This window comes from Hemitrygon akajei, unplaced genomic scaffold (genome assembly GCF_048418815.1).
Source record: "Hemitrygon akajei unplaced genomic scaffold, sHemAka1.3 Scf000168, whole genome shotgun sequence".
In the NCBI taxonomy this organism is placed as follows: domain Eukaryota; kingdom Metazoa; phylum Chordata; class Chondrichthyes; order Myliobatiformes; family Dasyatidae; genus Hemitrygon; species Hemitrygon akajei.
The window spans coordinates 414,483-479,357 of NW_027332054.1; the positions used below are offsets into that span (position 1 = coordinate 414,483).

Consider the following 64,875-nt stretch of genomic DNA (forward strand, 5'->3'; position numbering starts at 1 on the left):
TCATTTACTGACTTGCAGATGAACGGACCTACGTGTCGAAAATAGACGGGACCCTCATTTAAATAAGCTGCCACTTTGTTAGAAGTTCGAAGTGTCTGCACTGATAGAGACTCGGACCTAGAAAAGCGGAGACCAGCATGACTTCAGAAAGCCGAGCGAGGTGAAATTATGAAACAGTGACGATATTGGCACCAACTTAATTGACAAAAGAAGAAAACACTGCGATCGAGATATGGAAAATGGAAATAAAACCATTAGATGCCTGAATCCTCCATTCCGGAAACACGTTTCAGCCGATGGTAGCATCTGTGCTCAGTAACAGTGCGGATACCGCAGCAGAGTAACGACGGCACCATACATAAAGTGACCAGCTCCGGCATCTTACCGGGGACACCAACCGCTACAAGTGTGGGATAGAAAATGCCCGCGATGTGGCAAATCGCCGCATATCCCATATTCCGTCAGAAGCAGCGTTCAGTTGTACGAAACGTTCCAGCTGCTCAGCTGGACTGGTGATCGGTTTAGCAGACTTTTATTGAGGAGAGAGCAATTCCACTGAGGCAATTAGCGTGGCGATCACGTCAGGGACATTAGTGACAACCAACTGCTCAAACACTTACGTTAAACTATTTTTACTCACTCTGTCCCCGTGGCATGAATTTGACTCATCAAGGGATTTTGCAATCTATTTACTTTAAAACAAAATATGATGTGCCTTATTCCATGTTATTTTCCATGATACCTGGCTTCAGCATATAAATAACATATTTTTATATTATTGTTGCTTTAAAACAGGCATTCATATTGAAGTCGATTTATTTTGTAATATTTGACCGTGCACATTACCTTCTGAAATTGAGGGAAGGAGTTTGTTCTGGCAGGTGAACTGGAGAACACTTCTTTATTAAAGGGGAACATTCGTTCATTCTTTTCTTTCGTTTGTTCCAGTCATTCCGGGTGGTGCGAGTGATGGAAATCACGATGACAGCAGACATGTGTTACAATAAAATACACTGCACTTATGTTCCTCCAAACACTGTAAAAGATCCACAGCGATATTCCAGAGACCCGTGATCAAAAAGTTAACGTGTCCTGGGAAATTAGCGAGGGCTGTGGACAGTTTGAAGAACAATGTTTTCCAGCGTACACATGGGCCGTTTGGCAGGAACCTGACCTCTTCCAGTGAATGACCTGACCAAATCATAGCCGTGACCTGCGATGCAGTCTATTTAACTTTAAAGATATTCTCAAACCAGCTACAATTCTGTTAGTATTTCGCCATGCTTTCTCTGTTTGAACAAAAGTAACAAGTAAAATCTGTGAACATTCCGCAGGTGCTCAGGCTATTATTTGCCACGAAATTGTCTGTTTTTCTCCAGATTTGCTTTCAGGTATATTGTCTTTCATACAAACATAGAAACATAGAAACGTACAGCACAATACAGGCTCTTCGGCCCACAAAGCTGTGCCGAACATGTCCCTACCTTAGAAATTTCTAGGATTACCCATAGCCCTCTACTTTTCTGAGCTCCATCTACGTATCCAAAAGTGTCTTAAAAGACCCTATCTTATCCGCCTCCACCATCGTTGCTAGCAGCCCATTCCATGCACTCACCACTCTTTGCGTAAAAAAAATTACACCTGGCATCTCATCTGTACCTAATCCCCACACCTTAATCCTGTGTCCTCCTGTGACAACCATTTCCGCCCTGGGAAAAAGCCTCTGCCTATCCACACGATCAATGCCTCTTATCATGTTATACACGTCTATCAGGTCACCTCTCATTCTCCGTCGTTCCAAGGAGAAAAGGCCGAGTTTACTCAACTGTTTTCATAAGACAATCGTCACCGTATGTATGTGCAGAACAGCGGAAGTGTTCAAGCTCACCTGTCAATCACACTTCCTTCTGCTCCTGCAGTGCAGCGCTCCGTGCCGATTGTGGTTCTCGTACCGATGAGCGGCCCTCGGCTTATTGGAGAATGTCTCATCACTCTGTTTCCATTGTGGAACTCGCACTAATGTGCGACCCTCGGTTGACTAAAGCAAGTAATACCCTTGCCTTCAAATGCATTCTCCCAAAGAGAATCACTTCGTACCTTTCGGGTTGAACTCCATCTGTGAATTCTCAGTGCTACTCTGCGTCCTGTCACTGTCCTGTTGTAATCTGCGACAACCTTCTATACTGTCCATAATTGCACGAACCTCCACATCACTGCAAATACAAAAATCCACCCTTCCACCTCCTCATCCAAATCATTCATAGAAACACATAAGCCGGGAGTCTCAAACTGATCACTGCAGGACCCCACTGGTCACCAACATCCAGGGAGAAAACGCTCCATCCACAACTACAGTCTGCCTTCTGTGGGCATCAGTCCTGAATCCACCAGCCAACTCTCCCTGCCGCTATGAACGGTCCTACCACGGTTAACCGTATCAAATGCCTTATTAAAATCTATTTATACCAGATCAACTTCTCTACCTTTACCAATGTGCTTTGTCACATCCTCACAGAACTGAACCGGGCACGTGAGGCATGACCTGCCTCTCCCAAAACCATTCTGACTCTCCCAAATCAGGGTCTCCCAAACCTCGGAAATTCGGTTTCTAAGAATGTTCTCCAATAATTTGCCCATCACTGAAGTAGAATTCACTGGGCTATAACTTACAAGGGTATCCTTACTCCCTTTCCTGAGCAAAGGGATAATATTTCCATCTCCAATCCCCTGATACTGCCTGTGCGGCAGTAATAACGCAAAGGTTATCGCCAAGGGCGCAGCAATCTCTTCCTCCGCTTTCCACCGTAACCTGGGGTTTCTCGCAACTTCACAAGAGGACTCATCTATACCAATGTTTTTCAATCGTTCCAGTACATCCTCTTTTCTAACCTCGTCCTGTTGTCGCACATAAGCCCGTTTGACGCTTCCTCACAAACGTCAGGATCTCTCACTGGTGAAAACTGAAGTGAAGTCCTCATTAAGGACCTGTCCCACCTCCACCGGCTCCAGCCGTGTGTTTCATCTCTATCCCTGACCGGTCCTACTCTCACTCTAGTCATCCTCTTCTTCACACACATCCAGAATGTCGCGGGGTTTTCATTAATCCCGCTGTAGGCCATCTGTGGAGGTTTCAAGTTCCCTAATTCCGTTCTTCAGTTCGTCCCTGGCTGCCTTGTAACTCTACAGCGTGTCCGATCCTAGCTTTCTAAACCTGCTCAGCTTCTTCCTTTCTCTTGACCTGATGATCCACATCTCTGTCAAACGTGGCTCCTTCATCTATCCAGAACCCTAAGCAAGTGCTGTCTAAAATAACATCTCATTTCCGTTGTGCATTTTCCAGGGTGCATCCGTTCCCAGTTTCAGCTCTGAGATTCCAGCCTAAAACATTATAATTCCATTTAGCCAATTCATTAATTTGGAAACTTCGGGGCTGTTGGGAGTGGGCAGTGTGGTTAGTTCGGGGACTGACATAGGTTCGTAGGGAGAGATCCCCGTGACGTGATTCGTTTGGTGACTGACACGCGGGTGTGAGGAGAGAGAAGGGCAGTGTGGTTACTTCGGGGACTGACATAGGATTGTGGGGAGAGATCGGGGTAACGGGATTCGTTTGGGAACTGACACGATGGTGTGGAGAGAGAGCAGGGCAGCGGGATTAGTTTAAGGACTGACACAGGGCTATGGGGAATAAGCTGGGAAAAACGGGGCAGTGGGGTTAGTTTGGGGTGACACGAGGCTGGGAGACATTGCGGGATGGTGGCATTACTTTGGTACAAGCACAGTCCTCTGGGATTAGTGTGTGTCCCCGTTTACAAAGGGTGGGTGCTAGTACAGAGTGAAGCACACTAAAATACGAATTTTACTGTATTTATCAGAAGTGTTAGGTTTTGTGTTATTCCATAAATAGCTAAAATGACAAATCGAGCTCCCCAGCCCCATCCCTCCATCCAGTAGCTCCCCCTAACGGCCCAGCACCGCATTCTCATGCTTTCACTCCAGCCTTCCTTTGACCTCCAGGCTACGGAATCCCCGAGCCCAGGGGCACCTCCAAACACATGAGTGCCCTGACTTCTGATCACCCACCTACCGGACAGGCTCTCCCCCGTGGATCACGGAGTGAGGTAAATCTCCAACCTTCCCTCATCTTTCTACAGTCTCTTCGGCCTCACGACCTATCGACCCGAAACACTTCGCAAGCGAGGACCCTCGGTATACACACTAGGGATGTTCCCGCGTCTTCAGCACCCTTACCGCCTGGGACAGGACTGCAGACTGGAAAGTGGGCTGTCTGTATCCCATCCGCGTCCAAACTCCCCCCCCCCCCCCCCCACCGGGGTACTCCACTTCTCGCCGGCCGGCAGGCACGGTCCCGATCGGGAAGGACAATGGGCGCCAAAGAGGGCAGGAATTCGATTTCAGTGGAATGTCGCCGAGGCCGTGAGGGTCAGGTCGGAGAAGGGGAGAGAGGGCGTCATGCAGAGGGTAGGCGGGAGAGGAAGGGAGGGTCGTCGCGAAGGCGGGTTAGAGAAGTAGATCGCGAGATGGGGTGGAGAGGGGGATCAATGTGACAGGGAGGGATGGAGTTGTGACTTACCCCGTAACAGGTTAAATAACCAGCAGAAATGGACACACCTGGAGTCTGAGCCTACCGTTATGAACTCTATTTTATCAGTAACTACGTGAATAACGTTATATAAAACAAGATAAGGTAAACAGGTTAGCTGAGTATATAGGTGAGTAAATAAGCTTCTCCAGCTCAGGTGATTGGGTGATACAGTCTTACGGTGGGATGGTAAGTAATCAGTTCAGTTCTGGAATTTGGTTTGAGTAGAGTTGGAGAGAGAGAAATAGTGTTGGTTTGTCTTCCAATGTCGATGCCGATCCTTCACGTCGTCCTCCTGTTCCCGAAACTTACTTAAAGTCACAAACTTGTGTCCACAGAAAGGGACCGTTTCCACGGTAACGCTATCAGCCCAGGCCAGGGTTAAACATACCGATAGCTCTCCGCCGGTCACTCCTTTGTCCACACTGTAAGCAAAAACCCCACCCTCGTCGTGGGCACACAAAACTCACCAGTGTCCTCGTTGCCTCTGGCGTATTGAGTATCCTGTATGTCTCGTGTGTGTGATTAAAAAGTCGACTGACCTTGCATATGTCTCCAAGTGCTGAACACGAGCTGTCCATCGTATAGCAACGCCTTTCAGTTTCCAGGACAACTCACAGACTTTCTCTCTATCTCTGCTGAATTAGCACTCAAACTGTTCGCTACCTCTCTTTCTTGTTAAAGGAACAGTCTACTTTAGAATAATCATTCAAATCTCGTCACACCTCTCTCCTTTTAGAAAACAAAATTGATGAAACAGCAAAATCTTTGTCTTAACTAACGATTATATAGCTCAAAGCAATACATGTGTAATTATCAGGTAACATAGCAAAGCATTACAAACTTAAACTTAACATCTAGACAAACAATCTGCTACAATATTGTCAGTACCTATCACATGTTCTATTTCCATATCATACTGTTACAAGATCAGACTCCAGTTAAGCAACCTTCTATTCTTATCATTCATTTTACCCAAAAACACTAACAGATTATGGTCCGTGTAAATCGCAAGTGGTTTCTGCGCAGGGCATATGTAGACATCGAAGTATTTCAATGATAGCAGCTTTTTTTCAACGGCGGCGTCATTCTTCTGATGCACATTAAATTTCTTTGAGAAATAAGCTACCGGATGTTCAATTTCATCATCATCCTTTTGCAACAATACCGCCCCAGCAGCTTCACCACGAGCGTCTACCGCGATTGAAAACGGTTTATTGAAATCAGGTGCTTTGAGCACAGGGTGATAACACAGAATGGTTTTCAGGCGGTCAAATGTCTCCTGGCAAAGGTCAGTCCACACAAACCTTTCACTCTTCCCTAAGAGTTTAGTTAGGGGGAGAGCGATGTCTGTGAAGTTCTTACAAAACTTACGTTAATACCCAACCATTCCCAACAACCTTCATAACACTTTCTTGCCCGTCGGAACGCGAACCTCAGCAATAGCCTGACCAGGTGCCAGTTGGCTCTGATCTACAACATAGCCAAGATACGTGACAGTGGCGTGACCAAATTCACTTTTAGCAAGTTTTACAGAGAGATTTGCCTTGGACAGCCTTTCAAACAGTTTCTCTACGGCTGGTATATACTCCTCCCCGGTGTTAATCCATGCAACCAAGTCATCAGTATAAGCCCCTGTATTCTCTAAACCCTGAATCACTGAATTCATCATCCTTTGGAACGTCCCTGGAGCATTTTTCATCCCAAAGGGTAAAACATTGTACTCATATAATCCAGATGTGGTCACAAATACAGATATTTCTTTAGCTCTTTCCGTTAAAGGAACACACCTGTAACCTTTCAACATGTCAAACTTTGTAAGGTATTTAGCTTTCCCCACTCTGTCAATACAGTCATCCACTCTTGGAATGGGATAAGCATCTGACTTAGTTACTGCATTATCTTTTCTGTAATCAGTACAGAATCTCATACTCCCATCCGACGTAGGGACAATCACGCACGGTGACGCCCGGTCTGAAGTGGAAGGCATAATTATGCCGGCTGTTAGCATGTATTCAATTTCTTGTTCAACCATTATATTTTTGTCTTGGTTCATTCTGTAAGGGTGCTGCTTAATGGGATCAATTTTATCTACAACTACGTCATGCACCGCAGCCGTACACGGCCTTGGAATGTCAGGGAATAAATCTTTATACTTGTTAATTAAACTCTTCGGTTGTTTTCGTTGCTTTGACTGCAAATGCTGAGTCTTTCCATCAAGTTTTTTCAAATTATCAGTTTCTGAGTCTTGTGGAAACTACATGGAACTCTAGTATCCCAATATCAGACACCACAATCTCCTCCATTGTCATAAAGGTACTCACCGGTGCAGGGTCGGGGTCATGATAATGTTTGATCATATTTACGTGGACGAGCTGGGTAGCCTTTCACCGCTCAGGAGTCCTAATAACATAATTTAAAGAATCAGTTTTCTTAATTATGTCATATGGTCCACTAAATCGCGCTGGAAGGGGGTTGGTAAGGATGGGGAACAGCATCAGGACCCTTTCTCCAGCACAATATCTCCGCTCCCTCGCTCTTCTGTCATACCCCTGTTTCATGTTTATCTGTGAGTGCTGCGAATTCTGCTTCACAAGGTCACCAGCCTTGTTACATCTGCCTCTGAATTCCGAAATATAACTAAGCATGCTCATACTCACATTCTGATCTGTCTATTGCTGTCTGAGTAGGGTCAAAGGTGACACAATGTGATTAGGTCTCAATTCTTTAACTATCCCCTGGAATGTTTTCGAAGAAAAGTTACTACACTGGTCAGATTGAATTTCTTTAGGCAGACCTACCAGTGTGAAAAATTCTATACGGTATTTTACCAAATAATACTGTTTACTGTCTTTCTCACTCCAAAGTGTCCACCTAAAGTCATACTATGAGTCATGTTTAAAATCTCAGCCATGTATACTTTTGGGACTACAGCTTGATGTTCAATGTTCCAATCGTCACTTGCAGGCACGGTAGGTGATCTCCACTTCCTCAGTAACACCCGATCCTAGTGACTCTCTCTGAACCTCCTTTTCTGTGAGAGCTATCTTCTTTAATGCAGCAATTTCAGACTTTGTTCCGCTATAAATTCATCCCTGGACAAGGACAAACCTTTCTCATCCTCCTTACTACCCAGATCCTGATGTGACATGGAAGCCAGAAAAGTCTATGACAAATTTTCATAAGTTAAACCCGTGTCTTTGCTATCTGCATTAGCTGCCTTTCTAGGCATGTTTCGGGTCATTGCGCATGTGCGGTTCACATCAGTATCTGTGTGTGGGTCGTCAGCCACAAGCTTGCCTGTTAGATGTACTGCTGAATAAACTTCACCCTGGATAGGTGCCAATCTATCACCCATGTTTACCAAACGCAGTACTATCTCTGAGCTTACCAAGACCATGTTTACAATATGAAAATTTCCAAACAATCCATCTATTCTGATCCTTCGACTTTTAGATCAACTCGTTTCCATAGTAACGCAGACAGGTGGCTTCTCAAAACCAAAACAATGGTTTAATTTTTTACGACCAGCAGATTAAGTACATTCTTCTCAGATCTATCAAAATTAAAATAAGACGTTATTAAAGTCCTGAACTAAAATATGAGTCTGAATATTGTTCAACGGGCAGTACTTTTTCTAAATTAGTTAATTTTCGAAAAGTCAATTATCAAAATATGCATCCTTTTATCTTACTAACATTTACAAGAGTGTGTGGAAAGAAAAAGAAACGAAATATTTTGTTTAGCGAAATACTACACATGAACAGGCAAACGCTGCCAAAAATACTTTGCAGAACAAGAAAACTCTGCAAACGGAAGTAATTCTGAGAAAATGCGTTACAGAGTTCGTGAATGCGAGTATGTCAACGGCAACGGACCGACATCAGATAAAATCTACCGACGGAGAATCGTGTGGACGGATCTGCACCGACTCTCAGCTGGTCATACTGAACACTACAGTGTTGCTTCTTCGATAGTGTCTCTCCGGACTGAAGAGGGTAGCTGTCGCCAACACAAACTGTTTGCAAAGCTGAAACGTGAGAGGCATCACAGGCCTATTACTTCGTTCCAAAACACACTTCATTTCAATAAGGGAACAGTCTGTGCTTCTACAAACACTTCAGAGATCACATTGTTGTAATCGGCAATAATGGGGAGAGAAGTTTTTACCTTCATCCGGCCACTCTCCTACTCAGCTGGCTTCAGCTGTCAGCTTTCAGGTAGTCTTCCTTCCCTTCATAATTGTCTTCTTCTAACAGCTTCCTACTTCCTTTCCGATCTTGATAAGATGATTATACACAGGAACAGCCTTAGTTCACTCTGGCCAATTTTGCTCTGGTATCTGCTGCCATCCCTGCTACTGCCCCATCCTAATCAACTATTCCCAAACCTCTCTGATGCTCCCCTGATTCCCTTTCTTTATCTGTAATACGAACACATCTAGTTTCAGTTTCGCCCTCTTCCACCGCAGAGTGAATTCCTTCACCGTAAGCTCCCCGATCAAATATGGTTCAGTACGCAACTCTCAATGCAGGATTGCTATTTCCCTCGTGAGGGCAACTAAATCAAAAGCTGTTCTGAAAAGGTATCTCCATTCTCGCATCTTCCGTCTGCCAATGGCATTCCATTTTTCCAGATTGCACAGACCGCTGCAATCTTTGACAGACTTCCAGGCTGCCCACCACACTTACAATCGTGCAGTCATCCGAAAATTTGCTGACCCAATTTTCTCCATTATCATCCAGATCATTTGTATTATTGATGAACACCAACGGACACGCTGCTGCCTTTCCTTCATCAATCTTCCTGAGAAGATTACTTTCTACTTTCTATTTTAAATTATTCCATTAAAAGTAATTTTAGAAAATTACTTTCTCAGAAGTCATCTTCTTAGAAAACTGCAGAAGGTTAGTAAGGCAAACACTATCACACGCACAAAGACCAAAAGCTGACCGGATCAGCTGTGCCTTTCCAACTACTTACAAATCCCTGCAGTGCACCATTTGTCAGATAAACCATTATTGGTTGCGAAATGGACCGTGAGAGTGACTAATGGCATTGAATACAGATAAGTGTATGTATTTAGCACTTTCGGAGGACAACCCGTGGTAGGATCTACACAGTGAAAGGCAGAGCACTGAGCTGTGCGGTCTAACAGAGGGAACTGGGAATGCCGTTCCTCAATTACATCAACGTGGCCTCACAGGTAGATGGCTTCGGAAGGAGAACATCGGCATTCAGACATCAAAGTGATGAGTACAGGAGTTGTGATGCTGTGTTGAAGTTGTACAAGACTTTGGTGATGACTAATATGGAGTATGACATGTGCTCTGGTCACAGCAGGAACGATATCAACGACTGTGAGGGAGTACAGAGAAAGTTTACAAGTTTGATGCCGGGACCTGAGGTCCGGAGTTAGAGGGAAAGATTGAGCAGCTTTGGAATAAGTTCGGATTCCCTCAAGCGTCGGAGTAAGAGGGCAATTCTCTCAGAAATGTACACATCTGTGAGAGGTATAGGTAGGAAAATACAAGCAGGCGTTTTCCACTGAGGTTTGATCAGAGTTGAACGAAGGCTGATGGGTTACGGGAGAAATATTTCAGGGCAATAAGCGGAGGAACAGCTTCACAGGGTGCTGACAGTTTGGAAGGAACTTCCAGCAGAAGTGATGGACTGATTTCAACATTGAAGAGGAAATCGGAACCGACACGAATGGGAGGGTTATGGACGGCATGGTCCAGGTGCAATGTCCACGGGACAAGGGAGAGGATCAGTTCCGCACTGGAGGATGAGCAGAGGAGCCCGTTTCAGTGCCGGACTGTTCTATCAATCTCTGCTCTGTGACTCTGTTACTGAATGCAACTGCGGGATGTTCTCCAGAGGGGTCAGCGTACATCCAATAGCTTGGGTGTCGGGTGGCATCAACACAGGTCCACTTACCATTTCTCCCATAGTCTATTCTCGGTTGAAATATATGCTGCATTTTGCGTGCAAATCATTCAGGGAGATCCGCCGGCAGCCAGTAGCACATTCCACTCACTTACCGCTCTCCGCGTAAAATAATTACCCCTAACATCTCCTCTGCACTATAAAAAACACCATAGCCATTTCAATTCTGGGGAAATGCCACTGACTATCCACTGATCAATACCTCTCATCATCTTATACACCTCTATCAGGTCACCTCTCACACTCCGTCGCTCCAAGGAGAAAAGGCCCAGTTCACTCAATCTATTCTCAAAAGGCATGCTCCCCAATACAGGCGACATCCTTATAGATCTCCTCTGCACCCTTCCCACATCGTTCCCGTAGTAAAGTTACCAAAAATGAGCACAGTACTCCAAGTGGCGTCTGACCTGAGTCCTATATAGCTGCAACATTATCTCATCTATGTCCCATTACGCAGTTCATCTCTATTTATCAGCTTAATATGCACTTGATCATCTTCCCAGAATCAACGAATTTCTGAAGTCCGACTTTCAACATCATCTGGTGACTTTGTAATATATTTAAGAATTTAGCATGACTTTTTTGCATGAAATACTGCGTCGACATAAAGATTTCCCTCTTTTTGTGCCTCTGGAAGTAAAAGCGACAGCAGCGGGAGGGGATCGGGTCTGTAAGAGGGTCAGTGTTTTGTATCTCGCGCTGTATACTTGTCAACGGCTCTGTTTGTGGCTGCCTTCGGTAACGAGAATAACAGTGAGAGTTTGCGTCAGTAACCCTAACGTTAATGTATCATATCGAGGAAGAATATCTCCTGCACAGAGAAACTGGGAATCGTATTAATGGTCCGTTATCACAGAGAAACAACAAGGCAGTTAATTGTTTAATTAAAGTTTTTATCATTTGCATTGGAGCAGAGACTCTACTCGCAGGGTTAGAGGTGGAATGAGCGCTGGTGAGTTGGATTACAGAGTACAATCGCCGCCAGCGACGCTCAGATAATGTCCTGTCATTACACAGAGTAGTGTGACAACATCGTAATTCGTGTTGTGGTCCCAGCATCGACCGTCCCTTGAGGTTTCATGACAGGTGAGCGTTCGGTTCCATGAACTAAAGTGAGTTATTTCCCCATGGGCGTTACGGCTCGCTACTGCGGAGAAACAGCTGCTAATTAGCGGTAATTCACACCAGTCACTGTACCAGCTGTTTGGCAACACGCTGTTCTATAAAAGAATGCCATTCTGTGCATCAGCTACATTTAGGACGGAAACATCCAGTGGCGGCGGATTCTCTAGTCTGATCTGTGGAAGTATTTTAAACAGGAGACGCTGAAGAACTTTCATGAACGGGCTTTGTTATATCTGTTTGAATATACTTTGCTGAGCAGAATTTTAAATTACAACAGACCAGGATTAAAAATGCAACTAGCGAGGACTATATGTTACACAGTAATCGTGATTGTCGGTATCCCGAGTAAGTACATTTTGGCTACTTGTACGGAGGCAGCGACCTCACGCCGCTCTCAGCTACTCTGGTTTGGTTTTATTCCGTGTTTATGAAAACGGTCGCGCCATTGTTTTCTTTACGAGGTGACCTTTTGTTTCTCACTCACATTCCATGTCAGAATCGTTGCGTAGGCGGGCCGCTTTCAAATGGGATTGTCCAGAAATGACCCGATTCCTTGAAACAATCAGCAGAGCCAGAACTGTTCACCGATCACCTGATCTCTCAGCACTCTCTTTCAGACCTTCCACTCGTGCCCCTGTCAGTCATTAATGTGCTGTCTCGTCCCTCTCAGTCTCCTGTCCTGTTGATATTTTAACCTGGGTCATGCAGACTTGTCACTGGAACCGCCTGTAGTCTTCTCATTTGTGACCTGAGATTTCCAACTGTACAGTCACAACACACACAATCCATGTCTATCAAGCTGCCTGTCATTAGCGAACCCCATTCATTAGAACTCGTTCACGTGAGCATTTGATTAAGTTTTTTAACGCACAGCAATAGTTTCGTTTTCAGCTTATGAAAGTTTATACCCCTTTCTTGTAGGGTTCACGGCAATTTTGATATTTATCAACCCTCTCTAATGTCCCCGATCAGAGGAATAACGTAATTTAGGTCACATAAATCAAGGTAAAACGATGATTCCCCATCTCTAAAGTTCATTTGTGAAACATGCGGCTTTACAGCGACATGGTGGTTTCGTGCGCTTCGGCACCGAGGCTGGCTTTTGTTTGGGGAAGGGTGAAAGGGACTCGTCTGATGGCAGGAATTCAAATGTTGCAACATGGTTACCATTTTCAACCAGAGATCTCTTTCAAGCCTGTTCCCGAAATCTAAAATCAGCTCTTTGCCTTCTATTTCTCCGGCCACTGTTGAATTAACGCTATTTTCTGTGCTCTGACAATTCCCAATCCTTTTCCCATCACCAAATTCTTATCGATGTTCCCGGATGTCAGCATTGGCCCTTCTAAGATGCGCGGGCGCGCAGCTGCGCAGCTGCGCGGTAACTGAAATGCTCCCGTGAACATAGCATTTGTGGCCGAGCAGCTGGTATATTTTTATAATGTTAATATAGTTTTGAAATTACGCTAATATTTTTCAAAATTGCTGTTAATATAATTATGAAATAGTCTGAAATTAATTGTGTTATTGAACATAATCCATAGCTCTCCTAAATCACAACCTTTACACTGAATTTCAAATTATTTACATAGTCAGTGTAACATTAAAGACAGATTAGAAGTCGGCAGCTCATTTTTAATAAACCACCGACGCCGTCAGGTCAAAACGTTTTAATTTGCCATAGCGCCAGCCAGTTGCTGTGACTCCCTGACGTAGTTTACTCGTATTGTGAGTTAAGGTTTGTCATTGATTGATTTGCATATTATGGAAAAACAACATTTAAAGCGCCACGCAGTTTTATACCCATGTAAAGATTCCCTGCTCAGATCAATGGTTTGTTCGTAAATCAGTGAAAGAAAATAGAGCGGAATTTGCTGACCTTGCAGTCGTATACTAACCAAAACCGTCAGAAAGAAACGCAGATGCCTGCCTCTCTCTTTGCAGACACTACGCTTGGTGTTTTGTGTACAGTTTTGTTCGCTCTATTATAGGAAAGGCAGAAGTACGCTGAAAGAAATGCAGGCAGAATTTACAAAGACGCTGCAGGGACTCCCGGGCCTGAGTTATAGGGAGAGGATCGGCCGAGTAGCATTTCATTCCGTAAGGCAGGTGATTGGTGGGTGATTCAATAGAGATGCGTGGCATCATGATAATGTATAGATTCAGTCTTTTCTATTCTCCATGGGCTTATGGAATCATGAACTAAAGGGAGTAGATTTAAGTTCGTAGGACAGCGATGGAGTTGGAATCCGAGGGGTATTTTATCACACAGAAGTTAGCCTGTATATGAAACAGCCTGACAAAGGGTGAGACAAGGTCTTTGGCAATACTGAAATGACAGCTGCACAGTTTGATGATGTGATCCAAACGACAAACTGATGGCCATGTGGATCGGTATGGGGATACTGAGACGAGTGGCGATAATGACAGGAGTCTGTTCTCTGTCATTCTTGCACTCCACGCACAGCGTGAACGTGAAGAGATAATGTGAATATGTGCAATTGCAAAGCGCGTTATGCTGCGGCCCGCTGTTCGAATAAAGACAGAGCTATTTCTGCTTCCTGTGATGAAGTGCGTTGGAGCTGAACGATGGATTTCATTTCAAGCGAACAAAACATGCTGGAAATTCTACACAAAATGCAGCTTGATTCTGTTTTTGTTATAATTATTGTGTTGGTTTTTGATCCTTTTTTATTTCCCTGCAGTTAACCTTGTGGCAATCATCATTCTCTGCCGAGGAAACTGCGGTCTCTCCAAATGTGTCACGCGGTACCTGGTGGCGATGGCTGCGGCGGATCTAATGGTGGTGATTATCGAAGTCCTGTTCTACCAGATGGGTCGAGCATACGGATTTCATTACGGATTCCTGGACAACGCTCCGTTCTGCCTTGTCCACTACGTCCTGTGTCAAGTGGCCGTTGACTGTTCCGTGTGGTTTACTGTCGCTTTCACTTTCGATCGCTTTGTGGCCATTTGCTCCGCTGAATTTAATACGAAATACTGCATCCCGAAAATTGCCGGTTTGGTGATTGGTGCAATATCTGTCGGTTTCTGTTTAAAAAACATCCCTTTTTATTTCATGCACATGAAAGGAACATCGTTGGTGACTGGTATCTGGGCCTGTACTGGTAGGCCTGTACTTCCTTCCAGAGAATTGTTTGAGTGGTTTTATTGGGTGGACCGTCTGTTGAATCCGCTACTTCCTTTCTTCCTCATTTTGACGCTCAATGCTCTGACCGTCAGACAGATACTGGTCGCGAGCAGAGTCCGCAGGGGACTGAAGGGACGGGAAAATTGCGGGAAACAGCGAGATCCGGAGATGGAGAGTCGGAGACAATCCATCATTCTGCTCTTCAGCCTGTCGGTGAGTTTCCTTCTCTGTTGGGCGACAACCACTCTGGTCTTCATTCTCATGCGATGCCTCTACACAGACCTGGAAATGTCCATTCGGCTTTTTCAGGCACAGTTTTGGGGTTCTGTGATTCAGAATTTCAGCAGCTGCACGAATACATTTATCTACGGAGTGACCCAGACCAGATTCAGAGAGCAGTTGAAAGCTCTTCTGCTTTCTCCCACTACTTTAGTTTTCAAATATTTTAGAAGTCTCAGTCGCTCAGTCGAAAGGGTCAAATAATTTTCACATTCCGCAAATAAATCCACACCTGCTCTACAAGCGGAATAATAAATTGAACTTCCTGAAAACGTCGCTGTTCCCAGCAGTTCTGCCTTTCCATTATTCCAGGAAATGAAGCATTGTTTTATATAGATCAGATTGCTTAGATATTTCCGTTCTGTAAAATGAATTTTAACTTGAACATTAATCCCTCTAATATCCGGTATTGAAAACAAAGAGATTTATTCTCGAATTGTCCATTATCTAAACCTGTGCAGTGACCCGGCCGTGTTTGCCATCCCGACATCCATTCTCTTTCCATTTTGTTTGGAGTTTTCATTTTATTTAATGTTCCAGTGTGCCTCCTATACCAGCATGGAACCGAGAGATTTATCGATCTATTCTCGGTCTGGCTGAAACTTTCCAGTTTCAGCAATCGTCGCAGCCCACGATATAAATGACTGGATTGACTGATCGGCGAATACTGCTCCTGTAGTCTGATGATCTACTGGAACTTATTTTGATTCCACGTCACATCACGTCAGTTTGTCAAGTCTTCAACACCTACACTCAGATTTCAAACTGTAAATGTAGAATCAAAAACGTCATTCCTCAAACATTTTCTTTGTTATCCAAATTTTCCTTAACAAGTTATTGAAATATTTCTTTGTGTTCGTGTGTGACACGAAATTCACATTTTATTGCCAAAAGACCGATGCCTGTTTCTCATCCGATCATATTCACTCCGGTCACTCTCTGTCACGTTGCATGTGTTCTCAGGCTATCGTGGAAAGAGCGTGACACGTCTGGAAATCCGGAAGTCTGTCCTTGTACCGGTCAAACTTTGACTGCCGTCAGAGTAAAATAGAAAAGAGCAGTACAAATTGTCTAAGAAGTAGAACTAAACACGATTTATTATAAATTACTATAATTGCACTTTGCACATTTTGAGGGAGAAAAGTAAAGATTTTTGCTCCTCAATATACGAAGGATGTCAGAAATATAGTCAATTCAATTCAGTTAACTTTTCTTAAGTCTATCTACCCAGTATTAACTCAAAATTAAAATGACGCGCTGACAGTGAACTGTGCCCACTTAAACGGACAGTTTAATGCCATTCCAAATCACTTTACACACACATCCCAATCAGTAGAGCAACCTATTATGATCGAGCCCCAACGGTAAAATTGCCCCTTGGCTTAATTCCGAATTTCTGGAAACATACTGTGCAATCCTGAATTGCTATCTCACTTCAAAAACATTGAACTAGTAACAAGTTGTTACCAATTACTGGAATAGCAAAATTCCCTCGAATTCCTCAAATTCTTCACGTTGCCCTCTCCAAAAGCAAAGTTGCAAAAATGTTAGGTTAGCTGTAATTTCAGTTTAGTTATCGCTATGAGAATGTTTGTAACTTGAGGTGTAACGAAATCAGGAATTCACTTCTAATTTTAGGTGCAAACAGTACTTGATTATTGTTTTACAATTCAGGCAGATTAATTTGCGTTCAGACTGATCTACCTTGCGGAGGCCCAGCGTCAGCTCTCAGACACATTCTGTTACTTACCCGTCGAACAGGATCCCTCCACGGAGCACCAGGCCTTTGTCCTCTACACCATCACCGACCTTATTAGTTCTGGGGATAAATTTCCATTGCAACACCCTGATCCGGCGTCTCCCGTTTCTACTTATCCCCTTCCCCTCCCCTTTATCTTTCCTCTGATTGGTTTTCCACCTAGCGCCTCTAGCCCTCCCCCCTTCCCTATCTCTATTACTGGGCTTCGGCCCTCTCTTCCTCCCCATTCCTGACGAAGGGGCTCGGCCCGAAACGTTGGCTACTCTTTTCTCACGGATGCTGCCTGACCTGCTGAGTTCTTCCAGCGTCGTGTACGTATTCTTTTATCCACAGCATCTGCAGTTGTACTTTTGTGTTTGGATGTTCTCAATTTTGTCTGGTACCCTGACCCATATCATATTATGTATACCATCGATGCCCAGTCCCTATACATCCCCCGTCCCTAACCAGGAAGTTCCCAAAGCTCCCCATTTGTATTTGGACACCAAACCCAACGAGTTCCATTCCACCATCACTCTCCTCCGTCTGGAGGAGCTTGTCCTCACTCTCAATAATTTCTCCTTTAGATCCTCCCAGTTCCTCAGACAAAAGGTGTACCCATGAGCACTCGCATGGGTCCGAGCTATGTCTGCCTTTTTGTCGGCTCCGTGGAGGCGCGGGGAAATAAATTCAGACAGATATACCAAACACCAGAAAGTCTGCAGATGCTGGAAATCAAAAGCAACGCACTCAAAATGCTAGAGTAACTAAGCAGGTCAGGCAGCATCTACGGAAACGAGTAAACAATCATTGTTTTTCGGGCTGAGAGCCTTCATCGGTACCGGAAAGGAAGTGGAGGAGTCAGATTAAAAAGCTGTGGCAGAGGAGGAAAAGGATAAAGGGGCAGTTGATTGACGTAACGGGAGAGAGAGTGGGGTGAAAATAAGAGCTGGGAGATTGATTGGTGACAGAAATAAAGGTCTGGAGAAGGGGGAATCTGAATCGAGCAGAGAGAAGTCCATGGAAAAAAGGGAAGTGTGTGGGGTGGCGGGGGAGTGGGTAAGGGAGAGCACCAGAGGGTGAGGATAATCAGGTAAGAAGTTGTGACAGGGAGACATGAATGCGGAATGGTGAAGAAGTTGTGGGGGTGAGTGTGGGTAATGACCTGACGTTAGAGAAATCGATGTTCATGCCGTGATATTGGAGGCTACCCTGACGGAATACAAGGTGTCAGTACTCGAACCTGTGTGTCGCCACCTTGGCAGTAGAGGAGGCCGCGGACGGGCATGTCAGAATGGGAACGGGAAGTAGAATTGAAATGGGAGGCCACCGCTTTTCGTGGCAGGTGCTCGACGAGGGGGAGGGGTCTTCCGATCTACGTTGGGTCTCACTGATATATAGGAGCTCTCAACGACCGAATACAGTAGATGACCCCAACAGACTCGCAGGTGAAGTGTCGCCACACCTAGAAGGACTGTTTGGGCCCTGAGGGAGGGGGTGCAGGGGCAGATGTTGCGCTTGTTCCAGTTGTAATGATAAGTGCCAGGAGGAAGATCAGTGGGGAGGGACAAAGGAGTCACACAGGGAGTCATCCCTGCAGAAAGCAAAAATGGTCGTGAGTTGTATGAGGATGGGAAGATGTGCTCGGTGGTGGGATCACGTTGGAGGTGGAGGAAGTTATGTCCAATTATGTGCAGAATGTGCATTGTGGTGTGGTAAGTGAGGACAAGAGGAACACTATCCGTGATGGGACGGCGGGAGAATGGTGTAAGGGCAGATGTGTGTGAAATGGAAGAGATGCGGGTGAGGCAGCGCTCATGTTGGGGGAGAAGAAGCCCATTTCTTTGAAGAAGGAGGACATCTCAGTTGTTCTGGAATGAAAAGCCTCAGCCTGAGAGCAGATACAGAGGGGACGGAGGAGCTGAAAGAAGGGTTGGCTTTGTTTACAAATGACAGGGTGGAAAGAGGTACCGTCCGGACTGCTGTGAGGCAGTAGGTTTATTAAATATACCAGTGGATAGACTGTCCCCCGAGGTGGAGACAGAAATTGGGAAAGAGAAGGGAGGTGTCGGAAGTGGACCTGGTAAGCTTAAGGCCAGGGTGGAAGTCGGAGGCAAAGTTGAATACATCGACCAGCTCAGCACGAGTGCGGGAAGCAGCAACTATGCCATCGTCGATGTAGCGTTGGATGATTCGGGGAACGTTGCTGTTGTACGTTTCGAATAAGTCCTGGTGACTTATCCAACTTGATGCTTTCCAAAAGCTCCAGCACATCTTCGTCCTTAATATTTACATGCTCAGGCTTTTCAGTCCGCTCTAAGTTGTCCCTACAATCGACAAGATCCTTTCTCCGCAGTGAATACTGAAGCAACGTACTCATTAAGTACCTCCGCTATCTCCCCCGGTTCCATACACTCTTTTCCACTGTCACACATGATTGGTTCTATTCTCTCATTTCTTATCCTCTTACTCTTCACATACTTGTAGAATGCCTTGGGGTTTTCCTTAATTCTGTCCATCAAGGCCTGCTCATGGCCCCTTCCGGCTCTCCTAATTTCTTTCTTGAGCTCCTTCCTGCTAACGTTATAATCTTCCAGCTCTCTATCACTACCTAGCTTTTTGAACCTTTCGTAAGCTCTTCCTTTCTTCTTGACTAGATTTACCACAGCCTTTGTACATTTCTTCGGCTTCTCTGCTCCAGGACGAGTAATAGCAGCTTTTCCGGTCTAACCTGCGTCTAAGGTTCCTTCCCGGTGGAAATATTCCCGGGAATATTCTCGGCTACATGACGGAGACGTCCACATCCATCCGAAATTGACGGGACCTGAATTGGGAGCCACAGTCCAGCTGTGCCCAGCCCTGCTCCAACATCTTCCTGCTTCTGCCTCTGGGCTTCAAATTGACCGATGTTCATCACTCCCAACTCTCTTTGCGAAGTAGTGAAACTGTCCAACGCATCACAATCACATCGCTTCTCGGAGTGAGCAGTATCTACAGGAGGTGCCTCCTCAAGAAAGTGACGTCGTCATCAAAGGTCCCGTTACTCAGGTCATTCTGTCTGTCACAGCTACAGTCAGACAGGACCTGTATGCGTGTCACGTGCTTTTGTCGTCATGCGGTAACCGCGCATTGTGTTACAGAATAACCCAGCTATAAATTACAATAACTAAAGTATCTGCAGAAATATATTAAATATATCGTGCAGAACGAAATAGAAAAATACAGAGGAAGATATCATCAGCCGATCGATCTCTGTTCTCAAATCTGATTGCGGATGGGCAGAAGCTGCTCCTGAAACACTGAGTGTGTGTGGTCGGGCCCCTGTACCCTCTAGGCGAGCGAAGGGTGGGGGGGGTGGGGAGAGCTCTTTACTGACGGATGCAGCATTTTGAGGCATCGTTTTTTGAAGGTGTCATGTGTGCGTGGGAGGCTAGCGCCTATGATGCAACCTTCCGAGAAAACATCTTCCAGCAGACTGATCTGATCCTGTGCAGCGGCCCCTCCATGGCGGACGGTGAAGCTTTCAGTCAGAATGCTCTCCATGGTACATCTGTCGAAATGTGCGAGAGTCCTGCGTGACAGACCGATTCCTCACAAACTCTGAATGAACTATCGACGCAGCCATGCTCTCTTTCAGACTGCATCAATATATTGGGCCGGGATGGATCCTCAAAGAGGTTAACACCAATGAAATTGAAACTGCTCACCCCTTCCACTTCCGGTCCGTCAACGAGAGGACTGTTGGATGGACCCTCGACCTCCCCTTCCTGAGCACAGAGGCTGAGGGGAGATCTGGCAGAAGGTGATAGAGTTATGAGAGGCCTAGAAGGTTATTTATTGTGGCCAAGGTAGAGATATCTAGTGTTTGATGGTCTGTATTTAACGCGAGAGGATAGTAGCTTAGAAGAGATGCGCGGAACAAGTTTCTTTTTTATTCTACAGATAATGGTGGGTGCCTGGATAATCTGACAAGTGTGGCAGTCGGTAATACATTGTTGTTTACGACGTTGTTGGCGTAGCACATGAACACGCAGTGAATGAATGGAGATGGGTCATGTACAGACAACAGAGTTTAGTCTCATTCGGTATCGTGTTCAGCGCAGGAGCAGTGAGTTACAGGGCTTGTTCCTGTTCTCTGCTGTTCCATGATCCCAACACGTCCAGGTGATGTGTGCACATTGTAATATCAGTCTGTTCATCATCTTTTGTCCATTCACCCCCCATTCATCTCGTTATTCTGCACTGATGGGTGTAATATAAGACATTGTATCCTGCAACACAGGAGCAACTCTTCCGCGCATCATGTCCCTGACGGGGGGAGCGTTCCCGGCTGTGCAGTGACGTAATCAGTGACGCCAAGTTCTCAGCGTTCTTCGATCAGCCGCGTGCGGCAGTGTGTAGCTTTGGGTGATTCCAAATGTGAAACTGGAGCTCCCCTCGCATTCCCACTCACAAACTCTCTCAGTGCTGCACGGAACAAAGCTGTCACTATTTTATCAATGAAAAATGCATGGCATATTGCAGAGCAGTCTGAAGCCGTCAGAAGAAAATCGAAATGAATATTATATTATTTGTGAGTGGGAAATAACTCTAGTTAATTCATGGACAGGTGCACATTCAGGAATATGTGACAGAATCGGCAAACGTAAGAGTGCGGAATACACGGCGGAGGGCGCAATTTAGAATTGTGAGAGAAATGTCTATACGGGCGGGGGGGGGGCGTGATTGATAAGTTCGTGGCCTGAGGTTGACTGAGTCAACTTTAGAGAACTAGTGCATTTATTTTTCAATGAGTTATGATGAGCTTTTAACTTCAAACTTTCTGCGTAATCACTGAAAGTGTTGAAATGCACGTGCATGTAACGGGAACTGTATAATTCATCTCCTTCGAACTTATCAATCACCCCTGCTGAGGACCACTTCTGGAGGTCCAAGACGGTGACTTCTACAAAGAAGGAATCCGTACGCTTCACGACCGCTGGACTAAGTGTACAAATGTAGGCGGGGATTATGTTGAAAAATACATGTGTTTGTTTTTCTAAAATTGATTCCTTCTACCTTAGCCCAAGAACTTATCAATCACCCCTCGTAAATCCTGCTCAAACAAGAAACTCGGTGCCTCTATGGGTTTTATTTCGATCAGTTTATTAATTTAGTTATGCACTTGTTTGATTAAATTAAATAAAATATTTATTTTCCTTATTTTCATTCGACATTTCAGAGATTGTTTTGTCAAACCACAGAAATATTACGGATCGGCTGCTGTTCAAATGACTCCACGTGTTTTAGCAAGAATCGCATGCAGTATAATGCCGGGACGAATGGTCTGTTTGCCATGTGACTCTATTACACAGGATGTACCGCTCCACACAACCATCATCATTCATCAGTGCACTGTCTCTCTCACAATTTTAGCATAAACCAACTGCAGGGGACTCTTGTTCTAAAAATAGCTCAGGGAATACAGAATCTATTTTAACAGTATTTACTGAATTTGAGAAACAGCGGAAAAGACCGAGAAAGATACACCCGCTCACACTGAATCAGAGGCTCACAAGTACAGGACTGAGACGACACCCGTAATACTCGAGAAGAGACGAACAGATAAAGAATGACACCCAAAATCCCGACTTTCACACTGTAGTAGAGACGGACAGATACAGAAGGAACCCCACACTCTCACTGTAGCAGAGACTGACAGATACAGAATGAAACCCACACTCTCACACTGTTGCAGAGACTGACAGATACAGAATGAAACCCACACTCTCACACTATAGCAGAGACTGACAGATACAGAATGAACCCCACACTCTCACACCGTGGCAGAGACTGACAGATACAGAATGAAACCCACACTCTCACACTGTAACAGAGTCTGACAGATACAGAATGAAACCTACACTCTCACACTGTAACAGAGACTGACAGATACAGAATGAACCCCACACTCTCACACTGTAGCAGAGACTGACAGATACAGAATGAACCCCGTACCCTCACTTTGCACCGGAGACAAGTGGGTATAAAATGAACTAGCCTTCAGCACCATACTGGCAACAATCAAGTAGATATTTAAACCAGCAATCTCATATTATCCGACTGAATGTCTCCCGTTAGTTGACTGTCTCTGCATTGCTGTCGTACTGTCTCACTAGTTATTTATTCCATGTAAAATGCATCTAAACTCTCTCTTTATTTTCAGCTTGAAGCCTCCTGCATAATAAGTACTTTGCTCTCCAGCAGACTGAGTAATTACGGTATATTCTTCCAACTCACTATTCATTTTTTCTCTTTTTCCTGCAACGTGGTACTGCGGCTGTTTAAATATCTCTTCTCTTTCTTCTGTCCCTATTCCGATGATATGATCGATTGTAAAATAACCTGTTTCACGGGTGCAGCAAGGGAAGAGAAAGGAACGGCAGGGAAATAAGCAAATAATTTAATATGTGCGTGTGTGTGTGTGTGTGTGTGTGTGTGTGTGTGTGTGTGTGTGTGTGTGTGTGTGTGTGTGTGTGTGTGTGTGTGTGTGTGTGTGTGTGTGTGTGTGTGTGTGTGTGTGTGTGTGTGTGATTATGATGGTTTCTGATATGACTTTATCTGATGATGTGACCTTACCTGGCGATCCTACATTTATTTCTACAAGGGCACCTCTGAGGGAATGACAAGGAAACGGTATTTTTATGTTAAAGCAGCAGATGAAGACCTCTGTGTACCGAGTGGAATCTATACTCGGCAGAGAATATTCTGTTCAATGATGCCGGTATTTACACCAGAGACAAACGTGTTGATGTTTGCGCTCGGAACCCACAGGGCAGTGAATGGTCCTATACGCCCATTGTACTCCAACAGCTAACTGATCGCCACAGTATTTCAGCCTCTCACTGTTCCTCAGGTAGATTCAACAGAGAAGACAGTTTAAGAGATGGGGGGGGGGTATACATGGACAGATCTGGACTTCAAGATAACGGAAATAATCATAATCATGGAGCAGCTGATCACAATGACGAGAACATCGATGTCCCTCAAGTCTGATGGGGAACTGGACAGGGTGTCTCTGTACACAGCGGGTATGATTTATATCTGATGGCACATAGTGGGACGGGGTGGGGTGGGTTTGGTGTCTGATGGAGAACTGGACAGAGTGTCTCTGTACACAGCGGGTATGTTTTATATCTGATGACACATAGTGGGACGGGGTGGGGTGGGTTTGGTGGCTGATGGGGAACTGGACAGGGTGTCTCTGTACACAACGGGTATGTTTTATATCTGATGACACATAGTGGGACGGGGTGGGGAGGGTTTGGTGCCTGATGTGGAACTGGACAGGGTGTCTCTGTACACAGCGGTTATGCTTTATATCTGATGACACATAGTGGGACGGGGTGGGGTGGGTTTTGTGTCTGAAGGGGAAATGGAAAGGGTGTCTCTGTACAGAGCGGGTATGCTTTATGTCTGATGACACATAGTGGGACGGGGTGGGGTGGGTTTTGTGTCTGAGGGGGAACTGGACAGGGTGGCTCTGTACACAGCGTGTATGATTTATATCTGATGGCACATAGTGGGACGAGGTGGGGTGGGTTTGGTGTCTGATGGGGAAATGGACAGGGTGTCTCTGTACACAGCGGGTATGTTTTATATCTGATGGCGCATAGTGGGACGGGGTGGGGTGGGTTTGGTGTCTGATGGGGAACTGGACAGGGTGTCTCTGTACACAGCGGGTATGTTTTATATCTGATGGCACATAGAGGGACGGGCGGGGTGGGTTTGGTGTCTGATGGGGAACTGGACAGGGTGTCTCTGTACACAGCGGGTATGTTTTATATCTGATGGCACATAGAGGGACGGGCGGGGTGGGTTTGGTGTCTGATGGTGAACTGGACAGGGTGGCTCTGTACACAGCGGGTATGTTTTATATCTGATGACACATAGTAGGACGGGGTGGGGTGGGTTTGGTGTCTGATGGGGAACTGGACAGGGTGTCTCTGTACACAGCGGATATGTTTTATATCTGATGCCACACAGTGGGATGGGGTGAGGTGGGTTTGGTGTCTGATGGAGAACTGGACAGGGTGTCTCTGTGCATAGCGGGTATGTTTTATATCTGATGACACATAGTGGGACGGGGTGGGGTGGGTTTGGTGTCTGATGGTGAACTGGACAGGGTGTCTCTGCACTCATCGGGTATGTTTTATATCTGATGGCAAATAGTGGGGTGGGTTTGGTGACGCAGCGGACAAAGTGGAGCTGCTGAGTAAAAATAGAATGAAAGTCTGCAGGAGGAGACTGGGACGGGTTTTCATTTTGTCCCTGGATGCATAGCAGAGTGAGGGGAAACCTGATCTAATTGTAGATGAAACAGCAGGCGTGACAGTGAAAAGTGCTGAAAATGCTGGAAACATCGATTCCGGAATGTTTGTGGAAGGGGAGCCACAGTGAAAGTTTCAAGTTGGAAAATGGGAACCGTTGTGACCGCTGCCAGTACAACTGTGGAAAGTTTTAAGCTGAGTTCCTCATTGCTCTCTTATTAGTCTCATTACATATTTTGGTCGAATTACACAGAGGGATCTGACTGAGGTAATGCCAATGATACTGACGTGTTCGTGTTACATGCCAACAGTATTTGCACCTGAGACACTGCCGGTGATGTAATTTGTTTGTTAACTAACAGTGGATAGAGGTGGGACCTTGTCACTGGAGATCGATCCCCTGTATAAATCAGAGCCTGTTGCAGTACGTCAGCCCAGAGTGTCTTGCCGAGCTGTGGAATTCAGAGCAATAGCGTTCACTGCGTCACTCAAATGGGATATCCAGTAATCTTGCGGATAGAAGACATTTACTACCCTGTTATTTCAGCCGTTGGGATTCCCGGTAAGCCGCTGTCACTCCTGCAAACGGCAGAAACTGAGAGTTAATTCCGATATTCTGAAGTGTTTCTCTCGCTACTTGTTTCCACAGCCACCTGTCCAGTCCCCGCATTTCAGTCATGGGCGGAAGGCGCTGACAATATTAATCCCATTGCTTTCGTAGCAGGCAGCGCTGCATATTGGAGCCGAGATGCTGCCTTTGACTGAAATCCTCTTCGCTGCCTCGATGTCACGGAATAATTGTGAATGGAAATGTCTGCACAGGAGGACACCGGGCTACACTCCGTCCATGGAAACCAGCAGTCCTTCTGTAGTTGTCCAAAGGAACCGCCCGTGAATTGCCTGACTGGGTGACAGAACAAGGCGAAGGGCTCATTTATTTTGGAAATGTGAGCAGCGGGAACCGCCGATGTGGATTTCATTTCATTCCCGTGCTGCTCAAAGCCAGTGATGCTGATACTTAATGTCCATCCCTTACTGCGGCCGTGAAAGCATTTAAACAGCCGTCCTCTGGTCGGTTTGGGAATTCTTCCAAATTTAACCCATTTACGAAACTCCCGGCAAGTTTTCTGTCAGGCGGCATCATATGTTCAGCGTCCGGTATCGAGACTTTGAGGCAAAAAAAAAACATTATAAGATCTAATCTGATTCTATCACATTGCTGTTCTATTTCCCCGACGAGTCAGTAATCTTTCTGCTTCCTTCCCTCTCTCTTGCAGTTAACCTGGTGGCGATTGTTATCCTGTCCCGAGGAAAGTGCGGTCTCTCTAAATGCATCACTCTCTACCTGCTGGGAATGGCAGCGTCCGATCTCCTGGTCGTTATCTCTGACCCTCTGCTGAAGTGGACTGTTTTCATATACTTCTGGTCTTCCTTCCTCTATTGGACTCCCGTTTGTAGGATTGTTCGTTGCCTGCTCATAGGAAGCACCGGGGTCTCTGTCTGGCTGACAGTCGCGTTCACCGGTGACAGATTTGTGGCCATTTGTTGTGAAAAGCTGAAAACAAAATATTGCACCGAAAGAACGGCGGCTGTGGTGATCGGGACAGTGAGTGTGTTGGGCTGTTTAGAAAGTGTCACCTTCTACTTTACTTTGGAGCCTTTGGTGATAATTAATGGAGTTTCCTATGGCTGTTTGACCAAAGAGAGTTTCGTTACGTCCCCCTCGTGGGGCGCACTTGAGATGATACATCGCATTTTCATGCCTTGTCTCCCATTTGTTCTGATTTTATTGTTCAATGCTTTGACAGTCAGACGGATTTTTTCCGCCAATAAAATCCGGATCGTGCTCAGGGGCCGCAGCGACGGAAAGAATGAGAAAGACCCGGAGATGGAGAACCGAAAGAAATCGGTGGTTTTACTATTCAGTATAACCGGTAGTTTTATATTTCTGTGGTTAACACGGGTGGTATTTGATATTTACGCACGGATTGCAACCATCCCTCGTTACTCGGACACTGATCCGATTTATATCGCAGAATCCACAGCGACGATGCTGCAGATCCTCAGCTCCTGCACCAACACATGTATTTACGCCGTAACTCAGAGCAAGTTCAGAGAGGAGATGAAGAACGCGGTGAAATATCCGCTGAAAGTGTTAACCAAATTAGTTAATTTATAGAGAGACCACTTGGTTTCTGCAGTGGAATTAAATCAATCGCCATTTTCCACCATAAGCTGTCCACTTGCCGATATGTAAAACCGCGGTTAACAACTGAGCGCTCTGAAATACGCATGCGTTTACTGGTGATACATTTCACTCGCTGTCTACCTCGTCAATATGAAAATTGTCCTTCATCAGATTCCTGCCAAATATGTGAGACTCGCCTCAGCGGTAATTCACCCGGTGGACGCTCTGTAGAACTCGGGAACTGTCCGGGACGGTCCAGTCAGTTCCCGCCCGTTTTATTTTCATTCCCTCCGTGACATCTCATTCTTCGTTCTGGTGATGCCCTCCGTGTTTTTCCCTGGGTTTGTTCAGTCAGGGTGAATCTGCTCCCAGTCCTTAAGCCTCTCCGCTGTTTCTCATTCTTCCTTTTAGTGACGTTCCCGGTATTTACTCCAAAACCTCTCTCAGGATGCCATCGATCTGACCAGAAATTTCCCCCGTTGTGTCTTCCCCAACACCTGTACTCCGGTTTAGATTGGCGAGTTTCACCATGACGGAAGCATGATCGGACTGGGAAACATATAACGGGGTCACGTGTTTTTTTTCAACAGCGTCTCCATCTCCGGTCAGCTCCCTCTTTGTCCTTTCATATCTCCGCCTTTCTCTCTGCTCACGTCCCGTGGCCCCGTGACAATCTGTTTCCTTACTTCTCCCTCTGTGCTATGTTTCTCCCCGACCACACGTCCGCTCCCCTACAGAGCAAATTAAATCTCATTGCAGTATGTTGGCAAATGTATTTACACTGATAATAAATGTATGTAAAAGTTAGGGAGCTACCAAAGCCACAGGAAAATGTTATTTGATTTCTCTCTGTCTCTCCCTCTCTCTCTCTCTCTCTCTCTGAACGAACTGATCTCCAACTGAAAGTCTAATCGAATTTTGGGAAAAATAAATAGTGATACTGGAAATCCGAATTCAGACATAAATTAATGGACAGGCTCAGCTTGTAAGGTACAGTAGGTTAAATATTCAATAATATTTCAGTCATCTGTGCTTACCGTTCATCACTATGTTAAAAAAAATGTCAAATATCTCGTGCCTCTAGATTCGGACACTGTATATTTTAAATTGATTATCTGATGCGGCAAACCACACATAGAAATATCGCAGAATTACTTTAAACGATGTAGTGCCGCTCTCTGATCGAACATTAAACACTCTGTTGCATTTCCAGTTCCGTCGCACTGATGTCTGACCTGCAACCGATCAGCGTTGCACAACTTTGGTGATTCTACACGCTCGGGGTTTGACGGAAGCAAGAGTTGACCCGACAGGTAACTTTTCGAGCGCAGAACAGATTTATGCGCCTCGCGCCAGTCATTAGTAACTCAACACTTTATTATACATGACTGTTCCAGTGATACGTAACGATTATGTCCCATCTCCGCCCACCCCTTGAGCACAATCACAGATTGAATCCGAAGGGACTTCATTCTAGTCTTGGTCAATTTAACTCCCAATCAGTTTGAGAGGTTTACTGACTACAACACAACTGCCTGGCAAGATTAAATGACAAGACCATTGCATCCGGAGATGGTAATGACCCGGGGTTAACTTTGTTGTGTCAATGCACTACATGTCCTTCTGTTGTTGACTGTTGCCTGAGTCCAATCACAAACAAGAGAAAATCTGCAGATGCTGGAAATCAAAGTAATGGACACAAAATCCTGGAGGAACTCAGCAGGTGAGGCAGCCTCTGTGTAAAAGAGCAAACAGTGACGTTTCGGGCCCAGACCCTTCATCAGGGTGATCCAATACAATAGGATTAGACATTTCTACCACAACTGCAGGGTCGGCGACAGATTTTAGACAAACAGGCATGCCTCTTACAAATAGAGGTAATTGTAATGAATAATATGCAACGGGTTGTCTGAGACCCCGATGTCGTTGTGTTAAATTGCCACTTGCAAACCCTTGGTGTTTATTTACAAATAATTGGAAAGGAGCCGGATGGTCAGACATGCCCAAAGCAGGGACGGTTGACAAAACGGTGTTAAGAGCATTAAAGACTGTGTTCATTTCCTGACTCCACTGTAGTTCGGCAGACATGTTCGGTAATGAGGCTTGTCGGCGAGGAGCCTCCAACATTCGATATTCAGGAATCCAATGTCTACAGTAATCGACCATTCCCAAAACGGGAAGCATTTCAGTTCGGGTGCGGGGAGGTGGCGCATTAATAAAAGCTGCAATTCGTTCTTTGCAATTTGCTCCGTTTATTGAGAAACCATGTCTCCCAAATCCTGTAGAGTGGGCTGAAATTTATTGAGGGATGTTTATTGAGGGAAACCTTTTGTCTCTTTTCAGCCAGGGTTGTCAATAAAGCCGCAATGTCATTTTTTTCGCAATTAACTCGGCCGAGAGTGATAATAGGCAGTTTGTAAATTTCTACTTTCCCCTGGCAACCGCTGGGCGTTAAATCCCGTGTGACTGCTACGGCATAAACCGAGGGGCTCTCAGTTTACCCATGATGCACCCTGGTCCGAGTTCACTGTCCAGCACTGTAAGTGAAAGCAAACAAATACTGACTGTCCTTGTGTAATGGGACGGAGAAAAAGGCAGAACAGAGTCTATAACAGAAAAACAACAGATGCGGTAGGAATATGGAGAGAATGACGTTAGCATCGGGCACGACGTGACCAAGAGGTACAACTATCTTGTTAATTTCCCTTAAGTCTGGTAAAAAAAAATCACTCATTATCACGACTTGCGTTTGGAATTGGTGAAACAGGGGAATTACAGGGACTACAGGTTGGGAGCAGCACTTCCTGATCCAACAGCGCTTCTATGCCAGGCTTCATACCTTTCACTGCCTCCGGTGACAAATTATATTTCCGTATAGAGGGTGGAACAGCATTGGTCTTCCTGTGGTGGGGCGGAATGTACAATCCCACATGGTTCTTGTGTATCGACCACAGGGAGGGAGGTGACCCCTCCGGTGACAAATTATATTTCTGTATAGAGGGTGGAACAGCATTGGTCTTCCGGTGGTGGGGCGGTATGTACAATCCCACATGGTTCTTGTGTATCGACCCCAGGGAGGGAGGTGACCCCTCCGGTGACAAATTATATTTCCGTATAGAGGGTGGAACAGCATTGTTCTTCCTGTGGTGGGGCGGAATGTACAATCCCACATGGTTCTTGTGTACCGACCACAGGGTGGGAGGTGACCCCTGCGGTGACAAATTATATTTCCGGATAGAGGGTGGAACAGCATTGTTCTTCCTGTGGTGGGGCGGAATGTACAATCCCACATGGTTCTTGTGTATCGACCACAGGGAGGGAGGTGACCCCTCCGGTGACAAATTATATTTCCGGATAGAGGGTGGAACAGCATTGTTCTTCCTGTGGTGGGGCGGAATGTACAATCCCACATGGTTCTTGTGTATCGACCACAGGGAGGGAGGTGACCCCTCCGGTGACAAATTATATTTCCGGATAGAGGGTGGAACAGCATTGTTCTTCCTGTGGTGGGGCGGAATGTACAATCCCACATGGTTCTTGTGTACCGACCACAGGGAGGGAGGTGACCCCTCCGGTGACAAATTATATTTCCGGATAGAGGGTGGAACAGCATTGTTCTTCCTGTGGTGGGGCGGAATGTACAATCCCACATGGTTCTTGTGTATCGACCACAGGGAGGGAGGTGACCCCTCCGGTGACAAATTATATTTCCGTATAGAGGGTGGAACAGCATTGGTCTTCCTGTGGTGGGGCGGAATGTACAATCCCACATGGTTCTTGTGTACCGACCACAGGGTGGGAGGTGACCCCTCCGGTGACAAATTATATTTCCGGATAGAGGGTGGAACAGCATTGTTCTTCCTGTGGTGGGGCGGAATGTACAATCCCACATGGTTCTTGTGTATCGACCACAGGGAGGGAGGTGACCCCTCCGGTGACAAATTATATTTCCGGATAGAGGGTGGAACAGCATTGTTCTTCCTGTGGTGGGGCGGAATGTACAATCCCACATGGTTCTTGTGTACCGACCACAGGGTGGGAGGTGACCCCTCCGGTGACAAATTATATTTCCGGATAGAGGGTGGAACAGCATTGTTCTTCCTGTGGTGGGGCGGAATGTACAATCCCACATGGTTCTTGTGTACCGACCACAGGGTGGGAGGTGACCCCTCCGGTGACAAATTATATTTCCGGATAGAGGGTGGAACAGCATTGGTCTTCCTGTGGTGGGGCGGAATGTACAATCCCACATGGTTCTTGTGTATTGACCACAGGGAGGGAGGTGACCCCTCCGGTGACAAATTATATTTCCGTATAGAGGGTGGAACAGCATTGGTCTTCCTGTGGTGGGGCGGAATGTACAATCCCACATGGTTCTTGTGTATCGACCACAGGGAGGGAGGTGACCCCTCCGGTGATAAATTATATTTCCGTATAGAGGGTGGAACAGCATTGGTCTTCCTGTGGTGGGGCGGAATGTACAATCCCACGTGGCTCTTGTGTATCGACCACAGGGAGGGAGGTGACCCCTCCGGTGACAAATTATATTTCCGTATAGAGGGTGGAACAGCATTGGTCTTCCTGTGGTGGGGCGGAATGTACAATCCCACATGGTCCTTGTGTATCGACCACAGGGAGGGAAGTGACCCCTCCGGTGACAAATTATATTTCTGTATAGAGGGTGGAACAGCATTGGTCTTCCTGTGGTGGGGCGGAATGTACAATCCCACATGGTCCTTGTGTATCGACCACAGGGAGGGAAGTGACCCCTCCGGTGACAAATTATATTTCTGTATAGAGGGTGGAACAGCATTGGTCTTCCTGTGGTGGGGCGGAATGTACAATCCCACATGGTTCTTGTGTATCGACCACAGGGAGGGAGGTGACCCCTCCGGTGACAAATTATATTTCCGTATAGAGGGTGGAACAGCATTGGTCTTCCTGTGGTGGGGCGGAATGTACAATCCCACATGGTTCTTGTGTATCGACCCCAGGGAGGGAGGTGACCCCTCCGGTGATAAATTATATTTCCGTATCGCGGGTGGAACAGCATTGGTCTTCCCGTGATCGGGCAGAATGTACAATCCCACATGGTTCTTGTGTACCGACCACAGGGAGGGAGGTGACTGCGAAAGCAAAAGGTGTACGACACGCTCGGGCGAAGGAGGGGGAGCAAGCAGGTAAAACTTTGTTTTCACGCTGAAAAGGGCGAAGATTAAATATCCGGAATGAAGTTGTAGAGTAGCGTTAGTATTAGGCAGTGATGTAGACTGTGTGAGGTTTAACCCTGTAAAGTCTGAAGCGTGGGTCCGAGTAGTTCAGGAGTTGAAGAGAGTTTGATGGCTGTGGTGACATGAGGGGTTTCGTTTGGCAATTTAAACCGCTCATTCTGTTCTTCACTCATAAACAGTTCTGCCACTGTGTCTTCTGGACCATAATAGTTGCGTCCTGTTAAAGAAAGAGTTTCTGCTCTGTTAGTCACGGGAAGGAGCTTCTGGTGATCGCTCGGCTGAGATATTTCAGTGTATCGGACGGTGCGATGGAAATGAATCAGAGGTCGGCATGTCGGAATACACTGCCGTAGATAATAAGCGTCGTTCGGCAGTTTAAGAATGTCTGGACTATCTGCACGGTAGCGCAGAGTTGTCCTGCAAGTCTATTCCAGCAGATGATTCCCATGTGTCAAGGAAACGAGAAGCACAGTCAGTCATATTTTCTCCTGTTTTTTTGTCTGCACCTGGCAACCTCTTCAGAATCACTATGGCTTCCCCATAATGGCAACCTTACACGGTGCCCTGTAACCACTTTCCATTAGTAACGTTATCTCCATCATTATTGTTTCTCACTTTATTCCTCTGCGGACTTCAAAATGTCCTTGCACTGCAGTCCAAGTCGGTCCCACGCACCACTTTCAATAACATCTGACCATTTCCAGGCAAGGAGTTATAAATCTTACAATTTGTCCCATAGCCTGAATCTCGGACAGGGCCAGCGGCCGGATTACCGTGACGGGGCAATCATTTTGTTTTGGATAGTGTGAAACAGGATCTATTCTGATTCGCTTCCCGTTTCCTGGTTAAATACGCAAATTATATTCGTGTCTAGTTTGATTTTTAGTCCTTTCCGCCAGTGGACAAGCGACCCTGAAAATGGGCTCATCTATCCTTGGATAGTTCTTTGTCTTGCAGTTTATCCCCCTTCTGCTCGTCGGCTTCGGTTGCCTGGGCGTTATAAGGCGGGTCGGGGTGTTTGATTCTGTCGTACAGCTTCTGCGAACATTAAAACTTCGATCAGATCTGAATCCGGGACGGGCTCGGGCTCTCTCAGACTCTCTCCGGTGAGGATATAAGCCTTGAGACACCTCCCGGTTCTTCTGTTCGGACGTCTTCTGCAGAGTCGGTCTATTTATTGGTTTCGGAGACTGATGTCGCTGAGCTACCTCCAGCCTTTTCTCAAGTCAAGATTATTGTCATTTAGCGAAACAACGTTTCGTTTCCCCGACCCAGGGCACACACAACACACAGATACTTAGGAAAGCAAGGACAACATGCTCCGTTGACCAGGCTCAAAATAACAAAGTCAATTGCATAAATCAAAACACTTTATTAAATCCCGCGTAGAGTCTCCGTCTCCTCTAACAGTATCTTGTTTAAAATATTTAATTTTCTTTATCTCAAAAGACTCCCATAGAGCCACCGTCCTTGTGTCCAACCACACAAGTCACTGGTAAAAGAAATCACATGTCTAGTATATCCACTTTCCAACTAGCCATCATCAGCAGTGGAGATTGGCGGCACCAGCGGCTCTCCACGGGATTTCGCTACTCGTTCAATCTGTCGGCGCAACTTTCTCATTTTTTTTTCCTTTACCTTTACAGAGAAAACTCACTTCGCATTTCTGTCAGCAATCTTTACTATCATTACTTACCATCTTCCTTCAATCTACTTACCTGGTTTTCATCATTATCTTTACAGGAAACTCTCTCCCCCGCATTCCTGATCAACTTTACTGTCACTGCTTCCCATCCGCCTTCAATCTACTTACCTGCTCCTGCAAAGGAAAGACAATCAGTCGCAACTCAAGCGTGAACGACATTTCGTTCCGTTCGCCTCTTGCAGACTTATTTATACCTGTTGGATTTGTTTACTAATCGGAAAACATCTTGGGTGGGACTAGGATCCGGATCCTCACGTCCTTACTTCCAACAATACTTCACATAATACTGCGGTCTTCCCTACTTGATCTTGCCGATGCCGTCCTTTCTACCCGGTCATGGGCCAGGAGGCTCAAAGCGGATCACCCAACGGGTAGCTAACTCGAAGTTGCCATTCCCACCCACAGTTACTCCATCGCTTGAAACTATTTTGTTGGCATCCTGCTTAACTAAGGCAAATTGTCAGAGATGTTAAAGAATCAAGTTCAGTTGGCAAATCTTTTATTTAACATGCTATCACGGAGAGTCCACATGCGTGGAACTCTAAGGTACAAGTATAATGCTTCTCTTTATATCTAGTAGCAGAGAGGTGTGTGAAATCTCAGCAGAACAATGGAGTTAGTTCACAATGTTTATTTTCATGATTTATTGTTAAACTCATCTCATTTGCGCAGCTGTATTATGGTTCTGAGGAACAGTAGTGACAGGCACGATATTATTTCGTGGAAAACGCAGAAGTCCACAATCTCACAAAGCTTAAGCAACATACAGCCCTGTAAACCTTATATTCGGAAATTTCATCCATAGGGATGGCGGTTGGATGTCAGAGAGACAGAGCGAGGGTGATGGTGGCGAATAATGTTCGGAGGGTGGGAGAGCGTGAATGCCTGTTAGAAGGGGTGGCGTCAAGGAAAGGAGCCACAAAGACGGGAAAACTTTGTCCAGACCCGATTCCTGCCTGGGCACAGGCTGTCTAGGTGAGGATATAGACTCTGACATTCCTCACCTTTCTTTGGTTTGGACATGGTTTGGACAGTCAGTCTATGTTTTTCTCGGAGGGTGGTGTGGCCTAGCTACCTCTAGTCGAGTTTGCTGTCATTTAATAACACACATGCACACCAACAAACTAGACAAGGTTTCTACGAGCCGGGTTGTAAAGAACAGCAGCACAAACAACACACAGAACACACAACTACTTATGAAAGAAAGGACAGCATCCTCCGATGAGCCACGCACAGATAAACAAAGTAAATCAAAACACGTTATTATATTCAGATTCAGTTTATTTGTCATTTAGAAACCACAAATGCAATGCAGTTAAAAAAATGAGACAACGTTCCTCCAGAATGATATCACAAAAGCACATGACAAAACAGACTACACCAGAAAATCCACATAACGTTTGGCAATCCCCAATCCAGTGTCCGGAGAGAATGCTGCGTATTACTATCGCGCTACTGTCTTAGCACGTTACCCTGAAAGGAGCTCCAAATCCACCAGACAAAACAAGACCAAAAACTAAAGCTACAAAACCTGCACGAACCCACGTAGTTACAACAGTGCAAACAATAGCATAATTCATTAAAAAAAACAGACCATGGGCACAGTAAAAATAGTCCAAAGATGTTAAAAGACTATAAGTTCAAAAGAAACCAGCACACAGTTTCCACGTCCACAGGGTCCCGATAGACTCGTCATCCCACGCAGGCAGCAGAAGGGAATACCCCCGCTATGGACTTCCGCGGCGCCGCCCGACTCAGCCTCGCAGACACAACACACAGTGAAAGCGACCTGACCGCAGCGCACTCCATGTCCGGCGAACCTCCGCGCCTCCGGCACAGCTTCTGCGAGCACCATCCTCTGCCGAGCGTATTAAGACTGCCCCGCCAACGCGACCCCGAGGAATGGGGGCCTGTTCTTCCCAGCTGAGTCCCGGATCTCACAGCAGCAGCAGCAACGAAGAAGGTCTTCCTGGAGATTTCCAGATGTTCCTCCGTGCTCCCACGTCCGTTTTTCATCCGATTATGATTGCGCACGGCACCCCGCTTCACAAATAACAGATAATCAGCTCCGGAATGGCCGCTGCAAGCTCCGTCGCGCCGCCATCTTGGATTACACTTGAATTTGAACGTGATTCAGCACTCCATATGTGTATATGCAATTGTGATAAGAAATACAGACCAGAAAACTTAAATGAGAAGCTACCTCAGAAAAACAAATCATCACTGTGGAAGAAAACCTTAACCAGTGGAATGAGTATGACCCTCCATGGGAGACATCCCAACGATCTGAGCAGACGAGATGGTGACAAGGAATCATCGAGCACCTGACTGAGAGTTGGAGACCTCTTCCCAGAAACAGAGGGGTTCCTTGCGGAAATACAGGACAAGGTGGTTAACAAAAGGGGAAGAAAATCACAAATACATACAATACAAACAAGGCAATCAATGCAGAAAATGCTAAGAGAAACCAGACACAATCCAACACATTCCAGGGTCCTGCGGCAGTTGAACTCAATCTGATTGATTATGCAGCTGCAATCAAGTGGCAAATATCATTCACCAAAATCTTGCTTTAAAATACAAACGGATGAATGACCATGTTAACCTAATTAAGGTACAATAAATTCCAGCCTGATCCACTTAGTCAAAATCTCACAATTTATATGATAATTGATACATTATTACAGATAGGACAATCCATAATAACCATCCTGATATAATATTACAGGATAAACAAGCAAATCCCTCAATAGATATAACAATTCTGAACACACACGTTCCCTGACCAGTGGAGCACCTCACCACAGGTATTGTTTGTGTCATTAGTCAGACAAACAAATTATTTTCTCTATCAGCTTCCAAATGTTGCTACTCTGTCATTCATTGCCACACCCCGCTGCTGATTTCCTTCTCCTCATCATACGTTCTTACCTCGACCATCGTCCAGAGCCCCAAACTCTGCCCTGTGCAGACTCACCTCTGGTTTCTGATCCTGCTCCTTTGAACATCCAACCAATGTTTTCGCATTCTGCTTTCAGTCTTTAGAGGACAGCGTGTTTTCTAACAACTCTTTAGAAGCAGGGAAAATGACCCATAATGTGGAAATGAGCCATGAATAAGGAGGGTATCTCCCAAATTCATTCTTCCTCAGCTCAGAGATTTCAGGGGCAAAGAACATCTCAGACAGAACTGCAGTCAGCTCAACTTCTTCAGTCTGGAGAAAATTCAAGGGGAACCTTTTCACCCACAGAGTGGTGACTGTTTGGAACCCGTCCCACGGGGGAACAAGAGGTGAACGACAGGGGAGGATTTAAAAGGACTGTCGTGGGACAGAATCACTGGCAGGGTCCAGCAGGCCTGAGTTGACTCTCTGCTCAGTTTAAGATAGTACATAGGGCCAATATGTCTAAAGATAAATTGGTGCATATATTTCCTAATATAAGCCCTATTTGTGACAGATATAACGTAGAGGTAGCTGCTCTAAGAGATGTGTTTAGAATATTGTCTAAAGTTATAGATGTGGATGTTCAACTCAATTTCTCTTACGGCAATTTTTGGGATTATTCTAGAGGAAATAGGGAGAGTATCTGCTTCCACTCAACATGCAATAGCCTTTTCAACTTTACTGACGAGGAGTACTATCTTGTTATATTGGAAAGAATCTAATCCTCTACTGTTTTCTATTGGCTCACCTCCATTATGTCATATCTAAGCTTGGAGAAAATTAGAAGCTGGACATTTGATACATCGTTTAATTTTGAGCAAGTCTGGTGACCCTTTATTCAATATTTTCATATGATTTAATTTATTTGTTCTTTATTCTCTTTAGGAAAAATCCTTATCTGTGAAGGTTTGGAGGTGACTGGAAGGGTGCCTTTTCTCTTTGTTTTTCTTCTAATTTTATCCTCAATTGGACTGCCCAATCTCTTTTCTTATTCAGTTTAGTGTTTTTTTCCTGCATATAAATAAAATTTTCCAATCTTTTTTTAACGATTTATTAAGAGTTGTGTTTTTTTGATTACACTGTATATATAACAGCATAACATTAAACCTATCTGATTTTGACAATATATACTTTTCTTTATTGCTGTTTATGTCTTTTGTATTATCTGTTTGCTAAACCTCTCCACTGATATGTATATTTTTCTTTACTGGAAATCAATAAAAACATTGAAAAAATGAAAATGACTGTCCTGGAACAGAACCACTGGCAGGATCCAGCCGGCCTGAGTTGACACTCTACTGTACGCTAGGTGTGTTATAAATTCACCAAGTACTGGAGACAGAGTTTAAAATAGAACTGACTTATTTCTCTGATCCAGAATATTAAACTCCAGTCCCATTAAAGATGAATGTGCAGCAGAAGAAACTCCTCCCATGCCCAGTGACCAGGGTGCAGAACTGGGTGTGCTGATCAGCAGCAATAATTTACGAGTCACTCTTCAAATTGCATTCAGCAATGGTGATGAACAAATATCCAGCATGCAGCTTATTTAAAGGTTCTCCCCAGTGTGAATCCAGTAGTGTGTCACAAGGTTAGATGACTGAGTGAATCCTTCCCCACATTCACAGCAGGTGAACGGCCTCTCCCCAGTGTGAACTCAATGATGCACATAAAGTTGAGATGACTGAGAGAATCTCCTCCCAGTGTCTAAGTAGGTGATCAGCCTCTCCCCAGTGTGAACTCGCTGATGTACCTTCAGATGGGATGACTGAGTGAATCCCTGCCCACATTCTGAGCAGGTGAATGGCCTCTCCCCAGTGTGAACTCGCTGATGTACCTTCAGATGGGATAACCGAGTGAATCCCTGCCCACATTCTGAGCAGGTGAATGGCCTCTCCCCAGTGTGAACTCGCTGATGCACCAGTAGGGCAGATGACCGAGTGAATCCATTCCCACATTCTGAACAGGTGAACGGCTTCTCCCCAGTGTGAACTCGCTGATGTACCAGTAGGTCAGATGACCGAGTAAATCCCTTCCCACATTCTGAGCAGGTGAATGGCCTCTCCCCAGTGTGAACTCGCTGATGTACCAGTAGGTCAGATGACCGAGTGAATCCCTTCCCACATTCTGAGCAGGTGAATGGCCTCTCCCCAGTGTGAACTAACTGATGTACCTTCAGTTTAGATGACTGAGTGAATCCCTTCCCACAGTCTGAGCAGGTGAACGGCCTCTCCCCAGTATGAACTCGCTGATGTACCTTCAGTTGAGATGACCAAGTGAATCCCTTCCCACAGTCTGAGCAGGTAAATGGCCTCTCCCCAGTGTGAACTCTCTGATGTTCCTTCAATTTAAACGACTGTGTGAATCCCTTCCCACATTCTGAGCAGGTGAATGGCCTCTCCCCAGTGTTAACTCGCTGATGTAACTTCAGTTTACATGACCGAGTGAATCCCTTCCCACAGTCTGAGCAGATGAACTGCTTCTCCCCAGTGTGAAATCGCTGATGTACCTTCAGATGGGATGACCGAGTGAATCCCTTCCCACAGTCTGAGCAGGTGAATGGCCTCTCCCCAGTGTGAACTCGCTGATGTACTTTCAGATTAGATGAGTAAGTGAATCCCTTCCCACAGTCCGAGCAGGTGAATGGCCTCTCCCCAGTGTGAACTAACTGATGTTCCTTCAGAGTGGATGACCGAGTGTATCCCTTCCCACAGTTTGAGCAGGTGAATGGCCTCTCCCCAGTGTGAACTAACTGATGTACCTTCAGATGGGATGACCGAGTGAATCCCTTCCCACATTCTGAGCAGGTGAATGGCCTCTCTCCAGTGTGAACTCGCTGATGTACCAGTAGGGTGGATGACTGAGTGAATCCCTTCCCACAGTCTGAGCAGGTGAACGGCCGCTCCCCAGTGTGAACTCGCTGGTGAGCCATTAGATCAGATGACTGAGTGAATACTTTCCCACAAATTCAGCAGATGAGCAACCTTTGCCCAGTGTGATCTGACTGCTGTGTCCACAGGTGGGATGACCGACTGAACCCCTTCTCACACACAGAACAGGTGAGTGGCCTTGCCCAGTGTGAACTTGCTGATATACCTTCAGATGAGATGACCGAGTGAATGCACTCCCACTGTCTGAGCAGGTGAAATGATCGGCGTGCCAGTTGGTCAGATGACCAAGTGAATCCCTGTCCACAGTCTGAGCAGGAAGGATGATCGAGTGAATCCCTTGCTCCACTTCTTAAATATCTAGACCGAGACAGCAAAACTGGTATGCTGTGTCTGAATTTCCATAGACAAATTCCTTGTCATTTTTAACCTGTAAAGAAGGACAACATTTCAGATGAGCTCACTTGAGTTGCCAAAGTGTGATCTGATATCACACTGTTACAGTGTAGTTCAACCTAAGTTGGAGAGAGAAATCACCTTCTAACTGGGCAAAGTGTTAGTATCTGGAATGACCATCAAACTCTCTGATGGTCGAGAAGTATGGGGCATTTCTGCCATCTCCAGTCTGTTACTTGGCTCAGTTTGACTCTCTCCATTGGCAATATTCCCCGTTCCCCCTGAGCTGCATGGGTGCCTGGCCCCACAGTAACTGAAACACTCTCACGCAAGTAGCTTTTGTTGACATACAGCTGGGATTTTCTTTTATGTACTATTAATTTAAAGTGCCATAGACTTAATGCCATGTAAATATCTCCTGACCTAGTCTAGTTCCACATTGGAGATAAATGGTTTGTAATTCTGAGAATTAGTTAAAATCCGAGCAGAAGGATATAAATAAAGTAATTTAAACCATTGAATAAAATCAGGCCCAAAATTAAATTTTCTGATGTTTTCAACCCAATCAAAGGCCTTCTCAGCATCTAAGGATGTCACACATTCCAATGTCTCTTTGGAAGGAGAATAAATGACATTTAATAAATGACGAATAGTGAAATGAGAATATTTATCTTTAATAAATCCAGTCTGGTCATTTGAGGTTGTCCTTTGAGTCCTTTGCTCTTTGATCTGGCCTTAGAACACTTAGCTATTGCCTTTAGAGAATCTCAGTGTATCACTGGGATATTAAGGAGAGGTATTATTCACAAAGTTTTGTTCTATGCCGATGACCTACTACTTTATATTTCTAATGTCGAAACTTCTGTGCTTTCTTTACTTTCTTGTTTCAGCCAATTTTCAGGATATAATCTAAATTTACATAAGACTGAACTTCTTCCTTTGAATAATTTGGTACCCATTCATACTAACCTTCCTTTTAAAACTGTAAGAAATCAATTAACCTATTTTGGTGTAATAATTACTAAGATTTATAAGCTATTATTTAAAGGAAGTTTTTTCACTCTATTGGGTTACGTTAAAAGGACACTTTCAAAATGGTTGCCTCTTTCATTATCGTTGATTGGCCGAATCAATTCTATTAAAATGAATCTTACCTAAATTTAAATACCTTTTTTAGGCCTTACCCGTCTTTATTCCGCAATCCTTTTTTGATTTTCTTGACTCTACCCTATCTTCCTATATATGGAAACATAAACTTTCTCGACTAAATAAATTTCATTTTCAAAAAGCAAGAAAGAATGGAGGTTTAGCATGACCAAATTTTATGTTTTATTACTGGGCAGGCAATATATGGAACCTCACATTTTGGTCATACTATATTAACCATGAGGACTGTCCTGTTTGGGTTTCTATAGAAGCTAATTCTGTTCATAAATTCTCTATTATTTCTCTTCTTGGATCTTCACTTCCTTTATTTTTAAGTAAACTAACTGACAGTTTCGTAGTTAAACATACTTTGAGGATTTGGATACAATTTAGAAATATTTTGTTTTAATGAGACATTCTCTATCAAGTCCTATTTGTTCTAGCTATTTTTTAAACCTTTTTTGATCGATGTAGTTTTTAAAGAATGGGATAGACTGGGTATTAAATGCTTCCAGGATTTGTTAGTTGGAGGAAGTCTTTTCGCTTGAGCAATTGTCAGCTAAATATAGCTTACCAAAAACCTTTTTTTTATATCTGCAATTTAGGGAATTTCTGCAGTCTCAATTGCATACATTTCCAAAAAGTCCAGGTAAGAATTTATTAGATGTAATTTTTAATCTGAAAACTTTTCAGAATGGTTCAATATCCAATATTTATGGCATGCTGTTGAGAATGACAAATGTTCCTTTAGACAAAATTAAAAATCTCTGGGAACAAGATTTGCAGACTTCAATCTCTGAGGAACCTGGAATGAAATTTATAAATTGGTTAATACTTCATCGTTATATGCCTGCCATCCCTTCCTACAATTTAAAGTAGTCCGTAGGGCCCATATGACTAAGGATAAGCTCTCTCATTTTTATTTGGATATGTCTCCCTATTGTGACAGGTGCAACTATGGAGTAGCTTCATTGATTCTTATGTTTCGGATATGGCCGAGGCTTGAAAAATACTGAAAGGAAGTATTTCAAAGCTTTTCTGCACTTTTTAAAGTTAATTTTAAGCCTAATCCTTTGACTGCCTTATTTGGTATTGTTGGAGGGCAAGATATGATTTTGGACATACCTGATCAGTGGCTACGTGATGTAACGTCATGCTTAAATTTAGAAAAGATTCGGTGTTCAATTTCTGAATCAAAGACTTTAAAACATAATGGGGACCATTTTTGAATTATTTTCAAAGCATTTGATTTGTTGTTACGTACGGATGTTGGCTCATATTATCATCTAGTTCTTTATAATGATAAGGACGTTTTTCATTTTTTTTCTTTTTTTTACCAAGCAGCTTTTTGTTGGTAGCAGATTAGATTTTTTTTGTATAATGATAAAATTAGAAGATTTCAATATTATGATTTAAGTCAATTTACATGAATATATTCATTAGGCTTTACAATTCAACCGCCAGGACTTAAGAACTTTTTAAAAGCTATTATTAATGCTTTTTGAGTAAGTGATTTAGATGGATATCATATTTTTTTTACTGAGTTAAGTATTGTATGTAATTAGTTTTGCTACAACAAGTGTATGGGACATTGGAAAAAAGGTTGAATTTTCCCATGGGGATGAATAAAGTATCTATCTATCTATCTATGATTATAAGTGTGTTTCTAATATACAGTATTTGGTACCATTTTATCATTTTTTATAGTTTATTAAATATATATATATATATATAAGCCAGATCCGGAGATTTTTTTCAATATTTTTATTGATTGTGTGTGTATATGGCTGGTGGCACAGTGGCAACAGTGCCGGACTTCAGAATGAACCTGAATTTGAATCCAGCCGGCTCCCCTGCACACTTTCCATCCATGCCGGGTTACGGGCTGCTGATTTCTTTGGAACCACTGCTGTAACTTGCCTCGTACGCGGTTGCCCACGACGCCAGAGAGGCATGGAGGGAAATCGTCCGCTAACCGAAGAAACTCAGGTTGCAGCGTACGTTTCCTTAAATATCTCCCAAAACCATTGCCTCATTCAATTTACTATCTCATCTTGAATGCTAAGTGACTGAACCTTCTTGACCAACCTCCCATTTGTGACTTTGTCAAGTGCCCATTTAGAAAACATCAGCTGCCTTGCCTTCATCCACTTTCCTGATAGCTTTCTCCAGAGACTCTATAAGATTGGTTAGACATGACCTACCATGCACAAAACCATGCTGTCTATCCTTAATCAGTCCACATCGATCCAAATACTTACCGTAGATGTCGGATTATAAGCCACTACTTTTTTCCCACGCTTTGAACAGCTTTGACACTGCGGCCTTTACTACGGTGCGGCTAATGCATGGTTTTATTTCATGCCGCCAAAAACATTTTGCCTCGTAACAGTAGACCAATAAAATTGATGAGTAGTTCACAGAGGTCCAATGAAATTGTACGATAAATCAAGCGCACTTTCACAATTAAATTATTGTAAATCAGTCATTTGTACTCACCCTCATCAACATGGAAAACACTCGAAGAAAAGCATTGTGCTGCCTTTATGGCAGTTATTTAGTTTATAATATTTTCGCTTAGTTATTCATTTGTTAGTATTTTCTAGTTAAAGTTAAAAGTGTTAAGTATATTTGTTTTCTGTACATCCCGGGATACTATGACATCACATCCGGTTTCGCCGCGTCTTGTGGGAAATACCGGTTTGCGATAAATGGGAAGGTGGGTGCGAGCACATTAGCCTAGCGCATTAGACCCGAGCGCATTAGACCCGAACGAAAACGCTGCTTTTAAGTTAAAGGCGATCAATAACTTTTCCTGGTAGGTTGCAGTATATATTTTTTTACCAGTCGTTAGGAGATATTGGAATGTTGTTCGTGCACTGTTCAGTAAAAAAGTATACGCAACGTAATTTGTGTGTTACCGATACGTATGTATATTTAAAAGTAGCCGTGTTAGAGGCACGGTTCGAAAAAAAGCATTTGCAATATGTATTTGTTTATGTTACCATACGGATTTAATTAAAAGTTAAAAAATCCTCACGTGTAATATCTTTCTGTGTAAATATCTCATATTACAACGTGGGACACCTGCGGCCTAAAATCCGGTGCGGCTTGTACAAGTACAAAATTGATTTTCTTTCTAAAATTAGAGCCAGCGGCTTTTAATCAGGTGCGCTCTGTAGTGCGAAATCTACGGTATATATCCGGTTCCTGCTCATATGTTCTAATAACTTTCCCACTACTGATGTCAAGCTCACTAACATAAAGTTTTCTCATTTATCCTTAGAGCCTTTCTTGAACAGCGGATCAACCTTGGCTGTCCTCCAATCCTCCAGTACCTCACCTGTCACTAAGGATGATTTAAATATCTCTGCTTGGACCCCCACAATTTCTGCACTTGTCTTCCACAGGGTCCTGGGGAACAACTTGTCAGGCCCTGGGGATTTATCCATGCTAATTTGCCTTAAGACAGCAAACACCTCCACCTCTGTAATCTGCACAAGGTCCATGAAGTTGATGCTGCTTTGGCTCACTTCTATCGACTCTGTGTCCATCTCCTGAGCAAATACAGATGCAAAACTACTATTTAAAACCTCCCCCATCTATTTTGTCTCCTGTATAGGTCACCATTCTGTTCGTCCAGAGTGGGCATGTTTCTGTTCTGACCTTCTCCACGTTTCTGTGACAGAGAAGCTGGCCAAACTTATTTGGAAGGGAAAAGGTAGGAGTGACAACAGAGCAGCAATGGCTGGAGTTTCTGGGAGCAACTCAGGAGCTGAGTAATCAATACATCCCAAAGACATGGAAACATTGGAAAGGCAGGAGGACTCAACCGTGGCTGAAATGAGAACCCAAAACCAACATAAAAGCCAAAGCGAGGGCAAATAAGCTTTTAGAAACCAAGAGAAGACAACTAAAGAAAGTCAGATGAGCTCAGGGTGTGGGAGTATTATATTGTAGTCATTAATGTGTCTTGGTAGCACCCAACAGCCTGAGGAATTTAGAGGAACAAAATATCCGGGGCCTCGATATCAGTTGAAAACAAAGGTTCCCTGCACCAGTTAACTTTCAACTTTTATTTTGGCAGGCACATACAAACTCTACACCCTCAAAAATTCACTTCTTTTTTTTTTTTTTTTTTTTTTTAAACTTTTTTTATTGTTTTCAAATAGTTACAAAATAAAAGTGTATGAGAAAAAAAAATGTTACCCAGCCCCCCTCCCCTTAACCCCTCCCCCCTAACATCCCTAAAAAAAAAGAAAGAGAAAAAAAAAAGGAATGCCTGGATATTGGAAGATCCCCACACGCTCCACGGAGTTCGTAATAACTTTGGTGTATGCATTTATTTCTTTCCCCAAGTAACCAATTATTTCATCTTCGGAGCACCTATATATTTAATCCTGTCTTTTGTAAATAAGGGCGCCAAATTTTCAAAAATGTTTCATATTTATCTCTTAAATTGTAAGTGATTTTTTCAAGTGGAATACAGCCATAAATTTCGTTCTTCCAACGATCTATACTTAGATATGTATCCGATTTCCAAGTCACTGCAATAGCTTTTTTGGCTACTGCCAATGCAATTTTTATAAATTCTTTCTGATATTTATTCAATCTGGATATCGGTTTTATCCCTTCAATATTACCTAGTAAAAGTAATGTTGGGTTGGGTGGAAGTTGTATTCCAATGATTTGTTCCAGTAAAACTCTTAAATTTGTCCAAAAAGGTTGAATTTTGGAGCAAGACCAAGTAGAATGTAAAAAAGTACCAATTTCTTGGTTACATCGAAAACACTGATCAGATAGATTTGGGTTTAATTTGTTTATTTTTTGTGGTGTAATATATAGTTGATGTAAAAAATTGTATTGCACTAATCTTAATCGAACGTTTATTGTATTTGTCATACTCTCAAGACATAGTCTTGACCAGTTTTTTTCTTCAATTTTGATATTCAAATCACTTTCCCATTTTTGTCTTGACTTATGGACTCCTTGTTTAATTGCCTGTTTTTGAATCAAATTATACATACAAGAGATAAATTTTTTAATCTTTCCTTTTTGAATTAAAGTTTCTATTTCATTGGGTTTCGGTAGTAACATTGTTTGACCTAGCTTTTCTCTTAAGTAAGCCCTTAGTTGAAAGTAACAAAAAAGAGTGTTGTTTGATACTTTATATTTATTCTTTAATTGATCAAATGACATTAATATACCTCCTTCAAAACAATCTCCTATATATCTAATCCCTTTTTGAAACCAATTATATAAAAGTTGATTATCCATTGTAAAAGGAATAAGTCTATTTTGGATTAAAGATCTCTTTGCTAATAAGGATTTCTTTGTCTCATCGTCAACATTTATCTTATTCCATAAATCAATCAAATGTTTTAATATAGGAGATTCTTTCTTTTCCCGTATCCATTTAGATTCCCATTTATATATAAAGTCTTCTGGTATGTTTTCTCCTATTTTATCTAGTTCTATTCTGATCCACGCCGGTTTGTCTTTCTCAAAAAAGGATGCAATAAATTCACTTCTGAAGAATCCCCACTTACCAAGTACTCCTTTGCCAGAAAACAGCCTGTTCCAATCCACACTTGTCAAATCCTTGCAAATACCATAAAGTTGATCTTTCTCCAATTTAGAATCTCAAGAGAGGTCCAGATCTCTGTTTTTCCATATTTTCTTGGAATCTCATGGCATTATGATCACTATACACAAAGTGTTCCCATACACTAATTTCTGTCACCAGCCCTGGATCGTTTCCCAACAGCTTATTGCACACTTCTACGCCGGATGTTTTACGTACTGATTAAGGCTCATTTGACAAACTCTACCTCATCTAGTCCTTTTACAGTATGGGAGTCCCAGTCAATATATGGAAAGTTAAAATCACTTACTATATCAACTATTGCTTCTTGGTGTAGTCTGTGAACTCTCTACAAATTTGTTCCTCTACATCCCTCAGACTGTTGGGTGCAACCAATTCCCAGTAATGCCTACGATATCACAATTCCATGCCCTGGGCTCATCTGGCTTTCCTACGATGCTTCTTGCATTGTGATATACACAGCTCCACACATTCATCGCACCATGCTCAAGCATTTGATTGCTGACTCTGTCTGAGGTCTGAACAACATCTGTCTGGTGTGAAGAAAACAACCTCTCCCTCAATGTCAGAAAAACCTCTGACGCTGAGTTTTGTGGTGAGGACGCAGGAAAGGTTTTCTTCTGATGACTCTTCCATGAAGGTCATGTTTGTGCAGGTGTTGCTGCACAGTAGAACAGTGCACCACCACTCCAGAGTCTGCTAAATCTTCCTGAATGTTTTTTTACAGTCAAATGGGGGTTTCGATTTGCCTTTCTAGGAATCCTACGAGTAGTTCTCTCAGAAAGTTTTCTTGGTCTTCCAGACATCAACTTGACCTCCACTGTTCCTGTTAACTGCCATTTCTTAATTACATTGTGAACTGAGGAAACGGCTACCTGAAAACGCTTTGCTATCTTCTTATAGCCTTCTCCTGCTATTTGAGCATCATTTATTTTAACTTTTAGAGTGCTAGGCAGCTGCTTAGAGGAGCCCATGGCTGCTGATTGTTGGGACAAGGTTTGAAGAGTCAGGGTATTTATAAAGCTTTGCGATTTGCATAACCTGGCCTGCCCTAATGATGACTGTGAACAAGCCATTGTCCTAACAAGCTAATTCAGGTCTGAGACCGTGGTAAAATTTAACTGAGAGCTCAAATCTCTTGGGGTGCCCAAACTTTTCCATGGTGCTCCTTTCCTTTTTTTCCCCCCCCCACTCTAAAATTGTACAAAACAGAAATAATACACTAAACTCCTCATGAAGGGTTTCAGCCTGAAACGTCGTCACTACCTCCTCCCATAGATGCTGTCTGGCCTGCTGTGCTCTGCCAGCATTTTGTGTTTTTAATAACACACTAATCTTACTTAAAATGTTGAAAGGAATGTTTTGTGTTTAACTTTATGACTTTTGGAGATCAGTTCACCTTCTACTCACTAAATTATTCACAGTAACAGAATGTTTGACCAGTGGTGCCCAGCTGTTTGCATACCACTGTATTCAATGAGGTGGTGAGCACGGGGTGTGATGGGGGGGGTGAGGAGGAGGACTGACAGGGAGCGAAGAGGGAGAACGTGTGGGGTGAGTGGTAGATTTAGAGAGTGATAAAGAGGGGAAGACAATGATGGATACGGGAGCCAGCAGGGAGAGTGTTTGAGAGAGGGGGGAGGGTGGGAGGTAGGGAGAGAGATAGAGAGGGTGAGAGCTGGAAATGGAGGTTACAGAGTGGTGGAGGTGACTGAGTGAGAGAGACAATTTTGATTGAAGTGAGAGGGTGCATGAGAGAGGGGGAGATGGAGAGGGGAAGGCAGAAGGTGAAAGAGAGTGGGAGAATGGTCAAGTAGCAGTGTCACTGAGGCGGATAGAGAAGAGGGAAGGGGAGGGGAGAGGTGGGGAGGAAGGAAGAATGATTGAGAGGGGTGATGATATGGAAGGGGTGAGGGAGAGGTGAGATGGCGAGGGAGAGACTGAATAAAAAGGGAAGTCTGGAGTAGAGGGCAGGAGGATGAAGAGGGACTGTGAGGAGGGAGTGGTGAGGGAAACGGGGTATGTAGACAGGGATGAGGGAGAAATGTGAGAAGATGGTGTGTCTGATTAGAATTGTTAGACTAACTATTTATTCAGTCCCCAGTTGCAGGGTCGTTAATCACATATGTTCACAATCACCGAACAAATCCACCATGCGATTACAGTTCCATGCCTTGAGATTTACTGTGTATGATTCTGGTCAACATATCCGACACTGGGGAGCTCTAACGCGTACGGTTCTGGTCAACATATCTGACAGTGGGGAGTTTCACAGCATACGGGGACCTGCTGCAAATCGCAGTGTAATGCCAACCCCAGCTGATGCTGGTGTTTCTCCTGTTCAGGTAGTGGTGAGGAAAGAGTTAATCTCGGGTTTGTGTAAATCGAGGGCCGGTTGCAGTGGGAATGGGCTGGGATCGATCCAGACAGCTGGAGGCACCGGGTTCTCCAGTCTTTTAGATTTGCGCCTGAGTCGGGATTGCGGGATCAATTTGTTGTGTTTCCCCTCCAGCTTGGGAGGGTGGATGTAGGTGAAGGGGGCCTGTCTATGAGTGGGTGTGGGGTGAATGGTCAGAAGGGTGTGGGGCCACTGGTGGAACGGAGGGTGGTTGGGGTACTGTGGGTGATCGGATGTAACATGACCTGGGTGGATGTGCAAGGGGTAAATTACATTGTCAACGAGGGTGGATCTAGTCCATTGAATCAGACAGCTCAGCTCGCGTGTCCTTTCAGGAGGCCACAATTCTCTCATCATCTTAATCACTGACTAATCTTCCTGTTAACATTGAGTTTGTTACAGAGTCCCAGGGTCTGCAAACAGATGATTGGTAGGAGGCAGAGTGTTATGGTGACTGCCTGTTTCTTGGACTCGAGTCCCGTGCTTAGTGACTTTCCCAGGGGTTACGCCCATTGCTACTTGTCATCTATGTCAATAATTTAGTTGAGAAAGTACAGGGTATGGGGAGAGAGTTTGCAGCAAGTTCAAACAATTAATCTTTTTGAAAGACAGTCAGCATAAACACTCCCCTCTCTTTCCCTCTCCCCACTCAGAACTGACCAAAAGCTACAACAGAGGATGCAAGATCTTGAACTGAGTAACCACTGTGAGGGAATGGGAGTGGTTTCAAAGGGCTGGACTGCTGGAAGCACATTACCAGACCTGGCGTGATTGCACCTTGGTCTGACAGAGGCATAACTGGTTCTTCTGGACACATTCAGTCTCACTCCAACTATTTCCTACCTTCCTTTGTACAGGTATGTAATGTCTAAAGGACCAGTGTTTGAGTAAATGAGACTCACCAAACTTTCTCCTGACTGAATCACTGGAATCTCCGAGTCAGATGGGTTCTCTCCAGTTGATGCTCTCAATCCTCGGGCTGGTTCACTTGTTGCTGTTCCCTCGTCTTCAGTCGTGGTTTGCCTCCAGTTGCGGTTTTTCTTCAAATAAATCTCTCACCACAGGTCTAACTTTAACCAGAGAGACAATGAAGCACATTAATAATGAAAAGGAGAACCAAACATTTCTGCGTAATGTTACTAAGAACAAAACTCACTGAAATTTAAACACTGAAGGCAGATTTAATTATCTCAGTGAACAATCTTTTATTGTCCCTCACATGTCACAGGATAATATGGGATAAGAAGGAGCCATCATTCAGTCATGGTAAGACATAAGACACAGGAACAGAATTAGGTGATTCAATCCATCTGGTCTGCCCACCATTCAACCAGGGCTGATTTTCATTCCAACACCATATTCCTGTCTTCCTCCTGTAACCCTGCAGCTACTCAGCAATCATGAATATATTAATCTCTGTCATAAATATACCCAAATGGCAGCCTCAACCAACTTCTGCGGCAACAAATTCCACAGATCAGACATCTTTTAGCCAAAAAATTCTTCTCATCTCAGTTTTAAAGGGAAGCATCTTTATTCTGAAACTGTGCTGTAAGATCACAGACTCTGCGTCTAATGGAAACATCCTCACCATGTCCACTGTATCCAGGCTTTTCAGCATTCAGTAGGTTTAATTAACCATACATCTCCCACCACCCCCACCGTCCCTCTGAACTCCATTGAGCACAGGTCCAGAACCATCAGAGACTTGCAGAGACTCCAACGGAGGCCTACAAACTATCACAGCCATTTTCATTTCCAGGTTAAAACAGGTCCATTTCATGAAATATAAACCAAGAAATAAAAAGAAACTGGAATTACCAGAAACACTCAGCAGGTAAGGAACAGCTTACAATACAATTCAATTAATAACATTTCATCAGAATGACTTCAAATATTTTCAGTTTTTAGTGTAGATCTCCAGCACAGCTACCTGATTTCCACTGTGTGACAGTGAGGGGGGGGGGGGGGGTGGATTTCCAAACACAGTTTGAACACCAAACTCAGGGTCTATTTCTACTGTTTAAACACGGAACAGCCCATTTACTCACAGCCGAGACAAAACACATTTCCAAACCTCCCAAATGGTTGCTTTCCTCCCGTTAACATTTATCACTTCCAAAATACAATATTTTCTATTTGTATAGATGTGATAATAATTTATGTAAAGATTCAAGCTTCTTTAAATTTTTATATATTTAAAGACTAAACAGGATCTGTAAAGGTCTAACCATGTAACAACCGACGTGTGAGGATATTGTGAGTATCGACACTCACAGTTACACTTCCTGTCCAACCATTTCTCCGAGAGAAACAGTACAAGGCAGAGTTGCCAACCTACAGCTTTTGAGACTAATATTCACCAATATTCATGGCTTTAGCAATAGTTCATCAGACGTTCTTTTTTCATACTCGATTACTTGGTTCCAATTTAGGGGCTAAAAGTGTAAAAAAATGAATTGCTTTATTTCTGTTATTTTTATACCTCTGAGTAACACTGCTAAGCGCTGCGGGCCCTGCCGTCTGCTCCGACTCAGTCGTATTAGTAAGGCTACATCTGTGGTGGTCCGTGGATTACTCGCTAAGCCTAAAGTACATTTTTCTCACTAACAACCCTTTGACTTCTAAGCAAACAAAGTTATTTTACTTGCTTGATAATTATATTCTATGATAATCAGTTAAGTGCAACTGTGTAATACTTTGTCATATTATTAAATTAAGTATTATATGTTTAATTGTACCAGATATACACTGAAATGTAGTGAGAGGCTATAACCTTGTTAATGTCTTAACTATCACTATATTTCTGTGGAGCTCTGGAATTCATATATTTCTTTCATCTTGGTTTACTGCTTGACGTTACAAGAAGCCCTATATATGTCACACCCAATTTGTGTACCTGCTCATTACACGAATGGGGTGTGGTGAACTAGATATACCTGTCTGACTGCTCCTGTGGCTCCTCCCAAGACCCTGCTGACTACCCCTGTGGCTCCTCCCACAGACCCCTGTATAAAGGCGACTGTGGCCTGCTGCTCTCCCTCATTCTCCCCAGGATGTAGTGTTGTCCTTCAGTCAATAAAAGCCGATAATCTCACTTCCTAAGTCTCGGCGTGAGTTATTGATGGTGCATCAATTTTATTGACTGAAAGTTACAACATGGAAACCGCTTTACGCCCAGAACGCCTAGACTTGGACCCCCGAGACCCGGGAGCAGCTCTTGCCTTTGAACACTGGCTGGTGTGCTTCCAATCGTACTTAGAGGAGGTTCGTGCCACCGATTCGGCTGTTCGGCACAAACTTCTCTTCTCGAGGGTCGCCCCAAAAGTTTATTCGTTCATCAGGGACATATCCACCTACGAGGAGGCGCTTGCCGCCCTCCAAAGACAGTACCTGCGGCCAGTAAATCCAGTTTATGCACGGCACCGCTTGGCCACGCGAAAACAGCGGCCTACGGAGTCGACTGCTGAATTCCTCAGCGAACTACAGATACTCGCGCGAGACTGTGGCTGCAAAGCGCTCTCAGCGGAACAGCATAAGGAACTCTTGGTCCGAGATGCTTTTGTGACTGGGGTTCGGTCAGTGTGTATCCGCCAGCGGCTGCTGGAAAAAGCTGATCTTACCTTACGCTCTGCGATAGAGACGGCCAGTTCGATAGAGGCTGCGCAACTGTACGCCGAAGAAGTCCAACCGAGCCATTCCCCGGTTCCGAGCGAATTCGCCAACGCCGCAGCCAGTCGCGGTATCTCAAACCCCACGAATTCGCCAGGTATGAGACTCTGTTACTTTTGTGGGCTTCGGAAACATGCACGAGAACTCTGTCTGGCGCGCGAAGCGACTTGTTCCCGCTGTGGGAAGAAGGGCCATTTCGCCAAGGTCTGTAAATCTAAACCGCGCCCGGGGTCGAGCAGCGCCGCGTCTGAGACCTGGGGGCCGCCATTTTGCATGACCGGATGTGGACAACCATCTTTGCCGGCGTCACCTGGCCCGGCCCCTACCTACCCGTGTGCGACCTGGGAGCCGCCCTCTTGCATGCCCGGATGTGAGCGGCCATCTTTGCCGGCGTCACCAGGCCCCGCCCTCGACACGCCCAGTTCAACGCTGGCTTCCGTGACCCTCGACCAAAGCGCTCCGCACCAGCTCGCAAGGTCGATGATGGACATCCTGGTGCAGGGGCACAGGACTCGCTGCCTGTTTGACACGGGCAGCACTGAGAGTTTTATTGACCCGGCCACAGTGAAACGCTGCGGACTCGTGACACGGCCGGTCCGTCAGAAGATCACCATGGCTTCAGGGTCGCATTCCACAGACATCCGGGTGGGTTGTGTAGCGACATTGGTGGTGCAGGGCACAGAATATCGGAACTTTGCGTTCCTGGTCATGCCTCGACTGTGCGCACCTGTGCTATTGGGGCTGGACTTCCAGAGCCATCTCAAAAGTGTGACTATGGCATATGACGGGCCCCTCCCACCACTCACTGTCAGGAATCCTCAGTTTGGTGGGACTTCGCCATATACTCCGTTACCACACGCACATACACCCCGAACCCCACATCCCGCCCAGCACCATGCCGATAGCTGTGCTGCTGACACTATTTGCAACCTCTCCACCCTCAAGATCCCTCCCCCATCGCTGTTCACCAACCTGACCCCCGACTGTAAACCTGTGGCAACTAAAAGTAGGAGGTACAGTGCGGGGGACAGGGCCTTTATTCATTCAGAGGTGCAGCGGCTGCTCAGGGAGGGGATCATTGAGCCAAGCACAAGCCCATGGCGGTCCCAGGTGGTCGTTGTTCGGACTGGGCAGAAAAATAGGATGGTTGTGGACTACAGCCAGACCATCAATAGATTCACGCAGCTTGACGCGTACCCCCTACCCCGCATCGCGGATATGGTCAACCAGATAGCTCAGTACAAGGTGTACTCGACAATTGATCTGAAATCCGCTTATCACCAGCTCCCCATCCGCCCAGAGGACCGCCCCTACACCGCCTTCGAGGCGGGTGGCAGGCTCTATCACTTTCTGCGCGTCCCATTTGGTGTCACAAATGGGGTCTCAGTCTTCCAGAGGGAGATGGACCGGATGGTGGACCAGTACAAACTGACGGCCACATTTCCCTATCTAGATAACATCACCATCTGTGGTCGCGACTGGTCGGACCATGACGCCAACCTCCAGCGTTTTTTCCAGGTGGCCGATGCTTTGAACCTCACTTATAACAAGGACAAGTGTGTGTTCAGAACCACACGGCTCGCTATCCTTGGGTATGTCGTGGAGAACGGGGTCATTGGCCCTGACCCCGACCGTATGCGCCCCCTGTTAGAACTCCCTCTTCCCACTACTCTCAAGGCCCTCCGGCGGTGCCTGGGGTTTTTTTCCTATTACGCCCAATGAGTTCCCCATTACGCAGACAAGGCCCGCCCCCTGGTCAAGTCTACCACCTTTCCCCTCTCTGCCGAGGCCCGAGCGGCCTTCAGCTGCATTAAAGGGGACATTGCCAAAGCAACGATGCATGCGGTAGACGAGACCATTCCCTTCCAAGTAGAGAGTGACGCCTCTGACGTCGCGCTGGCTGCTACCCTCAATCAAGAAGGCAGGCCAGTGGCGTTTTTTTCTCGTACCCTTCAAGGCTCTGAACTTCGGCACTCCACGGTGGAGAAAGAAGCCCAAGCCATAGTGGAAGCTATTCGGCACTGGAGGCACTATCTCGCCGGCAGAAGGTTCACCTTGCTGACCGACCAGCGCTCGGTTGCGTTCATGTTCAGCAGCCAACAGCGGGGCAAAATCAAAAATGATAAAATTTTGCGATGGAGAATAGAACTCTCCACCTATACTTACGATATCCTGTACCGGCCTGGCAGGCTCAATGAACCGTCTGATGCCCTATCCCGGGGACCGTGTGCTAGTGCCCAGCTCGACCAGCTGTATGCCCTTCATGCCCAACTTTGCCACCCGGGGGTCACCCGGTTTTATCACTTCATTAAAGCCCGGAACCTGCCGTACTCCCTGGAGGACATCAGGACGATGACCAGGGACTGCCAGATCTGCGCTGAGTGCAAACCGCACTTCTACCGTCCTGACACTGCGCAGCTTGTCAAGGCCACCCGCCCTTTTGAGCGACTGAGTATTGACTTTAAGGGCCCCCTTCCCTCCACCGACCGCAATGTCTACTTTCTTAGTATTATTGACGAGTACTCGCGATTCCCCTTTGCCGTTCCCTGCCCCGACACTACTACCACGTCGGTCATCAAAGTCCTGCGCCAGCTCTTCACACTGTTCGGATATCCCTGCTATATCCACAGTGATAGAGGGTCCTCCTTTATGAGTGACGAGTTGCGCCGGTTCCTGCTTGCTAGGGGCATAGCTACTAGTCGCACCACGAGTTATAATCCCCGGGGGAATGGCCAGGTGGAGAGGGAGAATGCCACAGTGTGGAAGGCCATACTTTTAGCCCTTAAGTCACAAGGGTTGCCGGTCTCCCGATGGCAGGAGGTCCTCCCTGAGGCACTCCACTCTATCCGCTCCCTGTTGTGTACGTCCACTAATGCCACCCCTCACGAACGCTTATTCTCTTTTCCCAGGAAGTCTGTCACTGGGACCACCCTGCCAATTTGGCTGACGTCCCCGGGGCCAGTGCTGCTGCGTAAACATGCGAGGAGTAATAAGTACTCACCACTGGTCGAGAAGGTTCACCTCCTGCATGCTAATCCCCAGTATGCCTACGTGGTCTTGCCTGATGGGCGGGAGGACACGGTCTCTGTCCGCGACCTGGCGCCCGCCGGAGCAGCAGACCACTACCCCGAGCACTCCACGGTAACTATGCACCCTGTACCCGAGGTGACTCCGCACGCCCCGTGCCCCACACAGACTCCGTATGCGTCTGTTCCAGGGCCCTCGCTCACACGCGAGGGGTCCCTGACACCTCCTGTTGGGACAGAATTAACCCACTCTCCGCCTTCGGAGCACACACCACCTCCGGCACCTGTGCCGTCATCACCTCCGGCTCCTGTGCAATTGCAGCCGGAGCTACGTAGATCGCAGCGAACGATTCGACCACCTGATCGACTTAACCTGTAAATATGCTTGGGAATTTTTTTGAACAAAGGGGGGGTGAATGTGGTGAACTAGATATACCTGTCTGACTGCTCCTGTGGCTCCTCCCAAGACCCTGCTGACTACCCCTGTGGCTCCTCCCACAGACCCCTGTATAAAGGCGACTGTGGCCTGCTGCTCTCCCTCATTCTCCCCAGGATGTAGTGTTGTCCTTCAGTCAATAAAAGCCGATAATCTCACTTCCTAAGTCTCGGCGTGAGTTATTGATGGTGCATCATGGGGCAAGGAAGTTGTTCAGTACATGAAAGGCGTAGGTACACAAATTGGGTGTCACAAACTAAGGGTGATTGATACGTTCGTGGCCTAAGGTGGAAGGATTCAATTTTACAAAACCTAGCAATTTTCAATTATCTGAAACAGAAATACCACAAAAGTTATTAGTTTCAAACTTTCTGCATAATCACTCAAAGAGTTGAACTACACGTGCAGGTACCGAGCGCTGTATAACTTCAGGCCGCGAACTTATCAATCAACCAACCTCCTCCCCCCGGACAGATCCGGCAGCTAAAAAATTGCCACTGCACCCCTGCTCCAGCCGTCCGGTAGAGCTCGGACCCGGCTCTTTCCCAATGCAACCGGCCCACATTTACACAACACCGGGATCATTCCCTACTCACCCCTGCTCGAATCAGAGAACCGCCAAACAGCTGCAGTCGGCACCGCGCATGCGTTCACAGGCGTTTCTCCGCAGCGCCACCGGTGGCCGGAGGTCTGCTAATTGTTGCCGACGGCCGGCGATCCACACAGCGCCACCAGTGGCCGGAGATCCGCACAGCGCCAACAGTGGCCGGAGATCCACACAGCGCCACCGGTGGCCGGAGGTCTGCTCATCGGTGCCGAGGCCGGAGGTCCGCAGAGCGCCACCAGTGGCGGGAGATCCACACAGCGCCTCCAGTGGCCGGAGGCCGGAGGGACAACGGAGAGGAAAATCACAAACAGACAAAGTCCGCAGATCCTGGAAATCCAAAGGAACACAAACAAAATGCTGGCCGAACACAGCAGGCCGGGTAGCAACGGGAATGGAAACCGGAATGAAAATGTTTGGACACCGGGAAGTCCCGCTCGGAGCGGATAGGTCAAAGGTTAGTTTATTATTAAAGCAGATATCCATAAACAACTGTGTTTTTTTTCTTCTCCAGAGAACCACGAAACAAAGAAAGAGCATGAAAGTCGTTCACAGAGAAAAATCAAACCTACCCCACCCCCCGGATCAAGAAGTACGGGATCCCAATCTTCAAACCCCAAAAACCACACCTCCCGCACAAAAGGGAACAATAATATCGACACCCGATAAAAAACACCCCTACCCCGCACAACCGCGGAGGAGCCGGTATCACCAGTGTGGAGGCTGCCGCATCGGGAGCAGCGGACACAACGGGCGACCCCGGAAGATTCACAGGTGAAGTGTCGCCTCACCTGGAAGGATGTTTGGACAACGGAGACAGTTCGGCCGTCCACTGTGAAACCCCTGAACTCCGCATCAAATCCGTCCAAACGAATCTGGGTGAACTTTAATGACCAATAATATAATTCCTCTCAGCGATCAGCTGTATGAGTGATTCCCTGACTCTGAGAGGAAGGGGTATCTATGGTCCACACTGTCAGGGTGTTGAGTTTACCAGGAGACAAAGACTGCAGGGACGAGAGGTTTTCTGTTGACTGATACACTGTGTGTGGACCCCGCTGGCAATTCTGGTGTTGTGACCCGAATCGAGACAAACACCACGCTGCCCACTCCACCAACAACAGGGCACAGCCGGACACATAACAGGGGACTTTACATCCCACAACACTGGATTCAGTGATGAAACCCGTGATTAATGTTGTTGTCCCACTGAAAAGTCCATTAAGGTGCTTTTAAATGCCAGCGCTCTCCCACAGGTGACGTCAGACACAGCTCCTCCCCCCACGCGCGACTGACGTCACACATGGGCTTCCGACACCGGGTTCTGCCCTCACGTGCGCGGTGTCTTACGTCACCCACGCGCTGCTGTGCTCGAGCTTTATCGGTTAATAATCACGTGACCAGCCCCTCCCCCACCGCTGTCAACAGAGGATTCAGGAGCTGCGCTATTCCCATTGGTGCGAAGCGATGTCAATCACAGGTTACAACCAGTCGCGGAGGCGGACAATCCGAGTGGGCGTTACCCCGCTGAGTCCGTCTCCCGCTCGAGCGCCGACCGCCTCCTCAGAGCGGAGAAAACCTCAAAGTAAATGTCCGCTTTCTGATTTATTTCCATTTCCCTCCGAGGGAAGTTGGGGCGTTTGTGAAGCGTCTCCTGCGGCCGGAGTCTGATGTATCCCCGAGAGGTAGGAGGAGACCGCTCGGCCCGTCGGTTTGATGCCGGCCGAGGAGGGATTTTATTGAAAGGATGAAGATGGTGAGAGAGGGGTCGGACAGGATGTTTGTCCCGGTGGGGACAGGAGGGGCTCATCTGTGGAAATGTCTGAGCCCACGGTGGTGTCGAGCAGAGGGATTCACCACATTGGGGGGCAAACACCGGCAGACTGTTGCCCTGCAAGCGGGGCCAGTGCTCCGGGCAAAGTGACAATTATTTGTGCTTTGTTGAGATTGTACCTGGAATATGGTGTAAAATCCCGATCCCCACACTAACACGGGTTATACAGACCAAAGAACAAACTGCCGGAGGGTCGGGCAGAGTGACAATTATTTGTGCTTTGTTGAGATTGTACCTGGAATATGGTGTAAAATCCCGATCCCCACACTAACACGGGTTATACAGACCAAAGAACAAACTGCCGGAGCAACTCAGTGGGTCGGGCAGCATCTGTGGCGGGAAATGGACCGTCAACATTTCGGGCCGAGACCCTCCCTCTGGACTGAGAGTGGACGGGAAATAGTCAGAGAAAAGAGGTGAGGGGTGGGGATGGGGCAAGAGCTGGGGAGTGAGAGGTGGATCCAGGTGAGTGGGGAGGTGGGAAGGTGGAAATAGTGACAGGGGTGGGAGATGAGTGGTTGGGGCAACACGGGGCTGCAGAAGATGGAAATTAATTCCATAGAGGATGAACAAAGAGGTTAGAGAGTATTTGTTATAGAGAGTGCAATGAAGATTCACCAGACTGATCCCTGGAGTGGTGGGGTCATCATATGAAGAAAGATCAAATGGGATAACCCTTTCATTTAGAGAATCGAGGACTGAGAGGTGAACACATTGAAATGCACAACATCATTACCGGCTGAACCAGGGATCGCAGTCTCTGAAACAGGGATGGACTGTCTGGGACTGAAATGAGGGGAAATGTCTCCACTCCAAGGGCGGTGAATGGAAAGAAACATGTGGATAAGAGCAGCCGCCATCTTGTTGATGGTTACAGGAGCCGAATGGCCACCTCCTGCTGTTTCTCCCTTGATGTTTCAGTGTTCCTGTCCACTGAGGCCGGAGGAATGTGAATAGAAATTAGTGTTTATAAACACAGAACTGATTTAAATGAAATGAGAACATTTCCTGTTTGGGTCTGAATTATGTTTTGGACCTGGATGGGAATTGAGCCGGTGACTCTGTGACCTGGAGGTGGAGGGAAAGGGATCGGGGAAGATATGGTGTGGAAAAATAATCATGTATCTGGGGTAAATATGGAATAATGTGGTGAATGCGGTGGATGGGTCGGGCAGCGTGTGAGGGGAGAGGAGCAGAGTCACCGGTTCAGGTGGGAGACCCTCCACCCGTCACCTGATCCCGTTTCCTGTTCATGTTTTTCTACAGATCTGCCGCATCTGCGGGTCACTGCTCTACGTGTACGTGTAGCTTCACCTTTCCCCGTTCAGACAAGTCAGTGAGATCCGGATCTGTCACGTCCTCTCGTTGTGGTGGACAATGTTTCTTTTCTGCAATATTTTCTGCATGTTTCATTCACTGTTTCGACGTGCTGAAGAGTTGCCGATGTTTCTGGGTGTATGACCCATTTATGTGAGAATTTAGCCATTTGCATTTCTCTGAGCTTCTCATAAATGTGTAAAGTTTAATTCAGCTTCACTTCAGAATTTCCAAAGCAACAACCCAGTCAGTCAAATAGTTCCACACAATTAAGATATTTTATTATATCTGTAATTTTTTTCCTATTTTTGTACTATATATATATATGTATATTCTTATTTTAAATCACAATTGTTAAAAAAAACTATTGTTATGAATTCGGTTCTACTACTACGGCAGGGACAACAAATTTCATGACACATGCTGGAGCTATTAAACCTGATTCTGATATTGATATGGGAGACCCACTACCGGTCACCTGATCCCAGTTACCGCAGATCGTAATGTGAGATTGAAGCATTTTCCATATATTTGCTTTCTACAGAAATGACAACAGTTCAGTTTCCTTCTGCGGTTCCAGAGCAGAAGCTCAGTCTGTCTAATATTTCCACACAATTAAAATGGGAAATTTGTTTATCATCATCATGTACTGAGCTACAGTGAGAATCTTGCCTGACATGCCATCCACACAGATCGATTCATTGCAACAGTACATTGAGCTGATATACAACAAAATAATAAAAGCATTAAGGCTGCAGAGAAAGTGCAGTGCAGATAGACATATGGTGCAGGGTCACGTCGAGTTACATTATGAGGTTGAGTCCATTTTATCATTCATTTGGCTTATAGACACAGACAGGAAGCCATCCTTCAGCCTGGTGTTACGCACTTTAAGGCTTTTGCATCTCTCCGCCAATGTGGGAGCGGGATTGCAGCAAGAATGTCCAAGTAATGAGGTTATTTGAGTACATGGCCTGTTTTTCCAAGGGAAGGGAAGTGTAGGAAGAGTCCATGGAGTGGAGGCTTGTTTCTCTGATGTTCTCCAAAGTTCTCTGCAGTTCCTTACAGTCATGGGCAGAGCAGTAGCCATACAAATGAGTGAAGTATCGACAAGGAGCTCAAAGACCTCGGCCTTCACCCTGTCTTGTGTAGCTGGATCCTGGACTTACTGTCAGATCCCCAGCAGGTAGTAAGGGTGGGCTCCATCTCCTTTGTCTCTCTGACCCTCAGCACACATAACCCATAGGGTTGTCTCCTTGGCCCTGTCTTTTACTCTTTGTGCACCCATGACTTGTGTTGCCACCCACAGCTCCAATCTGCTATTTAAATTTGCTGACAGCACTACATTGATTGGCCTAACCCCAAATACTGAGAACAATCAATCAAATGCCTTCTGACGAGGCTCGGTCCAAACAAACTTTTCACCCTTCTTCAGGAGATTGGTCAAAGGAAGAACAATAGCGGCAAAGTTCTTACAGAACTTACGATAATATCCATCCATTCCCAGAAACCTTCTAAGAGCCTTCTTAGCAGTCAGAATAGGAACTTGAGAAATTGCCTGAACTTTTGCCCGAACAGGAGCCAACTTGCTTTGACCAACATCATAGCCAAGACAGGTCACACTGGCATGTCCAAATTCACTCTTAGCCAAGTTAACTGTAAGGTTGTCCTAGGAAAACCTGTCAAATAGCTTTTCTACTGCAGAGATATGCTCTTCCCAAGTGCCACTCCCTGTAACTAAGTCATCAATATAGGTATCTGTGTGTTCTAACTCTCGAATTACAAAATCAATCATTCTCTGGGATGTTCCTGAAGCATTTTTGTATTAAGATATTGTATTCACACAAACCAGATGGTGTCACAAATGCAGAAATTTCTCTACCTCTGTCCGTCAATGGAACACACCAATACCATTTCAACAGATTAATCTTTGTAAGAAATTAGCTTTTCCAGCCTTATCGATGCAATCATCCACCCTAGGGATAGGATAGGCATCTGTTTTTGTTACTGCATTTACCTTTCTATAATCAGTGCAAAATCTAACATGACCATCAGGTTTGGGCACAATAATGCAGGGTGACTCCAATCTCATTTTGAAGGCCTAATAATAAAGTATCTATCTATCTATCTATCTACCATTCTCCAGCATATACTCAATTCCCTGGTCAGCCAATTTACATTTTTCTACGTTCATGCGCTTTGGGTGTTGTTTAATCGGTTTGGCTTGACCAACATCTACATCATGTACTGCGACTGTGGTTTGCTTGGGAAGATCGGGAAATAAATATTTAAACTTCAGAATTAATTCCTTCAGCTGTTGTTGCTTTGGCTGCAGATGAGACAAATTGTTAGCAACATTTTCTGGAACAACCGAGTTCATTAGCCTAACTGGGACCATGTTTGGCTTGTGAAAAGTCTCAGACGAGTCAATTGTTTCATTCTCAGGGTTACCAGTTTCATTTGTTTTGACAACAACACACACAGATGGTACCTGCCGGTCAAAAAAAGGCTTTATCATATTTATGTGTACCACTTATGTTAGTTCGAGTCAGCTGGGTGTTTTACTAACATAATTCACATCATTATTTTGAGAGACTATTTCATACGGTCTATTGAATTTCGCCTGAAGTGGATTTGTCAACATAAGGCAAGCAGCTGATCTCCCACCTGGTATTTTCATTCGCAAGCCCGCTTATCAAACCAACACTGCATTTTTTCTTGAGAAATCTTTAAGTTTTGTCTCGCTAGACTACAGGCTTGGTGTAGTTTATTTTTGAACTTCAAATCATAGTCTAACGAGTTAACATCAATCCACCATTCCTTTTAACAAGGTCAAAGGTCACTCTGCGACCAAATACAAGTTCAAATGGAGTAAAGCCCAGTGATTCCTGTACTGACTCTCTTTCTGTGGACAAAAGCAAATGTATTCCTTCATCCCAGTCTTTTCCATTTTCAACACAATATGTCTTAATCATTGTTTTGAGGGTAGAATGAAATCTTTCTAAAGCCCCTTGTGATTCTGTATGGTACGCAGATGATGCAATTTGTTTTGCTCCTAGTTCAGAAACTACCTGCTGGAATAATCCAGATGTAAAACTACATCCTTGATCAGACTGGATTTCTTTAGGCAAATCGAATAACGTGAAAAACTTGGTAAGAGCCTTCGCCACAGTTTTAGCTTTAATATTTCTGAGAGGTATTTCCTCTGGGAATCTGGATGCAGTACACATAATAGTTAGCAGATACTGATGGCCTGCTTTAGTCTTTGGCAATGGGCCAACACAATCCACTATAACTTTGGAAAAGGGTTCACCGAATGCAGGTACAGGCCACTGGGGTGAGCTCATTAGGTTTACCCACAACTTGACAAGTGCCTTTTGGAAACTCTTATTCAGGGTAAACATAACTTTATGAGTTAAAGCAAACTGATCTGCTAATCCAGCAGATTCCTGCATAGTGGCAGCATCATTTCCATCTAAATACGTCTTTATGTCATCAGGGACGCACCTTCTGAATTCTTCAATTAAAACCAACTCTTTCAAGCTGTTAAAATCATCATTTACATGTTCAGATGTGCACCAGCGGTCAAAACACATAAATTTCTCATAAGCAAATTCCGTATGTCTGGTTCACAGATTTCTTCAAATTTCTAAACTTTTGCCTGTCTGCTTCTGGGACCAACTCGTAAGCTTTGAGCACAGCCTGTTTCACTATGTCATAATGTGTGGTGCGTGGCCATGTGGTTAAGGTGTTGAACTAGCGATCTGAAAGTCATAAGTTCGAGCCTCAGCCGAGGCAGCGTGTGTGTCCCTGAGCAAAGCACTGAACCACACACTGCTCCTGCACATTTATAGCCCAGTGGCGATGATTGGGGCAGCATAAATAAATAAATAATAAGCTGCTTCAGGAACTGTCAAAGCAGAATAGGCTTGCTGAGCCTTCCCCTTAATTACACTTTGTAAGAGAATTTTCTTTCTGCTTTTCTGCCTCTCCAGCCTGAAACTGCCTCTGCCTTTCCGGAGCCTCCATCTTTAAGTTTTCTAACTTGTACTGGAGCTCAAGCTCACGAGGTTTACTTTCAGGAAACACCTCGAACTCCTCCACTTTAAACACACCGTCGGATACATAATGTTCAGCTATTATCCTCTGCATCTGTACCCTCCGCATTGTCAATTTCACCTTAGCAAGTATTAACGTTTTAGCAATACTCAATAACTCAATCCTTCTGGTGTCCTCTAATGCCTGAGAGGTTCACACTTCCAGATATCTATCAACATCCATTGCTGCTGGTTTTCCACACACAGATAAATCAAAAGGGATTTCCCCAATGAAATCGA

General features: G+C 45.2%; 1 protein-coding gene across 1 annotated transcript; it reads right to left on the reverse strand.

The window, feature by feature from the left end:
* Nucleotides 1-36,650: 36,650 nt before the first annotated feature.
* LOC140724157 (uncharacterized) lies at nucleotides 36,651-57,462 on the reverse strand. Its single transcript, XM_073038645.1, has 3 exons — nucleotides 57,380-57,462; nucleotides 50,552-50,719; nucleotides 36,651-40,534 (listed from the first exon to the last, which is right to left on the reverse strand). Exon 3 carries the CDS (start codon nucleotides 40,146-40,148, stop codon nucleotides 38,874-38,876), a length of 1,275 nt encoding a protein of 424 aa, XP_072894746.1. The 5' UTR covers nucleotides 40,149-40,534; nucleotides 50,552-50,719; nucleotides 57,380-57,462; the 3' UTR covers nucleotides 36,651-38,873.
* Nucleotides 57,463-64,875: the final 7,413 nt, after the last annotated feature.

Bases quoted from the DNA above. Each gene is read 5' to 3' on its own strand.
- LOC140724157 (XM_073038645.1), bottom strand. From the start codon at position 40,148: ATGGCTCACCAGCGAGTTCACACTGGGGAGCGGCCGTTCACCTGCTCA.